General features: G+C 36.0%; 1 long non-coding RNA gene across 1 annotated transcript; it reads left to right on the forward strand.

Moving 5' to 3' along the window:
• Window positions 1-17709: 17709 nt before the first annotated feature.
• LOC148131126 (uncharacterized) lies at window positions 17710-29711 on the forward strand. Its single transcript, XR_015748462.1, has 4 exons — window positions 17710-17898; window positions 21618-21732; window positions 26923-27023; window positions 28994-29711. It is a non-coding gene; the product is annotated as an uncharacterized LOC148131126 (long non-coding RNA).
• Window positions 29712-72089: the final 42378 nt, after the last annotated feature.

The raw sequence follows: 72089 nt of genomic DNA on the forward strand, positions 1-72089 counted from the left end.
AATCACTATTTTGGTTTGCTTCAATTTGTTTTCCATCATTCCCAAAGGCATAGCACACACTTTTGCCTTTCTTTGCTAATAATGTTTGAATAAGAGACAATAATGGACAAAAGAGAGACTCTTGCAGGTTATTATTTTTTTTAAAAAATGGACAGCAACAAACTTATATGTATTCAACTTTTTAAACAAGAAAGATCTTCAGGGTTATTTTAAACCAAAATTAGGTTTAGTTCCTAGCATTTGCTGATTGACTAACTTGAACCATAGTCAGTTATTTTAGGCCCAATTTCCACCAGATGTGCAAGAATTGAAACTCCAGACAGAAGGGACTTTGGGAACAGATTTGGAAATTCTCTCTAAGCTCTTCTAACCTCTTCCCATACTATTACCTATAATCTATGAAGAATAAACCTCAGTTGCCAGTCTGATTCAGAATAAGGAAACTACTCATGTTTTTATGTCTCATCCTCTTTCCTTTCTACTTTCAAAATGGTATCTATAAAATGAACCTCTATGAACAAAACATCCTCTCCACATAATTCAATAATTACTTTTATTCCTCATCCCCTAATAGTATAATATTTAACACCTATTTCACCATCACCTTGAATTGCATCTGGAAGCAAACTGGTAACCAATGCAACTTGCAGAGCAGGGGTGCCATAGGGGCCATTCTTAGTGCCCTCAAAACTACCCAGGCTGCCACACTCTGAACCAGCTGTGGCTTCCAAATGCTCTTTTTTTTTTGGCTTCATGTGGATCACATTACAATTGTCTAGCTGTGAGATGACTAGGGACTGAACGATTGAGCACAGGGATTCCTGATCCAGAAAAGGCACAAACGGGTGTACAACACAATTACTTTTTTTTATCATCAACACAAGATTATCTTGCTTAAGTATAAACATCTGCATGCAGAAGACAACATCACAGCAGAAGATTCCTCATTTGAAGCCTCAAGGTGGATAATAGGGACTTCCAGTTCCTAATCACTGAAAGTATATGTATTCAGACATGACAATGATTGTGGATTTTTCAACTCCACACATAGAGAACTTATCCACAACCCTCCTTCACTCAGATTTGACATGGCCCACTGGTCAAAGGTTTCCATCTTGGTGGAAAGAAATGAAATCCAAATAATTCAGCAAGAAAGCAATGTTTCAATCAGAAAATGCACTTTCCTGTGTAAACATTCTGATCCATATGGAAAGAGAACCTAAGGAGAAGGCAGGTGACCTAGAAGGCTTTCATCTGTTCATGGGCCATGGGCCTCCATGACTATTTTTGTTTGGCTGCTGGAGAACTCCACCACCCTTCCCAATAAATAAATGTATGTGAAGGAATGTTTTGTTTAGCAGGACTATTGTTATAGGTAATTAACAATATTATTATTGTGGAAGTAATATAGGTAATTAACAATGTTGTTATTGTGGAAGTTTCTGGAGTCCTCTGTTCTCACTTCCCATAAGGCAGCCTTTCCCCTCTAAGTTTTCCTCTCTAAAGTGATTTTGAGGGGATAAAAATCCAGAGAGGCATGGTCATTGATTTTCATCCTCCTCCATATTCACTGGTTATGAGCTCCATGATTCCTCACAGCAGCCTTCAACAACTTTAATCCCTGCCCTTATGTGAATACATTGTTGCTCTTGTTTTGGAGGTACAGCAAGTAGAACAGTATGGAACAATTGTTCTCAAAGTGTACCCTTTTTTCTCCATTCCATATTGCAAATAAATCATATAGCTGGAGAGTTGGGGAAAACTCAGTCTGCCACTCCTCTAAATAAAATCTCACCCTGTAAGTAGGAGGCAAACAACCAATGATATTCCTTCCAAACAAGGAGTGACCACTTTGTTTTAAGCCCCAGCACTGCAAAGGTTGCTTGGATACTTTCTATTATTCTAACATTATTTATCTTTTACGATATTCAGTGTAAAAAAAATTAGTTACATATCCTGTTCTCACAATTTTTTCTTCTTTTTCACCCTCCTCTATTTACTTCAAAGGGTAAAAAATAATCAGAGACAGAGAGAGGGAGAGTTGCTAGAGAAGGCCAAATATCCAATAAGCATTTATTCATAATCCCTTTTAGAACATCTCATTGAACACAAGTAGTTATTAAATGCAAACCATTCTTCAGATGCAGATTATTTTGCTCCTGGTTTTCAGACTCAACAAATTTGCTGCAGAAGAACTGCTTTTTTTAATAAAACCTTTCAATACTTACTGTTTTATTTCCAACTACCGTGTTTCTCATATAATAAGGCCGGGTCTTATTTTTTTTTGAGCCCCGAAAAAATGGCTAGGCTGTCTTTTCGGGAGTGACTTAATTCCCCCCCCCTTTGCATCTTTGGGTGGGCGGGCAGCGATGGCTTGGATGTTGACCTCGGCGTTGGTGGGGCACTTCGTATCGGGGTCAACGCAGGCAGCACCATATCTGGGTGTGCAACAAAAGTACTTCCTAATGGCAAGCCCCCCCACCATTCCCCCCCATTTTGCATGTTTTAATATAGGCCTTAATTTGGGGGGAGGGGCTTAATTTCATTTCATGCCTATAAAACATGCTGGGACTTCCTATTGGAGGAGGCCGTATTGTTGGAGAAACAGGGTAGATGTTACCAAGACAAACATATTAAGGTTCTCATTACAATTCTATTATAGTGAGATGTGGGCTACTTGTTGATTTATGGTAAAACCATGTCCGAATGCTGTACTTCATGACATTGCAACTGAACAGGCCTCCATGAACTTTCTCAAAATATCTTGAGAAGTGGCTTTGCAATTCATATTTCTCCATGATGAAAGACTCTGACTGAGTGGTTAAGATATGTTTAAGTGTGAATGGGAAAGCATGGTAAAAGGAATAGAAAGAAATATTTCACACTTTATTTTCTCATTAACTTCCAATGTTGATTTCATTCATTTATGCTTGTATTGTAGCCTCAGCAAATCCTGTATAATAGAGGTGGGCTACATATAGTAAAACCTAACCTGGATTCTTCAAGTTGGGATACTGCATCCAGTTTTGGTCACCACAATGTAAAAAAAGATGTTGAGACTCTAGAAAGAGTGCAGAGAAGAACAGCAAAAATGATTAGGGACTGGAAGCCAAAACATATAAAGAACAGTTGCTGGATTGAGTATGTCTAGTTTAATGAAAAAAGGACTAGGGATGACATGATAGCAGTGTTCAAATATCTTAGGGGCTGCCACAAAGAAGAGGGAGTCAAGCTATTCTCCAAAACACCTGAGGACAAGGCAAGAAGCAATAGGTGGAAACTAATCAAGGAGAGAAGCAACCTAGAACTAAGAAAAAATTTTCTGACACTTAGAAAAATTAATCAGTGGAACAACTTGCCTCTAGAAGTTGTAAATGTTCCAACACTGGAACTTTTTATGAAGAGATTGGATAACCATTTGTCTGAAATGCTATAGGGTTTCCTGTATATGGAGGGGGTTGGACTAGAAGACCTCCAAGACCCCTTCCATTATTCTATTCTAAATTGTGTTGGAATTGCAGAATTCCCATCAATATGGTTTTTCTTCTAATTGAAACAAAAAAAAGCATTATTCCTAAATAATTTTCTAAATACAAAGCTTCTTAAATCAATGGCATGGCTTTAAAAATGTATTTAAAAATGATTTTATTTCCATAGCAGTTAAAATTAATTTATAATAAAATCCAGCAACAGAAAAGTTAAGTGACTGCTTCAGGGTTATGGAACTCATCAAGGCTTTCAAAATTTAAAAACAACAGCAAGTTTTCACTGCATGTTCAGCTGTAGTTTTGACAAGTTAAGATTCTGTAAACTAGACCATGACTGGTTGTGGTGGAGTGAAATCTGAAGATAGTGTTTTGAAAATAACATTTATCCACCATGGAAAAGGGGGTAAAAGGTCATACTCCTCCTAGTGGGGCCATAAATAAGAAGAGATAAGGGTATAAAAGATGCTGAAAACATGCACTTCTCAGGACAACATACTCTGTTAATTGTCCTAGTCTTGCAAATGTAATCTCCAAGAACTCGGTCATGTGCCACTGACTCATTGGATGCTGATGTTGGTGAAAATTAAGATGGGATTAATATTTGCCTCCCTCGCTCTAATCTTGTTCTTTATTTTTCCTGGATTGATGACTGTGAAGTTTTTCATGATAAAAATCCAGTTCTATGCGACTTCCAGGGCTTACTTCACTCAACTAGCTTCTAGACAGATATTCATTACTATTTCTCAATGTGTGTTTTTAGAGCTTCTGGAATACTCTGTGTGATACTTCAGAAATGTGTCAGAAAAAGTACTTCATAACACATGAGAATACAAACCTATTGGAACCATTTAAATACTGCATTACTGCAATAATGTTCCTCTCCTGCTCCACATAATATTTACAAATGATAGTTTATTGCAGAAGTAAACAGCCAATGTTAACACTGTTGGCAGGCTCAATTAATACCTTGAAGTATTTGTGGTTATTATATAGTATAAGTATGTTTCACTACCCAGAATTTATTGACTAGATAGGTTGCCATATAAATTGGATTAATAAATAAAAATGATATGACTATCATTTCCCATTGCATTTCAAACTTTCACAGTTATGGTGGACTGTTTGTCTACAAACTTCAAACAAGATTTCTACAATATCTTTCACTCTGCACTTTCAACTGCACTCTCTATTCTTACCCTCATAGGTCATTAGAAGATCTCAGTCCTTATGATACACACCCACACTCATGCATATGTATTTGTTTTAATGCGCTAATGCAAACAAGATTTTGTGCACACTACAAGCTCCACCTTGTGAGACTTTCCACTACTTTCTAATGCCTATCTCTGTTTTTCACTGAATATGTTTTGGTTAATACTTTGTTACCTTGTTGATTACTGCAAGTCATTTAGAGCAGTGATCCCCAACCTTTCTTATGCCACGGCCTGGTATCCCCAACCTTTTTTATGGCGCGGCCCGGTACCGGCATTAGCTGGGCGTCGCCATCTTTTTTTGATGAAAAAGTGCTTCCAGTGACCTCACCGGAAACACTTTTTCATCAAAAAGATGTGGCGCCAGCACTTCGTGCGCTTTTCTGGGTAGAAATGGCTTTCTACCGGAAAAGCTCACGGAAGCTCACACTGCCATCTTTTTGATGAAAAGTGCTTCCGGTGAGCTTTCTACCCGGAAAAGCTCACCGGAAGCACTTTTTCATCAAAAAAAGATGGCGGCGCCCAGCAAACCAGCGGCCCAGTAGGACTTGTTCCACGGACCGGTACCGGTCCGCGCACTGGTGGTTGGGGATCCCTGATTTAGAGTGCCCATATGTTTTGTTTTAGAGAGAATAGTTTACTGTTTGAAAGACAGACATAAGCTAAATATGCCATGGATTTTGGAAGCCCTTGCTAGTTTTCTGAAGAGCTGTGAAGATTAGGCTCTTCAGAAAAGTACTTGGGGACAATGACGATTGACCTATCACCATTAGGCTCCATTAGGGAATACTGTTTTGATTGTGATTCTATTTTAATGTATTTGTTGCTTTATTGCTATTTGGAACTGAACAGGAAACAATCCATAATAAGTGAGTGCAATGAGTATAAAGCATGACCTTGATAAAGAGAGGGAAGATCTGTTACTAAGGCAACAAACAGATAAATTTGGCTTAAACCCATATAAAGAGAAATATTCATGAAACTGATTTAGACAGGTACTTTTAATTATTAAGAAGACAAAAGAGGGGAAGCACATGCACCTTGCCAAATTCTGTTAATATAACCATTCTAATGAGACTAGTTTTAGGTCTGTGGCATCTATTTCTTGGTTTTGTCTACCTTGTAGGTCTGACTAACTAAATACAATAAATATCTTCTTTCTATAATTTACATAGTTATTTTTGTACTCTGTAAACTATTCATCATGAAAATGAAAGAATAAAAAGAAAGAGGAGATCAACTCTATTTGTGACATGAAATGCTAGTTGAAAAAATTCTCATTTCTTTTTCCCTATCAGTTCTCACTCAATTTGATGAAAATAACACTGTCTTCAAAGTTTCTTCCAAGAAGAAGGTAATTTTGCTGAACTTCTCATGAGTAAATAACTCTGTCTTCAAAGTTTCTTCCAAGAAGAAGGTAATTTTGCTGAACTTCTCATTATCATTAGTTAATTTAATGACAAGGTGGACAAAGGGTACAGGTAAATAAAGTCTGAAACTCACTGACTTCACACATGTCATGATCAATCCCAACAGAAAACATCACTGAATATTTCAAGTAGCAATATTACTGTCACCTTTAAAGGGAAGCTCTGTCCTTGAAAAACTACTGAATAATTTCTCAATTCCTTGGAAAAATTCAGAGAATCATCCACATAATTTCTTTTCCCACATATACATAAATTTCCACATATGCAACCATTCCACCTCCAAGTAGTCCTCAATTTATGATCATTCATTTAACAATGGTTCAAACCTACAATTGCCTCAGAAAATTTTATAACCTCTACTTGCATTTACAACCGATGCACCATTTCCACAGTCACATGATCGCAAATTTGGATGTTTGGCAACTGGCTCATATTTATGAGCAGTTGTAGCATCCTGAGGTCTCTTGACTGCAACTTGAAACCCTTTTTGCCAGTCTTTAGCAAAAAAAAAAAAAAAAAAAAAAACACAAAACAATCATTGGGGAAGCTGGATTCATTTAATGACTGTGGTAATTTGCTTAACCACTGCTGTAAAAATTGTTGTAAAGTCAGATCTGACTTAATTTATAACAACAATGTCTTACAATGGAAATTCCAGTCCCAGTTGTGGTTGTAAGTCAGGGGCTACATGTAATACAAAAGTCAAATTCTCTTTATGGTCTACTCTACTAAAGCATCAAAAAACTATAGCAGAAAAGCAGGCTTGCCCAGTAAATGATCTACAATGAGATAGCAATGTGTCACACTCTTGCTACTCTGGAAAGGTAAAGGTTCCCTTCACACATACGTGCTAGTCATTTCTGGCTCTAAGGGGTGGTGCTCATTTCCATTTCAAAGCCAAAGAACCAGCACTGTCAAATGATGTCTCCGTGATCATGTGGCCAGCATGACTAAATGCCGAAAGTGCACAGAAGGCTGTTACCTTCCTGCCAAAGTGGTCCCTATTTTTCTACTTGCATTTTTACATGCTTTCAAATTGCTTGGTTGGCAGAAGCTGGGATAAATAATGGGAGCTCACTCCGTTATGTGGTGCTAGGGATTTGAACTGTCAAACTGCTGACCTTTCTGATCGACAAGCTCAGTGTCTTAGCCTCTGAACCACTACATCCCCATTGCTACTTTATTTAAGCAAATGCAAACTGAAGAGGAAACTTGAAAGACTGAAAAACATGTCTGTAGCTTGCTTCTAAACCTATTAGATGTGATTTAGTAATATTTCAGCTACAAAACTCTCCTTAGTCAAGAAATGGTCCTTTGTGAATATGTTTGTATGGATCCTTGCTTAGTTTAAATGTACATCTACAGAAACAAATATTTTGTAAATGTGGGTGATTTAAACTTGTGGTTTCCACACAAGGTTACACAATCACAGCTTAAACTATGACACGTGAATAAATTATTATTATGCCAACACAGTGGGAGGTTTATTTGCCAAACACTGTTAGGGTTGGCTAAGGCAATATTATCCAATGATATTAGAGCCAATGTTTAGCTTTTGTTAAAACAATTTCCAAAATATAAGGACACTGAGAATATGCACCAAAAAGTGTGTATACACACACAACTGTGCATGATAGTAAGAGATTACATTACCACTGGCAAATAAAATACACTGGACAAACATGAAATATGACATTTGTTAAATTTATACTGGCTAGGCTAAATGAAAATTGAGGGGAAGGGAAGAAGTTATTAATATGACTGGAGGAGAAGCAGAAATAGGATGGGGTTTTAAATAAACATTGGGGAATACCTATAAAATGGCAATCAAAAATCAAATAATCATGAATAAAACAGACAAAAGCTACAAAAGTGAAAAGGCAGCTGAAAAAAAGCCAATACAGAACTGAATCCTGAAGCTTCAAAGATTCAATTTATTTCATATGTAGTCATTGATTAAATAACTGTAATATAATATAATAGCTGCTATATTATATAATCAAATATAACCATTGGTGAGATTTAACAGAAACCAAATTATAACTACTCTAATAAAATATTAGAGTGTATTATACTACAGTTTAAGAAATATAAAATCTACTGCAGGATTTGCATAGCATCTGCAGAATCATTTCAAGTAACTCATTGAAAACTACCAAGGTTTACTTCTAAGTAACAGGATTCTACTATTAGGAATCTATTATTTTTGTACTTGGGCTCTTTGACTATACAGTAATAAACATTTCATTCATTCATATTAAGTTATGAATATAAATGCTAGCAGAAATTTTGAGATATTTTCTGAAGCATTTCCCCCCCCTCCATTTTCACAGCTGATAGCTACTTGGGACAAGTCCTCCTTACTAATTAAAGAGATTTTACCTGTTTTCTAAAGATATTTATATATTGTTAGCCAAATATATATTTTTACATCAATGTCAACAATCTTTGAATTTAGCATTTTTGTAAATTGCTGTCTAGCAGGTAATCTGTCACTGAATCACTTTTCTGTTATAGTTTTTAATCATGTCTATTTTATCTTGGGTTTTTTATTTATTTTCATCACCTATTATCTTATAAATCTTCTGTATACCAAAAGATGCAACAAAATCAATCCATCAAGCTGTTAATAGTAGTAAAATATTCATTTCTAGGTTAATTATATTTCTAATTAAAATATATAGTGACAGCTGTTTATTTGAAGTGACAGTTTTTTATTTGGGTTATTTGTGATGACTGCTGAATCTGAAGTTAGGCTAGATGCAATAGAGAAAGCCAGGGTGTTTGATCATGTACTTCTGTACTGATACACTAAATGGATTTATAATTGAAATATTTTGCTAAAGGTGCACAAATTATATGAGTTTAGCTTTCACTTCAATACCCAATTTCACATGGGATATATCATTCAGTCTGGAAGAAAAACTACGTTCTGTTAGTAGAAACTATATGGAGCTCAGGGTTGAACAGTACAGTCCTTGGTGCTTTGAGCTTGGTTGTTCATTTGCAGACATTTCATTGCTTAACTAAGTAACAACATAAGTATTAGCACATAGGGGTTCCCTTTTTTATATACATTAGCTTGCCCTGCCAGTGGTGGGGATGTGATTTTTTCCTTGGTAGTTCCTTGATTAGGATATTGTTTTCTGCTTGATTGTTTGCCTGGTATTAATCCAGGTTTATCCAGGTGTTGACTGCTGGAGAAGATGTGTTTTTCTGTTCTTTTTAACCTTTTTAATTTAACTTTATTTGTCTATTGATGACTGATTTGTCTGAATGTCAAGCTACCAAGAATTCCCTAGAATTTTTGCATTCTAGGATACTCACAGTTTTCTAGTTGAAATTATGGTTGAGTCTCTCCATATGTTGTGAGATTAAGGCAGCGGTTCTGACCAGTTCTGGAGAACTGGTAGTGGAAATTTTGAGTAGTTCAGAGAACCAGCAAATACTGACTGGAGATTTTACAGTATCCTTCTCCTGCCATGCCACCCAGCCACACCCACAGAACCGGTAGTAAAAAAAATTGAATCCCACCACTGGATTAAGGGGTTTTCATTGTGTCTTCTGATGCTTATTTATGTGAATGAGCTCTGCCACTCTTCTGCCCTTTTGTCCTACCTAGTGGCTGTTACAGTCTTTATACTATATGAAAAATAAAGTGTTAATTCACAAGAAGGTAAGGCATAGAAAAAGTTACATTCTGTTCCCTTTGGTTTTGTATTAATTTGAACTTTAAAAATAGTCTTATTTTTCTGCAAAAAAGGGTTTTTTTCTATTTTATTCCAGAGTGCTTGACAATTTCTTACATATTTCTCTTATATAGCTGAACTAACTTTGTGGTTGCTGGTGAAAAAATTGCTCGTGTTGTTATGGTGTTGCTGTTTTCATGTCTATATATTTCCAAGTTACTCTGGCTGCCCACACATCCTGCTTTGAAAAAGCATCATGAGAAGATTTCCTTAGGGGTCGTTGGTGCTCTGAGCTTGGTTGTTTTCTTGCAGACATTTTGTTAACCAAATTAGCACCGAGGGTGTTACCCATTTCAACCCTAAGCTATAAATATTCTTCTTTATTGTACTTTATGTAACTGTTAATTAATTGACAACAGTGAAGGTGCAAAAAACTAGTGAGATGACCGTACAATATAGAATTCAACACACAGTTGTACATGTTGGCCATCTTGTAATTATTATAAATAAGTTCACAAACACCACAATCCACTGAAATTGCCTTCTTGTTTTCAAGAAAGATTGAAAGCAAAATCTCTTTTACCAAACTGAATTAGACCCGATAAAAACGAAACCAGACATGTTGTGCATGACACTATTAAAAACAGACCTAGCTGAACTACCTTATATGTAAACAACATATGAACAACAACCATACTAATCCAATCCCACCTAGTTTTATGAATAACAGACAACTTCTGTGTTTTCAATTTTTTGCTCTCGTAGTTTCTGAGAAAAAAAAATTACATTGTGCCAAGATTTCTCTTAGCCAAAACTTTCCAACTGCAACCCTCAGAGCAATAAATTATTATTATGTTTGGGAACTTTTGTCGCCATGATTGGAGAGACTGAAGAAATCCTAGAGAGGGAAATTCTCGCCATCAGCTTTGTGGGCAGAAAATAAACAGACTTGAACCCACTGGACTCCAACCTGGCTTGTGACCTTATAATTTATTATCAAAGAACTAGATATTAAAGGATTGCAAAAGCATTTTGGAATCACTTTTTCTTCTTTTGAGGGCAATAGTTGTGTTTTCATTAGGTAAAAAAAATGCAAAAATCAGTCCTGACATGTTACTGTAGCTCCACCTTAAATCTGTTTTTGCCATAATAATTTTTTTGAAGGGCTCTTCTAAAAGTTCCAGTTAAGGCAGAGATAAACATATTTCTCAGAGAATCCACACCCACCTCTCCTTTTGGATTTTAAAGTGGACAAGGCCTCATTTAGTTGCCAAGGCAGGCAAAGAAAAGGTCAAGAAACTCCTCAGCTGCAAGTTAGTTTGTCAAACCCTCTTTAAGGCAACATGACTTTACATGTTAATGTGAGTGCTTGACTCTGTGTCAATAGCTCCTATTGTGATCATTTGTAAACCAAGATTTATAGTAAAGCTTGCAACATTTTTCCCCAGGCATAATGAGCACTTATTTACCATTCCAGGTCTATAAGCAAAAGCCCTGACAAGTAATTATTGATACATTGTGTGGAAATAAAAGTGGTGGGCGAGTTGCTGTTTTTTCAAATGCCAGCGTGGGCAGGGGGGAGGGTGGGCTGTGTCATAAGAGTGACAATCTTGGTGCCCAACATTGTCAAAGGCAATGTGGAATTGCACTGTTTTGTGTGCCTGACTATATATGTGCTCCCTGTCACTGGGGTATGACATGTCAAAACAGAGAGAGTGCTCCTTTTCTCATGCTAATGCCTTGTAATGACAGCTTTTGGATCCCTGGGTTGTGTTAACACTCAACAAGTCAAGGTGTGACAGGTATTAGACCCACTATGTTTCTACAATCCTAGCCAAGTGTTTCACATGTTTCCAGGGTAGCCCAAGAGTAACAAAAAATTCTTATAACTCTATGTTCATATCAGGAAACTGATTAAACTGAATTTGAAAAATCGTAGTGCCCTGTTGAAGTTAAGCTATACTGAGTTGGCTGAAAAAAGTACAGGATAATGTCCAGGGCCAAGGTAGTACATCTGGATTAATTAAAGAGAACAAGTAAGATAAGACCTACAAAGTCAATAGAATCATAAAATATAGGAGTTAAAGTTGACCCTGGAGATTATATAGACCAAGAGCTTGCCTACTGCTGAATCCACTATTACAATGTTCTTTAAAAATTTTAAAAAATCCAATTTTTAAGTTTAAACATACTCATAAACATACTCAGAGAATCCACCATCTCCCAAAGTAATCTCTTCCTTTGTTAAATATTGGGGTTTGAGGGGGGGGATGTCAAAAGTTATTGTTGACTCCTGGTGGTCACCTGCAGTTTCTTTGGCTAGGTTTCTGAAGTACTTTGCCATTGCCTTCTTTCCTGGGCCAAGAAAATGTGACTAGCCCAAGATCATCCAGCAATGGGACTAGAATTCCCAGTTTTTAACCTGATGCGTTACCCATTATACCAGAGTGTCTCACAAATACCATTTATCATTAGCAATTTTTTCCTGATGTTCTATCTGCCACATCTCAGAGATTTATTTCTCAAGAAGTGAGTCTTCTGAAGAATTTTACTCACAAGGAGTTCTGATTGTTTACATAGACAATGTAATTTGACCATCATTTAAGTTTGTATTTTCTGCTAAGGTGAAAACTTAAACAGTAATTTGGTAGACTCTACTGGTAAGTAGAGTAGAATACTGGTAAGTCAAATTATTATAATGTTGCTAGAAAGATGCATCCATGAAGATTCCAGCATTACATAAGATTAGTCGGAAAGCAAATAAGAACTTTATCTTACCCTTGCATATCAATGTAAAATCAATAGGAAAATCTTGATTCACCCAAAATCAATTAGGTCACCTAGTTATAAAACTGAAAAAAATGACACTTATTAAATCATAAATCCATATCCTTCAAATAAAAAAGGAGAATTAAATAAATTTGTAATGCCCAAAGAGCTATTCTCTGTATAGAAATTGAATTTCAGCCATTAGGCTTAAAAGAAAACAGGAAGGGACAACCATGAGTTTTCAGTTTCTATTTGTATATTTGATTCCTGTAGAGGTTTTTTTTTTTAAATAAGAAAATATGCGTGCTTATTTTAAAAATTTCAGTCTCAAAAGATTATGATCTGATGTCATTTTTCCCTGTACAGTATGATCTCCAATACATTGTTTTCTTCATAAACATTCATATCTCTAAATATGGGAATTCTCAAACTAATCATGTTATAACTTCTTGTATTGTGATAATGCTTAAAAAATTATTTTAGCTTGGTAAACCTAACAAGTTTCCAATCAGATTATTTTTTAAGGCCTTAGCAGGTGTTCTGCCAAAGCTTCCCATTAGTAATTCTGGTAGTTTTTGCAAGTACTATTATTGGCATAAACAGTGTATTTAAAGGAATGATTATTTTTTAAAGATCATTTTAATGCTGGAAGTATAAAAAATTGAGAGTTCATTGATCCATACAATATGGTCATGTGATAATTTTTTGATAATTATAAGCTGATTTGTATATAATATACAATATACATATAGTATATGCAGCTTTACGGGAAAATTTTAATAAAATGTTACATATAAAAGCTTTGGAATTTGATGATTTATCAGGAATTATGGTAGCATTGAACATTGGGACTAAAAGATGTATTAAGAAATTGAAAAAGTGATATTATTTTTAGATGTCAAGGCAAGTTGTTGGAAATGTGTGATCTGGAAAAGACAATGTATTTCATTAATCAAAGCTTATCATAGGATATGTGTTACTATAGCAGGGATTTTGTGATATCTTGCAATAACATATTATATTTATTTTATAGTAGTGAATTCATTAGTAAACTAGTGATTATTCCTAAGTATCAATTATACATTTTTTCTTCTTCTCCTTAGTGTATAGTTTCAATTTGTACTTTTAACCTTTGGAAAAAAATATTTTTGCACTGTTATTGGCATGTATACATATTTACTATGCTTTGCCATTTACTTGAAAATATGATACTTCCTGTTGTATGACATCTGGAATAATATAAATCCATGGATATAAATTAGATTGTTTTATCAATCAAAGTTTCATCTGGAATGTAACAAGAATAATGGTATTACACAATATCTTAATATGACAAGAATAAACCTATTGAAAACAGCCAACCTCTCAACCTTCCTAAACTAAACTATATTATATTACTACATGAATTTCCGTTTTTTGGGATCACCTGCTTAATTTGATAAAATGGTAGGAAAAATATTTGGAACAACATAAAAAGTCCTTTTTTCCCAAAATTAATTTGCATTCTGAACAAGAAACATATTCAGAGATGTTCAAAGGCCTGAAAGAACAGTTAGGGACATGAAGAAATTTTATTTATGTGCGCACTAGGAGTAAAAAATGATTTAATGGCACATAATAATAAAAAATTAATTGATTGATGTGGTGGCCTAGAGGTGGAGCTCTCACCTCACAATCAGGGGGCTGTGAGTTTGATCCTAGGTAGAGGCAGATATTTCTCTCTTGAGAATATATCTGCTTAATAAAACTCCACATTGGCAATAGGAAGGGCATCTGGCCAATAAACACTCAGTTTCATTCAGTTGCCCAGACTCCACCCCACAAGGGATTTGGGGGTCATTAAAAGAGGATGATGAATAAATAAAAATTAATTATACATGCACACATATACAATACATGAGAAAGCAAATATGGCATTTTAGCTAAAACAATGCAACTAAGCAAAATATTCTCAAGTCATTTCCAATGTTTTTAAGTATGCACACAGAAACATTCCATGTACACATTTGATTTTACAATTCCCAGTACAATATTTTAACATTTACAGACTTGCTGCGGGGAAAGATTTGCGTATGATAACCAGTAAATTTGCTAGAATAAAATTTTGCATTATGGTAAAGATATTGTAGAAGAAAGATTCAATTCTGAGGATAGAGAAACTCTGCTTATCTTACATTATTACTAATTTGCATCCTAACGTTTAGGTATCTTCAATGTACAAAGAATGAACTCTTTTAAAAAGTAATCCACTAGCCTTGCAAAAGTTTATTGGCAGAATAATATTGAAGAAATGTGCAACTGCTTGTGTTTTGTTTGGCTTGCTTAGTTTAAGAGTATCATGTTAATCTCAAAGAAAAACTACTCATATTGTGTTTTCCATAGAGGGTGAAGCAAGGCTAGAAGAGATTTCTAGGCCTCTTATAGTAGCAATAGTTTCTTCTTCTGAGGTTGAGAATTCAAACTGTGTTTGGAAAAGCTTATATGTCCAGATATTTAGTTCAATCTTTAAGCAAGCAAACCAAATTTCAGAGTTCAACAAAAGTAACTTAATAATCTTGCTAGAAGTATTTTTCCATGATTTATGGAACTTTCAGCCTCAGTCTAGCAAAATCAGGAAATTAGTTAACTGTATTCTCTTATTTATAGTTTTTTTGTTTTGAATATAATAATAATAATAATAATAATAATAATAATAATAATAATAATAATAATAATAATAATAATAATAATAATAATCCCTATCTCAAAATATTTGGTTCATGCTGAAGACAGGGTTTCCCTTCCCCAAGCTATCCAAATCTTTCCTATAATATGAAATATCATTGAAATATTTTTCTTCCAATAACCTGTTGTCAAAACAATCAAACCATACAAGATATTCCTCACCTCTGTGAAAAAATTAAAAAAAGAGAATAATTAATAAGAAAACATGAACAAAAATTATGAGAAATCTTCACAGCCTAATGAACCTAGAACCTAGAATAACAGAGTTGAAGGGAGCTTGGAATTTTTCTAGTCCAATCCCCTGCTAGATCACGACACCCTATACCATTTCAGATAAGTGGCTGCCCAGTCTCTTCTTAAAAGCCTCCAGTAATGGGGCACCCACAACATCTGAAGGCAAGATGTTCCACTTGTTAATTGTTCTCACTCTTAGGAAGTTTCTCCTTAGTTCTAGGTTGTTTTTTTCCTTGATTAGTTTCCATCCATTACCATCTGGTGCTTTGGAAAATAGGTTGATCAAAATAGGTTGAAGTTTCATCTTCAGGATCTGGCCTTCTAAAGACAGTCAGGGTTGATCTCCTCTAGGACTCGCCGGTTTGATTGTCTTGCGGTCCAAGAGACTCGCAGGAGTCTTCTCCAGCACCATAATTCAAAGGCCTCCATTTAGGATTGAGAGGTCCACCCTACTGATCCTATAAACAACTGGGTATATGAGGGCATTAAGAGCTTTAGTTTCTTCAAGTGACAGCCAATATCTCATCTGTCATCAGCAAATTCCATAGACTAATAATATGTTCAGAATCTGTTTCATATTATGTGCTTTAAATATTGTTTGCATGATATGTAAAATGTAAAATGGGCCCCACAGCTTTTTTTTAAAGAATGTATGAAACAGAAACGAGGAAACACATTTAATGTTCCTTTAAAAAACCCTCTCAAATTACTATTTTTGTATTACTTTTGATAAATATCCAATAAACCAAATCATGGTGATGAAAAATAATGTGTCCTTGTAGATTTGAATAGATTAGAGAAAGAGATAATATTGATACCAAAATTGCTCAAAACTAAAACAGAAATAATATCAGTATTTTTATACCCTATGAAAAATGTAGGATTCTGTAGGTCTCCAATAAGTAATCAATGGTCTTAATATAAATCAGCTTTCAACAGTCCTGAATTGCTTTCCCAGATAGCCCTGGGTATTCATTTTATATTTCCAATAAGCTTCTTCATTACAGTTAAAACTACCGAAGACTGTAGTCTCCCTGGAGGAAGAGAGGTAGCATCGTTGTACAAAGGGATTAGAATCCAGGTTCAAAAGCTGTGACTCAGCCATGGGGCAGCAATTGCAAGGTCAGTGAGAAACTAATCAGGGAGGGAACCAACCTAGAACTAAGGAGAAATGTTCTTACAGAACAATTAGTCAGTGGAATGACTTGTCTCCAGAAGTTATGGGTGCTCCAACACTGGAGGTGGACAACCACATGTCTGAAATGGTATAGGGTTTTCTGTTTGAGCAGGGAGTTGGACTAGAAGACCTCCAAGGTCTCTTCAAACTCTGTTATTCTGTTAATTTATATCATAAAAATTCATCTCCAAACAAAAAAGCAAACCAAGGATCTTTGCCAACTGACCTCCAGTCATTATCTTACTTAAGCTTTGAAAATATCTGAAATATTCCAACAGAATGCAATCTATCTGATCCAAACTTCCACTGTATTCACTAATTTGATGAGATTACAACACAACTGAAAAATGAGTAAGAAGGTCTGATATGGATAACTTTATAAAGATTGGTATCATAGCATTGGTCCGCCAGCTGCCATACTATCAGTGCCATTGCTGCTGATAATAAAAAACATTCCTACCTGCTCCCATCTCTCTCTCAGATTTTTCCAATGTGTGTTGCCAGACTATGATTCCCATTTTGCTGAAAGCCTTTCAGAACTTCTCAGCCCAGGTTTCCCTTTCTCACAATCCAGTTAAAATAAGGCCACTGATTGATGGGAAAGATCCCAGAACTGGCAGACATGAGACATACAAACACAGGCTGAAGGACGTCCTGCTTGTAATGGCTCTACAGTAGGACAAATGCTTGGAGTCTATTGTTGAAGAAGATTGCTTTTTACCAAGCTGACAGGGTGCAGCTGCTTGCTTGCTTGGAAGCTGTTCCATTTCCTCTTGGACACGGACTCCCTGAGGGGTTTCTGCATGCTGATCTGACATCGATAGCTGTGCAGACTTCAGGCCAAGTAACATGCTTTCCAATTAATGGAGGGGATTTTTTTTCCACATAATTATGACAAATGTGTCTATCTATTGTCAGTGACATCAATGTAGCTGGAGCAGTAAGAACCAGTCCAGCAGGAGACTGTCATTGTTAGCTGGAATGATGGATGAGAATGACTTCTGGGTAGTAGCTAGCTATATTGCAAGCGCAGTAGGGCTAGGGCTGTTGCAGAGCCTAGGGAAGGGTAGAATGAGTGAGCCTTTTCATATTTGAAGAGCTGCCATCTAGAGAAAGAGCAGAATCTGTCAGAGGTTTGGTGAACAGGAGATGCATTTAGTATTCCTCTATAATAAAGTAAGTCAATGTTTTACAGTAATATTCAGTAGGTCATTTTTCATCTTGTATTATGGTAATATCCAATAAATTCTTGTAGGAACATATTCATTGAGGAACAGCAATCAAAGCATTCTTAAAAAAACAGGTAGGCATCAAATGACATTATTCTTTTTATTGTCCCCAAATATATTTTCTTGGGTAGCTTCATAGATTAGAACCAATCCCATTAAGTTCTCAGTTTGTTAGGGGAAAGAAGGTATCCTACATTACTGACTACCTGTTCATTGCTATTGAAGAATAAATGTGGGATCTTTTGTATGAAATGTCTGTATTAAGCAATATCTGTATTTAGTGGAGACCATGTTTATTTTTTAATCTCTCCATTTTTTTCTTATTTCTTTTCCTGCATTCTCCATTTCCTCATGTTGTCTCTTTTCTTTCAAGAGCTGCTTTGTTGCCATCTTTTCCCATATGTGCATATGTGTTAGAGAAATGTAGCGTACTTTAGAAAGAATGTGCAGGAAAATATTATATGAAGGAAAAAACCCTTCTAAAAGATGCACAAAATATATGCACATATGGGAAAATGTCAGTATCAGGAAAAATGTGCATTAAAAGTACACAAATTTTTTATGAGTGTTTAATACAAAAATTCAATATTGTGAGGAATTGAATACAAAGAAGCTGAAAATCTGAGAAGAGATGTTCCAAGCTATCAAAACCTCTGGATTTCCACCAACATAATAAGAATGTCTCTGCCTGACATGATGCTGAAGTTTTTCTCTTTTTGTGGGATTAAGAGAATACTGAGCTAGTCAAGGGTTAAGAGTTCATATTCAAAGTTCATATTCCTCTTTATGAAGGCAAAACCACTACAAAGCAAAGAAGCATCAGAGAAAACAAAGGTTTCAAGGTGTCAGTGGAGTAATAAAGAAATAGCAACCAAATGAAGTGGGATCAAAGATACCAAGCCAACTGTTCAGATAAAGCTCAGGAGCATAAGGACATGCTTTGCTCAGCAGCACAGACTCACTCTGGGGGAAAAAAGTTATCTTTGATGGTTATACAAAAAACAACAACAGCTGAACTCAATGAGAGATTTTATTTTATTTATTTTGTCAAGTGATTATAAGATAACAGGTATAATTATAACATAGTTATGAACACATTAAATGGATACATATAAGAAAAATAAAAAGAAACAATAGGACAAGGACCGTATGCAGGTCCATGCACTTATGCACGCCCCCTACAGACCTCTTAGGAAAGGGGTGAGGTCAATAGTAGACAGTCTAAGGTTAAAGTTTAAAGATGTTCTACCCTTGCAAAGCCACTTCCTTGGAAGGACTCTGCGAGCTACAGAACCATTGGGAAACTTTCACGTTTTAAGTCTTTCTTTTTTTTTAAATTTCTGCCTTTGGAGAAATTCTCTTTGCAGCTGTTTGGCTGCACATGATAGCTCCTGTCCTCCTTTGGCTGTTCTGTTTTGAGAGGCAAAAGAAAGAGGCTGGGCTAACATTCCAGAACTACAAAGCTTTAAGAATAATGGTCTCTTTGGGATTGTAGGATGCAACACCCCCATTTAGTAGAATCTTGCCCTCTGCTTAATAAATACAGTAAACCAAAGAGAAGGTGGAGGCTCAAATACGTATGCAATAAATTTACAACTTTAACAACTTTTTAAAGGCTCCAATATATCGCAGTTAGGTTTGGAAAAAATATTCGTATAATTAGCCTTTTAATAAGAATTTACCTGTCAAACTTTCTAGACTCCCTGCATCCTGAAATGCAATCCAAGCTGTTCACAGGGACATGGGTAGATTTGTGTTGTTTTTGTGCCATGTAAGGAAAGGGCCTAAAAGGGGAAAAAAACAACAAAGTGTAGCTCAGGGTTGAAATGAGAAGTCTTTGGTGCTCTCTGAGCTTGGGTTGTTTTCCTGCAGAAGTTTCATTACCCAAACTAGGTAACATCATCAGTGCACTGAGTAATGAAACATCTGCAAAAAACTAAAATGTTATATTAGGAGAAAGTGATTTTGTAAAAATATACGTATTAGAAGCAAGATTATTTAAAAATACAGTAGTTAAGGTAATAGATTGGCAGTCAAGAGACCCAGTCTCTCAGCCATAGAAGCTGTGGATTGGCCATTTTCTCTTAGCCCAAAGTACCTCACAGAATTGTAGAAAAAAAATGGGAGCAAGCAATTTTATGAATACCATCTTGAGCTCCTGGATGAAAAGCAGGATACAAATTTAACATACATATAATTAAACCAATTGGAATTTGAATTCACAAAAGTGATAAAAACTTCATGGAGACGTCACAAAATGTGTACTCTGAAGAAAAACATGACAAGGGAAGCTTAAAAATGAAATAATTAGAAATTTCATGAAACTGCATTTGACTGATTTCTTTTTCTCTAGTCACAATGCATAAATTAAACAAGGCAGACAGCTTTCTGGAACCCAAATCACAATCATCTCAAGATCAGCATTTTCTTCGGCTCTGCATCTAGTATTGGATATATCACTTTCTTCCACCTCATTGTTGGCTTATGTTGCAAAATTAAGCAGGGAGTTACCAGCTGTTCTACTTTTCATCTATTTCCTTTATTTCTACTCTTGTTATATACATAAATACATAAAAGTGTTAAAGCTAGAACAAACATTTGGGACTGTCCATGTTAATTATCCACAATATTGTTTTCAGTGGCTATGCAAATTTCTGTATTTGATATAGATATATTGGTGTAGAATACAGATATTGATATAGAAGTATAAATAATGCACTATATTGATATTGCATCCTCTGCCCTTCTATTGACTGTCTTTTAGAAAGTGTGGCTGGCTGATCTTTAATAAATACTAAACAAATAAATAAATAAACCTTAAGTTGCTGCTTTTTTGTCAGTTGAATTGAGTGGCTTGTTCTGGTCGAAATATAATAATTAATTAGGAGTGTGCTGCATGCAAATTAAACTGGAATTTATCTACAGTAATTTTCCAAGATCCAAGAGGTCTCTTTCACAAGTGCCTTGTCCTCCTTGTCCTAGACAAGTTCAAGAAGATTCTGCATTTGTGACTTCAGGTAATCCCTAATTTATGACCACAAATAGAACTCGAATTTCTGTCGCCAAGCAATGTGGTTAAGTGAGTGACACCCAATTGTATAACCTTTTTTGCTACAGTCATTAGGCAAATCCAGCTTCCCTGTTGACTTTGCTTATCAGAAGATCTCCAGGAAGGTCACAAATCACAATCACATGACCTTGGAATGCTTGCAATCATCATAATACATGCTGGAGTACATAATACATGGTATTAGGCAACATGTCAGACAAAATCAGCATGTCAAGCTAATTAAATCCAATAAATTTACTGAATAAATAAAATATTTTATCATGTGACATGAGGGTAACATAATTATGAAGAAATCCAAATTTCCATTCAGTACGTGATAATTAGAGTCACACATGACTTTGGTTCATAGATGATTAAGTATTTTGAAAAATAAATTCATTCAACTTGAATTTAATCCTTTGACTCTGGACCAAGTCTGAAAAGAGATTCATGCCTCCTTTGAACTAGAATAGGAAAGTGACTAATGGATATAACTTTAACAGAATGGCTTAATATTAGCATAAACATGTCTGAGAAGCTTGCTCAGATTCAGATAAATAAATGTATAAGTTTTGGAATTAGATTCCTTTAAATTCTTTTTTATTATTTTATTACAGAATTAAATTGTGCTTTTATGCATACTAGCCTTCTGTGGGATTGATATATACCCAATATTGGAAAAAGAGATGAAGGATGCAAGCAAATATGCCAATGGTCATAAAACCTTCCACGGTAGGCCTCATTCATGTTTTTCATTCCTGATGTTTAACCAGGAAACAAAACCTAAAAGTAACAATGTTTGCAGACACACTAATTGCCTTTCTAGAGCACCAAAAAGCCCTGAGACACACTTGAAGTCTATCAGTTTAGCTCATAGGGATTGCTTTACCATCTGGAGTCACAACTTTAGGAGCCTGACTTGAAAGAGAACAATGAGTATAAAAAGGCCAGACTTGATATGGGATTCATCTGATTTTGAAGAACACTTCTCAATAGAAGTATATAATCATTTCTTTGAACTGAAGATAGTACCTTTAATTAGATATACACAAGAAGTTTTATGGGAGTAGTGCTTGAATTTAGAATAGCTTCTCTATTTTGTCAAATGTATAGAGATAAACCAAGAATAGGATAAAACTGCCAGCTGTTCAGCTTGTCTTTGGCAATACAGATTGACTTATGACCACAATTGAGATCAGACCCAAAGGTGCTTTTTCAAGAGGGAACTGGACTTTCTGTTTTTTCTTTGAAGATGTTTCACTTCTTATCAAAGATACTTCTTCAGCTCTGCCTGGATTGTGGGGAATGGAAGGATATGTTCTCCTTGCAGACAGCTGGTCATTTGCATTATTTTAGCGAGTTGTTAAGGCCACCTGGAGATTTATATCTATCATCAGGGTCATCTGAGTGGTGCAAATGAATGAGGAGCCTTCTTGAAACTGTTGAAAGGACTATGTTGTAGACTGAAGATAAATGATGTCATATCCCTCCCCCCCTGTTGAGACAGGGCTGTTCAGTTTTGACATAGATAGCCTCTTTGACCCCTCTTTCAAACCAGTGGTCCACTTTGTCCAAAATGTGAACTTTGCTGTCTTCAAAAGAGTGGCCTTTGTCTTTTAAATGCAGATGGACTGCTGAATCTAGTCCTGATGGATTTGTTCTCCTATGTTGTGCCATGCATTTATGAAGTGGTTGTTTTGTTTCCCCAATGTACAGATCTACATATGGCTCACTGAATTGTACTACACAGGCCACGTTGCTCAGTTTGTGTCTGGGTGTTTTATCCTTGGGATGGACAAGCTTCTGCCTTAATGCATTCTTGGGTTTGAAGTGCGCATATATTGGCTGAAGATCATCCTGAGCTTTTTCAATATTCCTGCAATGAATGGAATGACAACATTACTTTGTTAATTGTTCTCTTCATTGTCTGTTATGGAGAACCTCCTGTAGGGTCTTTTTTGAGATTTGATGAAGAAAATTCCACACTTGTCAGAATTTCCATTGCTAAGTAAGGGAGTTGTTAAGTGAGTCACACCTGAGTTTATGACCTATTTTGCCATACCTGTTAAATAAACCACTACAGTTCTTAAGTGAATCAAGATACAAATCCAACTGCCTCTATGGACTTTGCCTGTTAAAAGTCAGCTGTGAAGCTCACAAATGGTGTTCACATGACCCCAGAATGCTGCAACCTTTGTAAATATGCCAGTTGCCAAACTCCCTGTGAATTTTGATCACGTGACCACGGGGGGTGCTATGGCAATTGATTGTGAGAATGCTATTATAATTTTGAATAGCCACTAAATGAATGGTTGTAAGTCAAGGGCTACATTTATCAGTTTGCAGATATAAACTAGATAAGGCTTTTCACAGTTAAATACAGCTGCCAACCAATTGGTCTGAGGGCTGTATTTTGTGAAAAGCACAGCTACCATAGCTAGTTGGGAAAAAACAAACAGCAGCCTCAGACAGAAGTAACCAATTATCATCTTCCACTGTTTCCCCATCTCATCCACCAGAACAAAAGCTGCAAAAAGCAATGTTAGAAAACATCCCCCTTTCATCCCCTCTTCTCCCCCACTGACATCCAACTCATTTTGTCTTTCATTTGTCAATATTGCCCTCCAACTGATGGAATTTTCACTCCCTCTTTCTCTGCATCTACACACACACACACACACACACACACACACACACACACACACATTTTGTCCTCTGAACTGAAGCAGTGGTCCATTTTCTGTGATTAAATTAGCGTAAGTAATACGATATCATAGAACTGATTGATTTCCCCAGCAATAGTTATTAACCAGCTCAATTCAAAGGAAAGCCTGGCCATTATTCTAAGCATTGATTCCAAAATAGGACTGCAGGAGAGCTTTCAAATGCCACGAAGAACCAGAACACACAAACTTCAAATGATAACCCTGCTATCATTGTAAAAACTTTAAAATAAGCACATGAATATTGTTTACTTTATTATAAAACTTCAATAATAATTGGAAGTAAAGCATTTACATATAGTCTTAGCATTCACGCTTGAATTGTGATGGTTATCTGACTGTAATCTTGCCAATACACCTGTATTCTTAAAATGAGCAAATAGATAGATAACAATCTATTTGATCACTGTTCAAGCAAAAGCACATATTGATAGTCATTAGTCCTTAGGAAAAAAGAAGCTACACTCTACAATTAAAAACCTCCAAACATTACTTCTGTAGGCTTGATGCAAACTTGTACATCTGTTATCCATCCATGGCTTCCTTTAAACAGTTAAATAAAGTTCTGAGTGTTGAGTGTTGATGGGTGTTCTTGAGTTTCATTTATTTTTTTAAGATTAAGTCTCTCTCAATGCTCATTTCCTGATCATTGATAGCAAAATATACCTAAGATTATTATAGAACAGGATTGAGCCACTTGTGGTGCTCAAACCAGATTTTTGGATCCTTTCTTAGCTTTCTCAGCAAAATCTGGGGAACAAATGCAGAGAATCTGTAGCCTTTCTGCCATTTTCCCCCACATTATTTGGTGCTTTAAATCCTATGATAGGATTAACACCTTAAAATAACCTAAGATACTACCCTCCCCAAAACTTGCATACCTATTTCATACACGACATTGCTGTACCCACTAAGTTCTTAATATGAGGAAGACAAACAAACAAAACAACCTAGTCACAGAAAGGTTGACTCCCCTGAAAAATGATGTTATTGTCAGAAATTTTATGCTCTCCCCACATGCAGTTTGCCAAATAATTGTTCAGATCGATCAGCATATTTTCTTGGGAATGACTTGCACTATCTCAGGCTTAATTGTAATTAGACACGCATTGTAGTGCACTGATTTTCATGCCTTTTTTCCAAACAGAAACAATGGTTCTACTAACATTTTTCAATCAAACTATCTTTTAAAGTTTTGCAAGATTATTGCAATGTATTGTAAAAATGGCTACCTTTAAAGACAGGTAATACAAACTATGGAGACAGGAATGCTGATAGAACTGGCCATTATAATCATGCATGCAGGATATTATCATCTACATATCACCCAGTTCATATCCAGGTTCAACTCAAAGTGCTGCTGATTTTAACCTTTGATATCATGTATAGCTTAAGGCAACAGTTTTTGAAAAATTGTCTCATTCTGTATGTCCCTACCAGAGGTGGTATTCAGCAGGTTCTGACCAGTTCTAAAGAACCGGTAGCAGAAATTTTGAGGAATTCGGAGAACCAGCAAATACCACCCCTGAGTGGAGATTTTACAGTATCCTTCCCCTGCCATGCCCACCAAGCCACACCCACAGAACCAGTAGTAAAAAAATTTGAATCCCACCACTGGTCCGTACCAGTACTGAAATATCATCAACAAAAAAACCCACCACTTCAACAGTCTGACATACTGAGAATGTCTACATATGAATAGGGCCTTCCCTGTAATTGCCTTGGCATAGTTTCTATAAGATATCTGTGTAGATCTTTACATTCAGTTATTGGAAGACTATTGAAATCTGCCCTAGTCCTGTCTTCTAAGGATAAACATATTCAGATCCATAGTTTCTCATAGTTTCTAGACCTAGTAGCATCTTCTAAACATATTCTATTTTTGCTAATGTACCTCCTAAACCATAATGGTTAGACACATTATTCTAAATGGAGTCTGATCAGAATAGTGAAACATCATTTCCTATGCTCTGATTCTATGGCTATTCTATTATCCCTTATTCCCTGCTTGGGAAACCTAGGTTGTAGGTTCTTCTTTCCCCCAGCAACATAATTAGGGTCAGCCATAGCTTTCTGAAATAGGACAAATGAAATCAGGAGTTCTGTTCTGCTTTCTGACAATCATCTATTACTGCATAATCACTTTTCATTTCTCATTAGAGTTATACCTTTTTAACTCCAAAGTGTGTGGACCCAGGTTTACACAATTTGATCTGGGATCATCATCATACAGAAAAACAAAAACATTTGCAAAGGTCTATCTGTACTTTGAACTGAGTACATGGGAATGAACACCCCTTTTTACTGAATTTGCAAAGATAACTAAACTGTTTTAGGAGCAATTAGAAATATGTATGGCTAAGGCTTCCCTTATTGTTTTCATGTACTTCCATTTCTTATTAGTAGGCATTAATAGCAATTGTGGTTAAACATTATATCAGAAACCACAACAAAGGAATTAGAATGGTAGTTATCTCTATTTTTCTTCCTAAAAATGTCCCAAACCTAGGAAGGAAGGAAGGAAGGAAGGAAGGAAGGAAGGAAGGAAGGAAGGAAGGAAGGAAGGAAGGAAGGAAGGAAGGAAGGGGCTGCAGTAACTAGAAACTGAGCAATAATATACTGTACTTTCTAAGTTGTACATTTGTAGCTCCATCAATTGTCTCTCCTTTCGCATCCAATATTATTTTCTTTTTTTCCTCCACCCCAGTCCGGAATTCTAAATGAAATACATTATACTTTAAAGAATCTGTGAGAGTACATATGTGCCTGTGGGACTTTTTCAAGTCACTTATTTGTTTGAATGCCATTGATTTTCCTCCTAATTGATATTCACTATGCTAATTTCTCTCACAAATCTCACACACTATTGATCAAAAAGTAATAAACTCTCCAGCAAACAAAACAAGCATTATTGCAATGTTGGGAAAACATCATTTAATATCAATACCATATTTACAATTATATTTAACCCAAATTTCACCTGTGATGCAATACATCATCAAAATCAGAGTGCTATAAGCATAAATGGTGAAGAGAGGCACTTTGAAAAATCCCACTGGATTATTTTGTGATGCTTGTAAAAAAAAAAAAAAAAAAAAAAAGACTGTTAGCACAGATGTAAGCAGCTTTTAATGCAATAAAAGCCCTGATCCTTCCCATAGATAATATCACAAAGATAAATCTATCTTATTTTTCTAAGTTTAACAGTTCTGCCAGGCTGGATTATCAATCACAATGGCCCACACCAAGAGACTGAATGGCTTCCTGGTGCTTCATGGAATTTCTCTCTCACCTGGCCAGGTGAGTCTGTCAAAGTGGTAACTGAACTCTGCAACAGAAAAAAAACACCTTACTTTGACACTTGGCAAATGATGCCTCTCAAAATATCAGTACAGGTGATAAAATATCATGCAAAAGTTCATTTATTTCAGTAATGCAACTTAAAAGGTGAAACTAATATATGAGATAGACTCATTACATACAAAGCAAGATAGTTCAAGCCATGATTTGTCATAATTGAGATGATTATGGCTTACAGCTCATGAAAACCCCAAATCCACAATCTCAGAAAATTAGAATATTACATGCAATCAATAAAACAAGGATTGTACATAGAACAATATCGGACCTCTGAAAAGTGTAAGCATGCATATGTACACAGCACTTGGTTTGGGCCCCTTTTGCAGCAATTACTGCCTCAATGCGGCATGGCATGGAAGCTATCAACCTGTGGCACTGCTGAGGTGTTATGGAAGACCAGGATGCTTCAATAGCAGCCTTCAGCTCTTCTGCCTTGTTCGGTCTCATGTCTCTCATCTTTCTCTTGGCAATGCCCCATAGATTCTCTATGGGGTTCAGGTCAGGTGAGTTTGCTGGCCAATCAAGCACAGTAATCCCACGGTCATTGAACCAGGTTTTGGTGCTTTTGGCAGTGTGGGCAGGTGCCAAGTCCTGCTGGAAAATGAAGTCAGCATCCCCATAAAGCTCGTCTGCAGAAGGAAGCATGAAGTGCTCCAAAATTTCCTGGTAGACAGCTGTGTTGACCCTGGACTTAATGAAGCACAGTGGACCAACACCAGCAGATGACATGGCTCCCCAAATCAACACAGACTGTGGAAACTTCACACTGGACTTCAAGCATCTTGCAGTGTGTGCCTCTCCATTCTTCCTCCAGACTCTGGGTCCTTGGTTTCCAAATGAGATGCAAAAGGTGCTCTCATCAGAAAAGAGGACTTTGGACCATTGAACAACAGACCAGTTCTGTTTTTCTTTAGCCCAGGTAAGATGCTTCTGATGTTGTTTATTGTTCAGGAGTGGCTTGACAAGAGGAATACGACATTTGAAGCCCATGTCCAGGATCCGTCTGTGTGTGGTGGCTCTTGATGCACTGACTCCAGCCTCAATCCACTCCTTGTGAAAGTCCCCAACACTTTTGAATGGCCTTTTCCTGACAATCCTCTCCAGTCTGCGGTCATCCCTGCTGCTTGTGCACCTTTTTCTTCCACACTTTTCCCTTCCACATAACTTTCTATTAATGTGCCTTGATACAGCACTTTGGGAACATCCAACTTCTTTTGCAATTACCTTTTGAGGCTTTCCCTCCTTATGGAGGGTGTCAATAATGGTTTTCTGCACAACTGTCAGGTCAGCAGTCTTTCCTATGATTGTGACTCATACTGAACCAGACTAAGAGACTATTTAAAGGCTCAGGAACCCTTTGCAGGTGTTATGGCTTTATTAGCTGATTAGAGTGGGACACTTTGAGCCTAGAATATTGAACCTTTTCACAGTATTCTAATTTTCTGAGATTCTGGATTTGGGGTTTTCATGAGCTGTAAACCATAATCATCACAATTATGACAAATCACGGCTTGAACTATCTTGCTTTGCATGAAATGAGTCTATCTCATATATTAGTTTCACCTTTTAAGTTGCATTACTGAAATTAATGAACTTTTGTACGATATTCTAATTTTTCGAGTTTCACCTGTATTTAGTATCTTAGCTAATTATCATATACAAAATTATTAGAAATGGTTTGCAAGGTTTTGAAGTGAGATGTCAAAACTATGATGATGATGTTCAACTCTATTGTCCCTTTTCAGCTAAAACTAAGGAATTTCTTTAAGTTTAGGATCTAATATTAGTGATAAAGACAAACAAATTGCAAGTTTATCTATGCTGAGAGGTGCTTTAGGTTAACTGAAAGACATGTCATGGAATAGGAACTTACTCTGTTTTCATTAGAATTATTTTTTTCTTTGATTCAGGTTGAACTGGATTGAATGCCACTGGGCTGTTGATTACCAGAACTGCATCTGCATAGCTAAAGACATTTATCCATTATTATCCTGCTTTTCTTCTGAAAGAAGGCAATCACTTCTATGCTGTTGCCAAGAAAATGACATGGATATGTTCATGTAATCACCATTAGTTGACCTTGAATCAAGAAAGCCTTTTTATCCTGCCTTCCTATTATTGTACCTACTATTCTTGGATGGTTTCACCAGACGGATCTCATATGGCTACTATAATGCAGAAAGTGCAAAATTGGACCCACATAGTTATTCCTCATTAAAACTTTAAGTAATCTAAGAGTGTCATTGGAATTCTATAACTCTGGTGTTACAATTTCAACAAGTACAAGGCCACTTCAGAGTGCCAAATGTAACCTATAAACCCAACATAATTTGAGAACAAGTTATTTGAAAGATCACATTTTCTTCATACATGTGTCATAGTTATGCATAGGAGTGGTGTGGTGGCCTAGAGATGGAGCTCTCGCCTCACAATCAGGAGGCTGTGCATTCAATCCTAGGTAGGGGCAGATATTTCTCTCTAGGCACAATGAGAATAAATGTGCTGAACAGAATTCTTTTATTGGTGACAGGAAGGGCATCCAGCCAGGAAACAGTCTGCTAGAACCATTCAGTTGCCCAGACTCCACCCCGCAGGGGATTATGTGGTTGTTAAAAGATGATGATGATGATGATGATGATGATGATGATGATGATGATGATGATGATGATGATGATGATGATGATGATGTGTCATGGTTATGAAATGTTTGAGAGAGGAACCATTTTTCTCTTAGTAATATCAGAAACACATTTGAATGTGAGAGAACTTTCTTACACATTCTCTGACATGGGTAAAAAAAATATGTTCATTTGTTTTATTATTTCATTCATGCTTTGCAAATAAAATGAAATGCCATTTTTGAAAGTCTTAATTTTTCACCAAAAGGCATATATTTGCAGATAGTCTCTTCACTGACTATATACATAATATTAAATATTAAACTTTACAAACGATTTCGGAACAAATGCTCTGTCTGTCTCCTATCCACAATATATCTAAATAATGATTGCTGGGTTTCCATCTTCTGCTTTGCTTTCAAAGTCACCCCACTTCAATTTGAATTCACATTGAAAAACAAAACACTCAGATGGAGGGGGGGAATTCTTGAATTACATGTCGTCAAGTGTAATAAATACAGAAATCTGTACTATGGGTGGATTTGTAAAAGAGGAGCTATTGAGAGTGGCCTGCCATTCAACTCTGCACCTGGCAAAGAATAAAAACAATCCTGACAAGCCAACCAAAATCAAACAGAAATCCAAAAGAGAATCAACATTCTTCAGGCAAGATTTGCTACAGCCCTCCTAAACTATGGAGAAACCAAAATGTGTTAAACGTCAGGTCTCTCCCATTAAGTAAAGCAGCCTGGCATTTTTTGTGTGTGTTGCATACTTGACATCTGGTATACATATATACTTGATATATATTAAATAAATCATATTCACAAATAAGGTTGAAGGAGAAGGCTTTCTTGAAAATAGGAACAGGGGCAGGGTTCTTGAATTTTATAACACTTCATACATCCTCTGTTTAAAAAAATACTTGATTCCTATATCCTCTGCCCAATTAAGTCACCTAACACCCATCAGATTTGTATGTAGACCCACCCATGTCACAGGCTCCTGCACTCATGCTGCTTTCCTCAGCATCAACTAATCTCCAGTCTGAAGTAAATGTTGATTAGGTGAATGAACTTAATTATAAGCATACACTAAATAAAATTACTACTAATTACCACTGCATAGAAAAGACTCACAGAACTCCTATTTCTCTAAGTGATTGCAGTAAGCTAGGAAAGATGCACACCAACATACCAACCTTTCTTATACTCATGCTTATACTTATATTCCTTGCCAATGATAAGAACAGAACCAGCAGGTTTTGATCCACATTGGCTTGTATGCCACAAGTGCAAACAAAGCCAACTGTTATTCCAAGCATGCTCTCATTAGTCTCAAGCTAATATCAGTGGAATTCTGTCTGGAAACTATTAGGATCAGTCGGGGAAGAATGCTCTGGGTCTCCTTAGTGAAACAGAGCCAAACTGTAGGATTCAAGAGGCCTGCTTTCTCTATCATATTACTCGGCCTATAGAACTGATGGCCCTAACCATGTTGGTTTTCCTCTCAGGCATTAGGACCAGGTTGTTAGTGAAGCCCAACATGTATGTGTTTCAGTCCGATATGAATTGTTTGTGAGCTGCCTTATCTCTTGTATTTACTATGTTTAAAAAATAAATTAAGGTGGGATTTTAAAAAATAATCTTTTGAGAGGAAGATAAGCATATCATGCTTAAAAGCCTTGGTGGCACAGTGGTTAGAGTGTGTACTGCAGACCATTTCTGCTGACTATTGGCTGCCTGCAATTTGGCAGTTCAAATCCTACCAGGCTCAAGGTTGACTGAGCCTTCCAACCTTCTGAGGTGGGTAAAATGATTATTACCCAGATTATTGGGGGCAATAGGCTGACTCTGTAAAACTACTTAGAGAGGGCTGTAAAGCATTATAAAGTGGTATATAAGTCTAAGTACAAGTGCAATGGTTGAATAAAATTGAAAAACTCCCCAAAAAGTCAGTAGCCTAAAGAATTATCCACATCATTTAGCCTAGCTAGAGATACATTTCAGTATTTATATTTCAATAATTTTGGGGTATATGGAAATCAGAATTGCTTATTATATTATGGCTATTTTGGATGCTTAGTTGTAACTATACTCCATGATTGCATCTTTATGAAGTGAAAAGGTTCATAGGTTCTGCCAAGAAAGGTGACGTTTTAATCTCTATGTCCATTTGTTTTTTCTTAAATATCTGGTGTCTGGAGCATTCACTGAGGAGAATACCAAAAGAAAGATTAGCAAACACCTTTGGCTTCCGTGTTAACAATGTCTTAGTAACAGCTGAATAAAATGGCTAGAAAGAGTTGCTTCTAAGGTTGTATCAGACAACTTTGCTGCTTCAAAAAGTGATAAATGGGAAAACATATCTTGAATGCTTTTTACTTTATATTCATTTCTTACATCCTACTGATAAATGCAGGTATAATATTGTCTTTAAATCACTATACCCCATCATATTACCACCCCCCATTTCCCCACAAAAATGTGCCAAAGGGTAAGCAAACACTTTTACTTGCCGAAAGTGAAAACTACCTCTAAATATTGCTGGTGGTAATTCCTTAATGATTGGTTTGAAAAATGCCTGTGTAGCAATTACAAAGAGTGAAATTTTAGCACTCTGATTCTTATGCTTCACCAATGAATAACATAAGCTGCCTTTTCAGAGAGCCACATTTATTTTCCTTACAACAGAATTACACTGGAGACTGGTTTTAAAGCACATCCAACTTAGCTCAAGAAAGTTAACTTTTATGTAGTTTATTAGAGCCAAGTATTCTTAAAAACTCAGCCCAAGTTACAGGGACTGCCTACTATTATTTTGTTCTTAATGTACTAGGAAATGAAGTGTGTGGGTTTTGGATTCTAGGATCCAGACCATCTGCTAAACCTATTGGAGGGATTTTGTGAATTATAATTTACTTTTGATTTAAAAATAGCCCTAACATTACCCTATCATTTTCTGTAAATTACATATTATTTTGCTTGCCATTTTTAAATATTATAGCTCTTCTTCTATGGTGTAATTTAGACTCTTTATCAAATGCATTGATACAATTCCTCTATCACAGATACAAATATTCTCTACACATGCATCCCAACTCCATATAACCCCCATTTTATGTTAATAACTGCTCAGCACCTAATACACTTGGAAGTTGGCTGAACAGGAGGAAAAACACTCTTATAAGACCAAACACAAAGCACTCCAAGATATTTGAAACTTGGCTCTAATTCTCAAACTGTTTCCAGTTGAAGAGAGTGTTCCTAGTGAAGTGATCTGATGGCTGTTAATTTCTTAAATGAAGAGATTGCATGCATTAGGTGCTCTATTTTCCAACCAGCATTTTGCGCATCATATTACTACTGCAACCTACTGAAACCAATGTACTTTTCGGAGGAAGGGGGAGAGGAGAAAGAGAGATTATGCATTAGAATGAACTTGAAGCAATGAATGGGCTATGTGATCCCTCTCTCTTTCCTTCCCTTCCTCCCCCTCCCCCTGTCAGATATATATACTCTCATTGGTCAATAGGAAACAAAAATTGGAACATAAACCAGATGCTAATAAGACTCAGCCACTTTGTAACTGTTGGTGTTAGCAATCAAACACTCCTGAAGTCATACAATTCTGTTCTGTACATCTTCATGTTTCAAAATGCATTAAGGAATGCATGCATATTTATGGCCAATTCACAGATTTTTATTCTCCACTGAATATAGTAGCTATAGCTTGAAATCTAAAAGGGCAACATATCGCAGATGCACACTACAAACATACATCTTTTGACTTCACAGAAAGGGATGAATAGTATCAATCAGTCCTATAAGTTAAAATGATTGCTAGGAGATATTAATGTACTCTTTTTGTGGGGGGACACCTAATATTTGTTCTTAAAGTCTGCAGAATTTCTGTTTGGGGTCTCCCTCTGAAATGACAGGCAAACAGATTCCAGCCATCTATATCCTTGCTGTGCATAGCTTTGTGGCCTGGTAACTACTTTAGGAATATATTACAAACATGTTTATACACAGCTAATTTTCTGATTTTGTTTTGCACTTAATATCCCATCTGGATCACGGTTGTTATTGCTGTATAAAGAAAAGCTGAGCTAAATATATGGATGTGGATGTGGACCAGGACAGGATATTCATCATTTCTACCGTGGGCTGCAAAACATATGAAATTACTCAAATCCATACATCATGTAAAACAAATGAAATGGGAATAAGTATTGTATTGCACTTTTAAACACAGCTTTTCAAATGCAAATTCTCAGGGCTGGAAACTTGTGGAGCATGACTATCACTACACCAAAACTGTTTGACTTATTTTGGATCAAGGGCTACACTTAACCTTAAAGTTACCATGCTGGGAACTACATTTCAAAAAATAGTGTTTCATGACTATCTTGTTTCATACTGTTATTAAAGCAAAGTGAATTATTTTTTTTTGCACAAGTCTGGCAAAAAGAATACCACTGCATTAAGGATTCTATGTTATTAAAATTATAGAACATTAAGAAAAACATTTTTAGGCTCATCCAATATCATTTTCTTGAAGACACACAATCAACCAAAACCAACCGGAATTTTGATAACAAATCAAGATAACAAAACATGAAGACGCTATTGTTATTTTTCAAGGGTATCATGCACTGTGCCAGATGAATTCTGCTCTGCCTGCATCTAAACAAAAATCATATAAGTACTATTTATGGGGCAATCAAGAATGTATATGTTGTGGCAATTATGCTTCTGGGAATCAGTGGTGTCCTCCACATTTTTCTTTCACTAATTATATAAAAATGGCTGTAATTTCTTTTAGTGCCATTAATAATAAACAGTAAAGTCTGGTATTTAAATCTCGTGTGTACAGTATTTGTGTTATGACCTTTCCCTTTTTCTTGTGATCTGTTTAAGAGTAATCAGAAAAAAGAATCTTATTTATGTGAATGTGTTTATTGAAATATCTATCTCGTTCTCTGCATTCAAAGTCACAATTTTAATTTTATAAGAGAGGAATTCCACAAGCAAAAGCAGGCAAGGAAAGGAGGAAAATCAATAACTGAGAAACAGTTCTACTCTGTTGTGCTTGTAACAGAATAGAAACTGAATCTTGCTGACATGATCCAGTAATGAGAGGGGTTTGGAGTGGACATAGTAATTGACAAAAACACCTACACATTCAGTATTCTTCCAGGGCAGAATCAGATATAAGATTCCTAGAGTATTAATCTATATATTAATAAATAAAATAATATCTTCTGGATGTCAGCACAGCTTGAATTTTAAAATCTTAATATGATCATTAAGATCATGACTGCTGCTAAAATGAAGTTCCTACATATCTAGAAGGTGGCAGCTTAGAGAAGGCTGAGTCAACCTATACACATTGATAGTTTATACTTGCCAATAAGTTTGTAATGAATGAAAGCTGTATCAAAAGCTGTGTTTTCCCACAATTCTTACTGGCAAATATAAACTACAATGGGTATAGGTTGACTCAGCCTTCTGTAAGCTGCCACCTTCCAGATATGGATCATAGAACTATTACCAGGGGCTCCAAGAAGCCGTTCATTCCAGAAAACCCTCAAATGTAACTAAATTTAATCAGTTTTGTCCCAGAAGGATGGGCAATGGTTTCTACAAAGCAACATGAAAGATGATCCAAGATTCCAGGAAGAATTTGATTGCAACTATTTTAACTGTAGAAAAACGAAGTTAGTGTGAAATATGAAGATTTTCAACTAGCTGTAAATCTGCCTAACCTAATAAACAGTAATAAGTGTTTGTGTTTTTATTACTGTTTTTATAATGATTGTTTTATATTATTGTTTTAATTGATGAGTGTATGCAGTCCAGGGTCACTTCTGGTGAAAAGGGGAAGTTAATGTTTCAATTAATCCCTCAGATTATTCATCTGTGCCTAGATAGTGGCTATCAAGGATAATTTTTGTTAAGCCCATGCAAGTGACTTGAAGAGTTGTGAGTAAGAGTTATCACTTTTATTCCCCCCCCCCCTTTTAAGATAAGGAAGGAAGAAGCTTGTGAGTGTGAGGTAGGTGTGTTTGCATATAGACTATGCCACATAAAGTTTTACAAAAACATTCCAAGTTTCATAAAAAGGGGTGGGGAGAAATACCTGTATCCTCTTTTGGATTTTCTGTATTTCTGCATATCTTTGACATTTGTAGCTACAATAATTGCAACCAAATGCTTCCTGGAATCAGTGATCATCTCTCATATTGCAGAAACCATGGCCATCCTTCCAGTACAAACTGCTTAAATTTAGTTACATTCAAGGGTTTTCTCGAATGAACTGCTTCTTTGAGGCCTCTGGTAATAGTTCTATGATCCATAGGAACTTTGATTTGGCTATTTCAAAACACTAAATTTGTTTTTGGAATTTGCTTGCAATTTTGGGATCAGGCTTGTTACATGACACACTTTTGCTTTAGATTTAGCTGAATGTAGATCTGATATTGTCTCATAAAATTATCTGATACAAAGCATTATTCATGCATTTTTTATGATGGTCAGTCATCCAATTCTTGGCCAGCAAAACATTGCCAAATTACACTCCCATCCTTGACAATTGGTACGAGATTCCTATTGTGGAATGCAGTATTTGGTTTCCACCAAAAATAATGATACCCATGTAACCCAAAAAAGTTCCACATGTGATTCATCCATAGAATATTCATCCAGAAGCCTAGAGGGTCATCCAAGAATGTTTTGGCAAATTTGACAAAAGCTTTACTTTTTTACTTCTTTCTTGCCATTTTCTCATAAATTTTATTTTTATCTAATGCTTTTCTGTTTGTGGAACGATGAAAGTGATTTTAGCCTAGTGAAAAAAACCTGCAGATCCATCAATGTTATATAGGTTTTTGGTGGTGAATTGGATGCTAATGATGACAGTCTGGGTTTTATGCTGCATTTTAGTGTGTGTGTGTGTGTGTGTGTAAGAGAGAGAGAGAGAGAGAGAGAGAGAGAGAGAGAGAGAGAGAGAGAGAGAGAGAGAGAGAGAGAGAGAGAGAGAGAGAGAATATGTACACATACGCACACACACTTATATATACATATATATATATAGGGGTGGGATTCAAATTTTTAACAACCGGTTTTGTAGGCATGGCTTAAGTGGTGGGCATGGCTTGGTGGTCATGTGACTGGGTGGCATGGTGGTCATGTTATTGGCTGGGTGTGGCCAACTCGATATCACTCACATCGAGGTGTGCATCTCCTCACCTGGGCTCTCCTGACTGTGGGGATGATGCAAACAGACGTAAGTGTGAAAAATGTCATAAGTCATTTTTTCAGTGCCATTGTAACTTTGAATGGTCAGTCCACACAAGCAAAGTACCAGCAAAGGAAGGGAAAAAAACTCCAGAAAAGTTCCTGAGACAGGAAGTCTAGTCCTGCCAAGAATGTAATAAGGATTAACGGGGAGGCAGTTTCTGTAAGCAACACCAAAATGTTTCCTTCCTGCCTTCCTGACAGGATTAGGCCAGTAATTTCTTCTAACAACAGGTTCTCCGAACTGCTTAGAATGTTAATAACCGGTTTTAGCGAATAGATGCGAACTAGTAGAATCCCACCCCTGCATATATACATACATACATATCTATATCTATCTATCTATCTATCTATATCTATCTATATATTTATTCATTCATTCATTTTATATAGCTGCCCATTTCAAATTTGTGTCATGGGTAGTTTACAATTAAAATATAAATAGTACCCAAAAATTAAAAATTGAAAATAAAAAAATGCAAACAATAAAAATGTTTTTTTTTTAAATTAAACAAAATTTTAAAGCTATATAGTACAATCACCAGGAGACACTCAAAATAGAAGAGCTATTTTATGAGCTTCACGTCACTCTCTAGTTCCCAAGCAAGATGACAAAGTCAAATCTGTATGAGCTATAGATGGTATTAACGGTATTACACATAGGATCATATCCATTCTTCTATTCCTTTAAATTGTTTGGTGTTTAGAGTTGTTCTTCTTTGCATCTGAGATAATTCAGAATGCCTTCATTCAGTGGAGTCCAGCTAATCTATGATATAGTAATAGCACTTAGCCTTATATACCACTTCACAGTGCTTTACAGCCCTCTCTAAGCGGTTTACAGAGTCAGCATATTGCTCTCAACATTCTGGGTCCTCATTTAACTGACTTCGGAAGGATGGAAGGCTGAGTCAACCTTGAGCCTGGTGAGATTTGAACTGCCGAACTGCTGGCAACAGGCAGTCAGCAGAAACAGCCTGCAGTACTTCATTTTAACCACTGTGCCACCATGGCTCATATAATGGAAAATTAACTGTTTCCTAAGATGATCTGAATCCTGGGGTATTTGCTTTGCTTAAAAACACTTCCTCTTATTTCATGTTGCTTGATTGAGAGAAGAGGGGAGAGGGGAGGGGAGGAGAAAAGAGGAGAGGAGAGGGAAAAAGACAAAGGGGAAAGGAAGACATCTATTTTTTGGTAGTATTCCTTTGTTATATTTAAAAGCCACTTTACTAGGAATGCTAATATATCAACACTTTTCCAGCTCTGCACTTTCTCCAGTTCTGCTAATCATCCTTATAGATGATTGTAGAGTATTTATGTACCATAAATTTATGTACATACCTCAGTCTTCAGAAATGAAATGCAGCCTCTCTGGACCAAGAGGTAGAATATAAAGACTTTCCTAAGGTGGAATCCAGGAGGCAGAGTGAAGCAGAAGTCGCTGCCAATGAGCTCACAAGCTCTGTTCAGCCACAGCATTTCCAGAAGAAGAAAAAAGAAAAGAGAAAGTAAAACCATTACTAAACAAACTGGTGTAGAAAAAAGTCATCTCAGTTCTCCTAATAATCTGATGTACATCCAGGTAGGTCCAAAGTTGGCTTTAAATTGGTTCAGAGTCATATTACGGAGATAACAAAGCTAAAGTCAATGCAACCAAATTGTGTGTGGCTTAGAATGAAGGATGCATCTGGTCAAAGGCTGGGTAAATTTTTTACTGAGAACTTAATCAATGAAGGTCTAACCATTCATATAGAGAAATACAAACACACACGCGCGCACGTGCACACACACACACACACACACACACACACTGATTAAAGTTTGAGCTGAGAGCATTAGCTTTGCCACACCACTAAACAGCAGAAAGATTCACAGGGTCTATGTTAGAGTTTTCCAAAGTTGGTAACTAAGATATGTGGACTTCAATTCCCTGAATTCCCTGGCCAGCATACCTATGGCATATCAAGATTCTTAAATAGTTTACAATACAGAATTGACTTTTAACTAATTAAGACCTTGATCAAGTACACGCCTATCCATATATCATATCAGCCACCTTACTTATTTTTGCAATGTGGGCAACATCAATGCCATATTAGGGATGGATGAGGTCATTAAGACATTTAATACAGTTTTTCCTCAGTGCAGGATTGCAAATTAAGAAACTTTAACTTAATTTTGACTGAATTTTTTCAGTTGATTTTGTGAATTCACTGATTCCATGATTTTCAGTGAAAATCAGTAGGAACAGGGTTTTTCTACCATCCCTGATAATAGGTCAATGATATGATAAATGATAAACCACTAGTGTCAATGGAGAGGAAGCTATTAGAAACACTAAAAGGAGTTTTATCCTATCCTGTAAAATTGAGCTGAACTCTAAAAAGATTCCTTTAATATATACTCAATGTCTTTATATATATAATTTGAAGGTTCAAAGCCACATCAAGTGCTTTGGGCAGGAATTTTCAAAGACCTTATGTCCTTCTTTATCCATTTTAAATATGCTGCACACCTCTACGAGCTCCTACCAGAGTCCCATCCTCATTCTTCCAGTGGTGTCTGTTTAATGTCAAATCCAGATGAAACAAACTTATACCAACACATAGATAAGGACTTCAAAACCATAAGTGTGAATTAATGTTACATTTCGCTAGAATATTTCTTGGATGCTTTATTTTTGCTACTTTTTAATTATTCTACTTAAAAGAGGAGGACATTTCCTCTGTTTCTCTTATTCACTTTTCCTTGCCCTGCTTCACTTCATCTTTTTTCCCTTTCCTTTTAAAACAAAATGCAAAAACTTCTACAGCTTGTATATAATCATAGCATGTTGGGGGTAATAATCAGCTTGCTACATAATCATACAATGTTCATTTTTCCCCCTCTCCTTCTCTTCTTCTCCAGCTGGATGGCAGAAATGCATGAAATTCATTAGTGAGATTGGTTCTGAAGTTGGCACACCCAAGTGCATATAAACATGAGGAATGGCTTGCACCTCCACTGTGTCTCTCCCTTTCTCTCTTGTTTTAATAAACATAGGCTTTTAAAAATACATGTTCCTTGCCATATTTTTTTAAGGAATGTAATGTTTACAAAGGGAGAAGGGACCTGTGGGAGAAGAACAAGACTGCCATTTAGCTTCAATTGGAGCAGAGGAGGAACAGGAAAGGGATAGGGCTAGTAGTGGAAAGAAAGCTCCCTACTTTATGGTTTGGAATGCAAAAGATCTCCCTCCTATAAACATATAAAAAACTGACAAAAGCTCCCAGCCTGTAATACTTCAGCTTCTCCAGCCATAATCTAAGCTACTATGGTTCATGGCATTTTGATGGAGGCAGGAAGGAACACAGCTATAATCAAGACACAGATAATAGGATTGCTGCTTTGATCTTTTTAATAGAAGGGGTGAAGCCAAGAAAATAAGCACATGATAGATCTAGAATTGGACAATAAATGCATCAACTGCAGAATAAGAGTGGCAAGGATATTTCCACTGGCTATCTATAAGGTCTAAAATAATTGCAGTTCTTGTTTCCAGTTAGCACAATTTGACTACTTTTTCTGATATTTTAACATACAGTGTCCTTTCTCCTCTTTTTACATGTTCTACTTCTTCTTTCTGTAGTATGTATCTATTCTCTGCTAATAGTGTTTACTAGAATTGCCCTCTATTATTTTTCCTTTCAGAATATTTGCATCACAGTGCTCTTCACTTATACAGAAAATGTGTGGTCGCAGAAGAAAGACAAGAAAGGAAAAATGAATGCTGAGGATATGTCAGCAGAGAGCCAAAACTCAGCTCTATTTGTAAGCAACTTATATAATAATGAGTTACACCTCCCCAAATTTATCTGCCTTCTGTTCCTGAACTAATTTTCTAGTAAAGACAGGAGGAATGCTTTTAGAAAACTGAGGCAGAACTCAGATGCTTAGGCAATTAAAAAACAACGCACCATGTCCATACCAACAACTAATTTCTCAATCGTCATTCTCATTTCATACCTATAACTATGCCTATAGTACAACAATACACTGCATTCTAAGAAAAGTGCAAGTACACAACATAATTATCTTGGGGAAATGTGATAAATATGGTACAAATCAGTAATAACTGCATATGATATTTCTTACGGCTTTAAAAAATTATTTGAGCTTGAATTAAAGGAAACAACAATATTAGAAAACTTCCTCTTGTAGCCAAAACATATAATATGCAAATACTGCTCCTGAAACTGCAATTGATTATATCATCCCAAATGTAATTTAATTCCACCCCTAAGATTTTGATCTAATTTCTATCTTATTCAGTAATATTAGAACTTGTTAGAACCATGTTAGAACTTTGATGCCAATACATCAAAATGTATACATCCTGTATATTTATAATCTGTCACTACTTTGCAAAAAATTAGATTTTCACGTGAGTTTAGAATGTGCTCTGCTGCCCCACATGGTTTGTGGAGATAAACTATACAGTAGTTTCAAAACAGAACAAGCTATTCTTTCCTCTCCTACCCTAAGGGCATCAATTGGTGTCTTACACTTCTGTAGTACTCTTCACAAGCATATCTTGAAGGGCTCAATCGTCATTAAAATCAAATGAAATAAAAGGTCATAAATTACAAAGAAGGCAAATTGAAATCATTCTTTTAAGATTTGATTTAAAACATAAACAATACAGGAGGAAAAGAATCTCATTTGCTGTGGATTGTGTCATGAAGTTTCCAGACAGAAATTATTCAAATGGGGGAGGTGGGGGGAGATTCAGATTCATATCCTGAATGTGGACTATATTAGAGATGATTATTAGACTGACCTTTCCTTTGAAGTCAAATGTTACCAAGTCATAAAGGACTGGAGATTAGAGATCTAAGCATAGTAGTTAGGTAACATTTGTTCATGGAAATGTTTGTTGTATCTATCAATTGCTGATGTAACACAGAAAGGATTTATAAAAATTAGTAGAGAAATGTCTCTTCGGGTCTCTCTGGACTCACTGTGGAAGTATCATCTTTGTATTTTCACAGCCAAAAGGAGATTTGATGTCAGCAGATTCTTCATATTATGGTCACACCAAGAATGACTTAGTAAGATTCCTAAACTACATTTAAAACTTCATGCTGCTTGATGAAGTCAGTGTAGAAAATTGATACAAAATGATGCAGATGTAGAAATATTTCCCCTCCCCCCCCCCAAAAAAATGTTAGTCTAGAACTGGTCTTAGATGTAGGCAAAATAGTCTATGGCAGGAGTGTCAAACTTGTGGTCCGCAGGCCATATGCGTCACATGCTGACCACGGCCACCCCATTTTATTGAAGGAGGAAAAAGTTGCAATACATCACTTGATGATGTGTTGTCGCTAGTTTGACACCCCTGCTCTATAGCATAGGATGGCACAGTTAAATTGGGTAGTATGATTATATTATGTACATATGGTGTTTTGTAGATTGATTATGCTGTTTTTGATGCTCATTCCATTACATTCTCCAGGGTCAAAATGGATGTCAACTCACTTTACATGATGAAGCAATAACCAGTTATAATGATTTAAATTTATAAACTATCCTGTTTAAGAGTAACTTTTTGCTTACACCTGTTTTCTGCTATGACTTTCTGGACATAAGACACAAAGTTTACTATTCTTTGTCTTAAATCAATCTGTCTGTCTGTCTGTCTGTCTGTCTGTCTGTCTGTCATCTATCTACCTATCTATTTAAGAAGGAAAACAATATTTTTTATTTAATGTCCAGAAAGTCATACCAGAAATCAGGTACAAACAAAGACTGTTTCTTTGTGATTCAAAGACAATCTTATGAAATAGATATCTGTATATATATTCATAAGATCTGTTTGTCTTAGCCACAAGTAGCCAATTCCTCACAGTGATGCTTACCTCCTGATAGCACCCAATGAGATTAGCTGTCACTGATGACCTGAAACATCAACATCTCTACATTACTGAAATAAAAGAAAGAATTCCAGAGGACTAAAAGGTTAAAGGTATGAGATAATGCCACTCAGCAGCAAATAATTCTGAATCACAGTGTTCCTTATTTGGAGATTCATTACCTCTAAAATCCTTATATAAACCAAGAGTGGGGAATTTTTTGTATTCCAGATGTTGTGAGCCAATGCTTATAAAATATATTTTGGGAATGGGAAAAAGTCTGCTTTTACAGTGGTAATTTCCATACTTCCGGTTGCACACCATAACGCAAAATACAGAGACAATTGCTGTGATACTGGAAGCTTATTGGGCTGACTTTTTGCCACTGCCAGTTAGTGGTGGGGAAGTGTTGGTCTATGTAAATTTATCATTTAAAATCTGTGATGGATGTATTTGGTGTTCTCTCTGAATCTGTTTTTTATTTCTTGGAATTTCTTTTGCGGCATACAATATTAAATTTCTTTTCCATTGAATGCCCTGTTGTATTCTTTTTATACAGAAGAATTTCTGAATGAGTTAGAAATAACTAAAGGGGGGAGCCATAATTTCATTTTTCTCCTGCAAAGGAATCATAAGAGGAAAAAGGGAGGTAAGGCTTTACATCCCACTGATATTTTTAAAAAGTTCAATTATCCTTTATAGAATATTAGTTCTAGTTCTAGTAAAAGCGGGGGAGAGAGTACACATCTGGTGGGTGACCTCTGAAGCAAAGAATGAGAAAGACCACTTATCACCATCCTTTCATAGTGACCCCTATTGCTGGAATTCTTTTGTAATAGCATGAAAGTATTGTGGGATGTTGTCTTAAGGCAGTGACAGCACCTATCATCTTCTCCTCCAAAAAGCAAAGCATGTTCAAACCTGGTTAGCATTTAAGGGAGAGATCATCAGAAATCCCTGGGCTTTAGCCTAAAGTGGGAAAATAGGAGCTGGCAATTGTACAGTGCATACCGCTTCTATACTTTTTTCCAAGAAAACTATATGACCATGTCCACATAGTCACCAAGAGTCAAGCTGAAGTTCCCGGCGTCTTTACTTTTACTGTACAAATTAGATACTGGGCTTGAAGGGATGAGAAAAATTGAGACATTTCAGCCCCCAGAGTCCCCCTCACCCTGCAATTTTTGGCTTTTCTCATCTTTTCTTTCTTCTCTTCTTCTGTCTATTAGAATTTTCTAAGCAGCCACATGTAGGCTTCCTATTTCAATGATCTTTGGGATGATAGGGAAATATTCTATGATATTAGACATGATGCATAACAGGTTTTGGTGTGTTTTATAAGTACTCTATTTACAGCTAAACTCATGTATAACAAACTAATGAAAAACCACCCACCTTTATAGTGAGGAAAATAATTAATGCTTTAATAAAGTAATCTGGTATGTTAATATTACATAACTTAGCTTTAATTTAGTTCAATCTCATAATGACGTGCAGACAACACTTTATCAAATAAAGTTATTTTAACATTCGTGGTGATAAGGTTTCTCTTTCCTAAATCAATAATTGTGTGATTTTGCAATATAGCTGCATCCCTTACCTCTCTCCCTTACCAAAAATGTATAAGCTCTTTTCTGTGGCTTGTCTAAAAGGAACATCACCATAAACAAGCAACTTTGTATATCTGCCATGCAAAGGACACTTTCTGTTTTATTTTGTTTCCCATAAAGAGCTAAATTATTTAAAAAAAAAAGAAAAAGAGCATTTTCCTGAGTAGTTGCAGGTCACTCTGGATCAGCAAGGTTTAACTTTAGTGTGCTGTAATGAAATATTAATAATGAGTCAGTGTGTTTATTTCTCCAAGCATCTGGAGCCCCTGAGTGTTTATGTGCCAAGATAAAAAGTAAAAAGTGTGTTCATGCATAACTGGGTTGTAGATAGAGAGTCTAAGATTTCAATACTCAAAGAATGTCCATGGAATTGAACAAAACATCTGTCTTTGTGTTATCCTAACTGAATAACTGAATTAGAGGATTTGATCTTACACTACTGAGACCATCGTCTGTGAACTGTCCTTAAATATCACATTTCGATTCTTACTATGTTACAGAGCCCCTGATTATGACATCAAACATGTAAACAAGCTAAATTCACTACTATCATGGGAAACATCCTGCCCACACACTTTTATCTTTCTTGGTGACTTCAATCTACCTCACATTAACTGGACCCTAAACAAATGTAAAACTGAACCCATACATGCAACCTTCTACAATGCTATTTATGTTATTTGAAAATTCCAATCTGGCTATCGACTATTGAAGCATTTTCTTATCCTATAATATACAAAAAGGAACAAACAGTTAGATATGGTGAAATATTGAATGAAAAGGGTGAACTTAAATCTGTGCAAAAACTAGAGGAACAAGGTATAAAGGTGAATTGGTTTTCATATGCGCAAATACATTCAAGGTAACATAAAGATTCTAAAACAGAAGGTTTCTATGATAAATTGACTGATTTAGATAAGATCTTGACAGATACTGATGAAAAGGTGATTAAAAAACTGTATGGATATTTATTAGAAATTAAACTAGAAGAAGAACAAGTCAAAAAAACAATGATTGCTTAGGGGAAGAATTTTGGATATGGGATTGATCTAGAGAAATGGCAAAAATTGTGGTCTCAAAATTATAAAATGACAATGTCAACAGCATATAAGGAAAATCTGTATAAGATGTTTTACAGGTGGCATTTCTCCCCAGCAAGAATAGCAAGAATGTTCAAGAACAAATCTGAAAAATGTTGGAAATGTCATCAGGTACCTGGCTCATATTACCATATGTGGTGGACGTGTGTGGATGCCAAAAAATATTGCACTAAAATTCACACATGGTTGGAAAAAATGATAAAAAAGCATATAGACTTGAAACCAGAGATATTTTTATTGGGAATTTTACCTGAAATATATAGTAAAGAATTGAAATATTTGATTGTAAATGTATTAACAGTGGCTAGGATCGTATTTGCTAAAAACTGGAAAAATGAGAAAATACCAACACAGGAGGAAGTTATTAAGAAAATACTGGAATGTGCTGAAATGAGTAGATTGACATTTGAAATCAGAGAGCAAGAAGATAAATAATTTTATAAAATTTGGGATCTATTCTATCAATGGTTAGACAATAAAACATGGCAATGAAATATGTAGATTTTTAGAACATAATGAATATATTTTTTATTATATCTACAAAAATGATTATAGGATAGATTTCAGATGATAATATGAACTGTCATGAAACAAATTAAGTAAAATATGGATTATCTTGTAAAACATGAATGAATAATAGTATAGTCAAATGATTGATTAACAATGATATTAATGTATTTAGGAATATTTGATTGACAATATGAGAACATATACAATGTAATTGTAATTGAAGACTATAAAGTGGAAGCACAAAACAATTTGTAAACCAACCGACACACTGTATGCACATATATGGAAGATGGTTTGATGTTTTTATGTTGTGTTTGTTTATATTTGTCTTAAAAACAATAAAACTTTAAAAAAAATCAACACAACGATGTAATCCCCAATTATAACTTCAAAAAAGGCAACTATGATCTTATAGACAACAATCTCTCATCCCTTGATTGGCAATTTCTATTCACTGGATGCAATACTGTTTAAGACCATTACAACATATTTTTACTTGAAGTCAAAAGAGTCATCAAACTATATGTACCAATAACAACTCCAAAAACCAGAAAAAACAGATTACCCATAAAAATAAGGAAGCTTCAATTCAAAAAGAGATCACTTTGGTGGAAAAAACAAATCTGGTCACGTTGCCAACTTCAAAAGCCGATACAAAAAGTTATGCCACCAGACAAAGACTGAATGCACCAATTATCACATTAAACAAGAGGAAAACCTTCTAAGCACCAATTCCACCCGCGCTTTTTACAATTTTGTAAACAACAAACTAAAAGACTCAAAGTCCATCCCACCCCTGATAGGACCTAATGGTAAAGACTGCAACGATGACACCATTAAAGCCAACATCTTTAACACATTCTTTGGTTCAGTATTTGTAAACAGCAATGGATCATGCCCAGCGGCTAGGATTGTATTTGCCAAAAATTGGAAAAATGAGAAAATACCATCACAGGAGGAAATCATTAAGAAAATATTGGAATGTGCTGAAATGAGCAGATTGGCATTTGAAATTAGAGAACAGGATGATAAACAATTTTATAAAGTTTGGGATCTATTCTAGCAATGATTAGACAATAAAGTATAGTAACGAAATATGTAGACTTTTAGAAAATGCTAAATATATAAAGATGTATTCTTTTCTTATTATATCTACAAAATGTTTTTAGGATAGATTTGGGATGATAATATGAATTGTCACAAAACAAATTAAGTAAAATATGATTATTTTCCAAAGCATGAATGAATAAAAGTATAGTCAAATGATTGATTAATAATGACTCCAATGTATTTAATATTGGATTGAAAATATGAGATCATATGCAATGTAATTGTAATTGAAGACTATGAAATGGAAGCACAAAACAATTTGTAAACCAACCGGCACACTGTATATACATATATGGAAGATGGCCTGATGTTTTTATGTTTTGTTTGTTTATGTTTGTTTTAAAAACCAATAAAAAAAATTTTTTTAAAGAGTCATCAAACTATACGTACCAACAACAACTCCCAAAACAACAACAATAAAAAAAAACAGATTACCCATAACAATAAGGAAACTTCAATCCAAAAAGAAATCACTCTGGTGGAAAGACAAATCTGGTCACGTTGCCAATTTCAAAAGCTGATACAAAAATTTATGCCACCAGATAAAGACTGAATGGACCAATTATCACATTAAACAAGAGGAAAACCAATTCCACCCATGCTTTCTACAATAAGACTGCAACGACGACACCATTAAAGCCAACATCTTTAACACATTCTTCGGCTCAGTATTTGTAAACAGCAATGGATCATGCCCAGTATTTCCTAGCCGTACCACAGATAACAACAATGATCCAATACATATCGATTTCACAGAAGACAATGTTGAAAAAGCACTACGCAATCTAAAACCATCTCTATCTATTGGACCGGATGGAATATGTGCCTACTTCTTAAAAAAGCTATCCACTGCCATAGCAGAACCCCTAAGCATAATCTTTGAAAAATCTTTCAGGACAAGCTCCTTGCCTAACCTATGGTCACAAGCCACAGTCATCCCCATCTTCAAAAAGGGAGACCCAAGCCTAGTTGAAAATTACAGGCCAATCTCCTTATGCTGCATCACCTGTAAAGTCATGGAATCAATTATTAACCAATCCATCATCCTCCACTTAGAGACAAATAACCTACTCTCCAATAAACAATTTGGTTTCAGAAAAAAAACTATCCTGTAATCTGCAACTCTTACACTGCAAAAAACATATGGACGACACAACTCGACCAGGGCAAAGCAATAGACGCAATCTACATAGACTTCTGTAAAGCCTTTGATTCAGTGGTACACGACAAACTACTCCTAAAAATAAAATCCTATGGTATCTCTGGACAACTGAATAACTGGATAGAAGCATTCCTGGCAAACAGACAACAAATGGTCAAAATTGGGAGCGTCCTATCAAATTCAGTACCTGTCAATAGTGGTGTCCCCCAAGGCAGTGTTCTAGGACCAACTCTCTTCATACTCTACATAAATGACCTCTGTGATCATATTAAGAGCAATTCGTTCTCTTCGCTGATGATGTAAAGCTGTTCAATACCACAGACAATACTGCTACCCTACAAAAAGATCTTGACTATGTATCAGAATGGTCAAACAAATGGAAACTTCAAATCTCAACAAATAAATGCTCTGTCTTACATATTGGCAAAAAAAATCAGAAAATAAAATACAAGCTGAATAGTCAAGATCTTGTTGATGACCCAAGCTCTGTAAAGGACCTTGGAATACTCACCTCTAATGATCTAAGTGCTAGAGCCCACTGCAACTACATAGCCAAAAAGGCATTAAGAGTTGTTAACCTAATCCTACGTAGCTTTTTCTCTGGTAATATCACACTACTAACCAGAGCATACAAAACATTTGCTAGACCAATACTCGAATACAGTTCATCAGTCTGGAACCCACATTACGTATCTGATATTAGCACAATTGAGAAAGACCAGAAATATTTCACAAGAAGAGTTCTCCATTCCTCTACTCGTTGTAGAATACCTTATGCCACCAGACTTGAAATTCTAGAACTAGAAAACCTTGAATTACGCCGTCTTCGGTCTGATTTAAGCATGGTATATAAAATCATACATTGCAATGTCCTACCTTTCAATGAATACTTCAGCTTCAACCATAACAACACAAGAGCACACAATAGATACAACCTCAAAGTTAACCGCACCAAACTTGATTGCAGGAAATACGACTTCAGTAATAGAGTGGTCAATGTCTGGAATACTCTACCCGACTCTGTAGTTTCTTCCCCAAACCCCAAAAACTTTAACCTTAGACTGTCTACTATTGACCTCACCCCTTTCCTAAGAGGTCTGTAGGGGGCGTGCATAAGCGCACCAACGTACCTACCGTCCCTGTCCTATTGTTTCTCTTATTCTTCTTTTATTTTTCTTATATGTACCCATTTCATGTATTCACAACTATGTATACACTTATACTTATTATCTTGTAAACAATTGGCAAATCAAATAAATAAAAATAAAAATAAATAAAAATAAAAATGTTGTAAACAACAAACTAAAAGACTCAAGGTCCATCCCACCCCTGAAAGGTAAAGACTGCAACAATGACACTATTAAAGTGAACCTCTTTAACACATTCTTTGGCTCAGTATTTGTAAACAGCAATGGATCATGCCCAGTATTTCCTAGTCGAACCACAGACAACTACAATGATCTAATACATATCAATTTTACAGTAGACAATGTTGAAAAAGCACTACGCAATCTAAAACTATCTCTATCTATTGGACCGGACAGAATATGTGTCTACTTCTTTAAAAAGCTATCCACTGCCATAGCAGAACCCCTAAGCATAATCTTCGAAAAATCTTTCAGGATCAGCTCCTTGCCAAAACAATGGTCACAAGCCACAGTCATCCCCATCTTCAAAAAGGGAAACCCCAGCCTAGTTGAAAATTACAGACCAATCTCTTTATGCTAAATCACCTGTAAAGTCATGGAATCAATTATTAACAAATCCATTATCCTCCACTTAGAGACAAACAACCCACTCTCTAATAAACAATTTGGTTTCAGAAAAAAACTATCCTGCAATCTGCAACTCTTACACTGCAAAAACATATGGACTACACAACTCGATCAGGGCAAAGCAATAGACGCAATCTACATAGACTTCTGTAAAGCCTTTGATTCAGTGGTACACGACAAACTACTCCTAAAACTAAAATCTTACAGTATCTCTAGACACCTGCATAACTGGATAGAAGCATTCCTGTCAAACAGACAACAAATGTTCAAAATTGGGAGCGTCCTATCAAATTCTGTATCTGTCAACAGTGGTGTCCCCCAAGGCAGCGTTCTAGGACCAACTCTCTTCATACTCTAAATAAATGACCTCTGTGATCATATTAAGAGCAACTGCGTTCTCTTCGCTGACAATGTAAAGCTATTCAATACCACAGACAATACTGCTACCCTTCAAAGAGACCTCAACTATGTATCAGAATGGTCAAACAAATGGAAACTTCAAATCTCAACAAATAAATGCTCTGTCTTATATATTGGCAAAAAAAATCAGAAAATAAAATACAGGCTGAATAGTCAAGACCTTGTTGATGATCCAAACTCTGTCAAGGATCTTGGAGTACTCATCTCTTATGATCTACGTGCTAGAGCCCACTGTAACTACATAGCCAAAAAGGCATTAAGAGTTGTTAACCTAATCTTACGTAGCTTTTTCTCTGGTAATATCACACTACTAACTAGAGCATACAAAACATTTGCTAGACCAATACTCAAATACAGCTCATCAGTCTGGAACACACATTACGTATCTGATATTAACACAGTTGAGAAAGTCCAGAAATATTTCACAAGAAGAGTTCTCCACTCCTCTACTCATTGCAGAATACCTTATGCCACCAGACTTGAAATTCTAGACCTAGAAAACCAAGAACTATGCTGCATTCGGTCCGATCTAAATATAGTATATAAAATCATACAATTCAATGTCCTACCTGTCAATGAATACTTCAGCTTCAACCATAACAATACAAGAGCAGACAATAGATACAAACTCAAGGTTAATCATGTTAAGCCTGAATTCCCCAACGAGTGTTAAGGAAAACAAACTAAACAGAATGTGTAGCGTAGTCAGATAGGCAGACAGGTAAATGTGTGAGATAAGTTTGTATTTTAGTTAACACGCAGTAAAAAGCAGATACGCTTGTGCTATCAAAAATATAGTTTATTCCATTAGGAATTATAGCATAGTCAAAATAAACAGTCCATTAGTCATGTATCATTTCAGTCAGTCCAGCCGAGAATACTCAATTTGCAAAGTCCGTGTTGAATAGCCAATGTCAGTTCACTTACAATAAATCAGTCCGTATTATCTCTTCTCTCCGTTGAGAAATCAACACTCCTTTCTCTCCTCCGTTCCAGTAAGGAAAAACACAGTCATCAATCCATCCAGTAATTAGGGATCATTAAGCCAGAGAGAGAGAGCTGCAATTGACTTGCATCTTTTATGGTGCTTTTACAACCACACCCTTAATTACATTCTTGTAGTTAAAGTTACACACACTTTAACCAACAAACCATGATAACTTATTTATTATTTTTACCCAAATCAGTTAGGGTAAACAATGTTATCCCTAACATTCTCCCCTTTGGGGTAATAATAATAATATAATAATAATATAACCATTTTCACCTTTAAATCATAATTGTTACAACTCTCTTTAAATTTTACTACACCTTGAGCTTTTGTAAACTGGTCTGCAATTTTTTGTTCCGTCATGCAGTACTCTAGTTTAATTAGATCATTTTTCACAGATTCTCTAACATTTAAGTATCTTAAATCAGTATGCTTTGATCTAGTCTTTACAGCAATATTAGTAGCTAACTGTATGGCTGCCTGGTTGTCCTCGTACACAATAATGGAATCTTTAACAGTTATACCCATGTCTAATAATAACTGTTTGTACAGAATTAACTCAGTGCATAGTAATGACAGACATGAAAATTCTGCTTCCATCGTGGACAAGCTGATATGCTGTTGTCTGATTGACCTCCACCCTATTAGTGTCTTACCAAATAATATAGCCATCCCAGATGTTGATTTTCTAGTGTTTATGTCAGTTGCAAAACTTGCATCTGCATAGGCACTAAGATTCAAATCACCTTTTGGCTCTAGATACAATGCATGGTGCATTGTTCCTTTAAGATATCTTAAAATTCTCTTTAATGCTTGCCAATGACATTGATGTGGATCATTATTAAATCGTGCCAGCTGATTAACACTATAAGCAATATCTGGCCTTGACCAATTGCTTATATATTATAAGCTACCAATCAAAGATTGATAGATGGTCTTATCGAATTTGGGACTTTGAGTATCAGTTTGGCAAACTTCCTGATTCATTTGAGTCTTTGCCGGCTTACAAAGTTCCATTTTATACATTTTAATTAATTGGCAAATTTTATCTTCTTGAGATATCTTAAATCCATTTGTGGTTTTATTAATTGTCAATCCTAGATATTTTTTAATTTCACCTAAATGCTTTAATTTTATCTTTTTGGCTAATAATGAAATAATCTCAGTAGCTTCATTATTGGTCTTAGTAATCAAAGCAATATCATCTGTAAATAATAACAATAATGACACCGTTCCATTATTTTCTCTTTTAAACATACATGGATCTGCTAAACCAGATTTAAACCCTATATTGTTTAATTCTTTCACAATATATTGGTTCCATTCATAGCCAGATTGTTTCAATCCATATAGACTCTTTTTGAGTTTCCAACAATCATTGCTATTTGCTTTATTATCATTTATACCAACTGGTTTTTTCAAATATATTGTATGCTGCAATGGTGCATGTAGATAGGCAGTTTCTACGTCTAAATGGTTAACGATATAATTCTTCTTAGCTGCCCACACTAAAGCTGCTCTTAAAGTTGTAGCCTTTAAATTTGGTGCAAATACCTCATCATAAACAAATGTATTTTGATTAAATCCTTGAGCTACTAACCTAGCCTTATTATTAACTGTCCCATTATTTCCAGTCTTTACTTTGAATATCCATTTGCACCCAATGGATTTTTCTCCTGGAGGTAATTTGGTATCTTCATATAATTTCATTTCCTTTAATGAATTTAACTCTTTTTCCATTGCCTTTTGCCAATTCTTCTGATCCTTTACAGGATACATCCTAAGTTCATCTATACTAGTAGGAACTTTATTTACTTGGCAAACTATACTTGCCTGATACCTTTCAGGTGGTCTGGTTATACGTGTTGTGCGTCTAGGTATTACAGGACTTACAGGTGGACTTTCCTTTATTTCCTGTTCTTGATTATCTATCTCTTCTTGATCAATTATTTCCTCTTCTTCTGGTTCTATTTGCTCTTCGTGGACTTCTTCTTTTATTGGACTTTTCTTATAACTAGTCTTTTCTTTCTGCCTCTTGTAGGGTTCTATAATTACATCATTATCTGAATCTTGCTCTAATCTATTCCATCCTATATGTTCTAGGAATTGTGCACTAGCACTGCAGTATACTCTAGATGTACCTGGTTCCCAGAATCTATAAGATCTATGGTTTGATTGATATCCAACAAAAAATAATCTTTTAGCTCTATGCTGTCCTTTGTTTCTGAGTTGTGTAGGGATATGCACCCATGCTGGTGCACCAAATGTGTGAATGTAATTTAAATCAGGTTTCCTACCATGCCACAGTGTGAATGGTAATTCACCTGTTGTTGAATTAACAACATTATTTAATATGTGATTACCACACATTATAGCTTCTCCCCACAAATTGTCAGGTAATCCTGAATCAGACAACATAGTCCGTCCCATTGATTGCAGTGTTTGGCCTCATCTCTCTATAAAGGCATTATGTTGAGGCCTATATGGTGCAGACTTTTTATGATGAATACCTGCCATCCTAATTCTATTCTGAAATTTATTATTTGTAAATTCCGCACCATTATCTGTTATAAGTGTTACTAATTTCTTTTTCATTTTCCTCTCTGCAAATTTTAACCAATTAAAGAAATTTATATACGTTTCAGTTTTTCTCTTCATTAGAAAACAGAAACCATACCTAGAATAGTGGTCCATTATGCTTAATATGTATCTAGCACCACCTACACTTGGTTTTTAAGGACCTATTATATCGGCAAATACTACCTCTAAAGGCTCTTTGGTAGTAAATCCATCAACTCTATTTGCCGGTATAACTTTGCTTTTGCTTTGATTGCAAGCAGAACATTGCAAATACTTATTACAAGGTTTCAAACTTATTCCTTTAGATAGTTGAACAGTTCTCTTAATCATTTTAAAATTTAAATGACCTAGCCGTCAGTGTAACAAGTGAATACATTCATCATGAGGTTTCTTATTATTATAAACTGTGTTAGCCACCTCTAAACCATTATCATTTAACACATACAATTCACCTCTTAAAGATGCAGTAATTTTCTTACCTTCTTTTTCAATTAAGCAAGTATCTCCCCTAAAGGTAACAACGTATCCTAATCTAACCAACATTCTAACTGAAAGCAAATTAAATTTAAGTTGAGGTACATATAACATTCTTACGTTCTCTTTTATATAAGAACAATATGCAATACCTTCACCTTTTGCTTTCATTTTCCAGCCGTTTGCCAATGAGATATGCTGTGAACTCATGGACATTTTTACAATTTTTTTGTTATCATTTGTTATACAGTGGGATGCTCCACTGTCAACCACCCATAAATTATTATTTTTCACAACTCCATTACTATACATGGCTAACTCAAAATTTTTATCTTTTCTTTGATGACTTCCAGTATTCTGAATTGCATTCTGGCGCTTTGCTTTCTTACAAAATCTTGCCAAATGTCCTCTTCCTCCACAATTAAAACACTTTTTAATTGCGTATGCAGTAGGTTCATTATCTTCCTTTTGAGGTTGCTCCCTCCTTAACTGATCTCTTTCAAGCCTTCTTCTGGCCTCTTCAATCAATCTGCCAGTGATATCAGTTAAAGTTAGGCTTTCTTTAGGTAAAATTTCAAGGGAAGTTACGTAGTCATCAAAACTTTCGTCTAATGAAGATAGAATTATGTAGACCTGGTGTAGTTCAGAGAAAACAAGCTCCTTCTCATGCAGTTCTTGAAAAATGCTTTTTATAGTATTCAAATGACTCAGCATATCACCATTCTTTTGGAGATGCGTCCGGAAAAGCTTCCGTGTTAGATTTATGTGAGCACCAACGTTATCTCGTACATAAATCCTCTTCAGTTTTTGCCAACACCCAACAGCGTATATGAACAAGTTGCTGATCAGATAGTGTTAGTCCTATGATGCAAAGAGCTTGTTCATTTTTCTGTTTAAAGTCTTCTATCTTTTGACTATCTTCCTCTTTTTCAGGATCCCATTCCTCTACGTTTGGTGGGTTTCCAATTATGTTCTCTTCGTAGAAGTAGACTACATTTCATAGACCATGAAACATAGTTTGTTCCATCCAGCTTGGATATAAAGGATAAACTTTGTAGACTGACTTGTGCCATGTTTCAATATATGGATATAAAACTATAATTAATAAAAACACAGCTGTCTGTTTACTGTAACGTGTAACAACACAAAATCTCACTTTTTACATAAACCTGTTTTTTATCCTAGTTAAACTGACTTTGCAGTCTCTGGGCCCATAACCAGTGTTAAGCCTGAATTCCCCAACGAGTGTTAAGGAAAACAAACTAAACAGAATGTGTAGCGTAGACAGATAGGCAGACAGGTAAATGTGTGAGATAAGTTTGTATTTTAGTTAACACGCAGTAAAAAGCAGATACGCTTGTGCTATCAAAAATATAATTTATTCCATTAGGAAATATAGCATAGTCAAAATAAACGGTCCATTAGTCATGTATCATTTCAGTCAGTCCAGCCGAGGATACTCAATTTGCAAAGTCCGTGTTGAATAGCCAATGTCAGTTCACTTACAATAAATCAGTCCGTATTATCTCTTCTCTCCGTTGAGAAATCAACACTCCTTTCTCTCCTCCGTTCCAGTAAGGAAAAACACAGTCATCAATCCATCCAGTAATTAGGGATCATTAAGCCAGAGAGAGAGAGCTGCAATTGACTTGCATCTTTTATGGTGCTTTTACAACCACACCCTTAATTACATTCTTGTAGTTAAAGTTACACACACTTTAACCAACAAACCATGATAACTTATTTATTATTTTTACCCAAACCAGTTAGGGTAAACAATGTTATCCCTAACAAATCACACCAAACTTGACTGCAGGAAATACGACTTCAGCAACAAAGTGGTCAATGTCTGGAATACTCTACCTGACTCTCTGGTTTCTTCCCCAAACTCCAAAAACTTTAACCTTAGACTTTCTACTATTGACCTCACCCCTTTCCTAAGAGGTCTGTACGGGGCGTGCATAAGCACACCAACGTGCCTACTGTCCCTGCCCTTTTGTTTCTTTTATTTTTCTTATATATTCATAACTATGTTTTTACTTATACCTATTACCTTGTAAGCAATTGACAAACCAAATTTAAAAAAATACAATGCAATATGCTGTCAAGGTGCTAATAGCAGCAGTAGAAAACACATTTCTTTCAAGGAAGTTCACATAATTCTGCTGGGTTTGTTGAACATGTTGGTTGAATGAATCTGAACAGGAATTACCATTTTCAGAAGGTTTTTCTCCATTTTCCAGTCACTAGTTTGCTTTACTTCATTACTAGTACCAAAAAAAATATCAGTTGATAAACAAAAGAACATTTGCTGGAGAACCTGTGAAATAATCACATTTGTCTCTTCCATATTTCAGGATTCTCATAAATAAATTTAAGTCAATTTATATTTTCACAAATCTTTTAGTTTTGATAAGTGACTCTAAATTTCCAGTATTTTCAGTGAAGATAGGCAAATAGTCACTTGAAGAGATAATTTATGAGTTACACTTAATATTTACATGAAACATTATAACTGCAATGAAATCACAGCATCCATCCCTAAGCCAAATAAGCCCTGGTTTCAAAATGCTACTATGGATAATGACGATTTTTTCTGATATTGATTAGGAATTAAAAATTGCCTGCCTAAATTTTCAAAAATTCCAAATTTAAAAGATGAACAAGTTTTGCTCTCCCGCTAACAAAACAAAACAAAATGTTATCCTATAATTGTTGTGCAACATACATTCAGGAATTTTTTTTTTAAAAAAAAAACAGTATATGGTGACTAATACTCCACACAGATGTATTTTTTAAAAAAGTTGCTTCGAAAACAAATATGTTTCATGCATAGACAGATAATCAGAGTCCTAACCAAAAAGAGAAAGAACCAAACATATAAACTGAAATTTTGGGAAAAAAATAAGGAATAGATAGGATATTTATTTGTTTTCTTTAATAATGACAAAAGCTGGATACATCTGGATTACTGAGGTCCAGGTCGTGCTCATTCACATTCAGTCCAGACTAGCTAATTCAGCAAGTGTCCAAACTTTAAGAACAGGAAGCAACTGGATTTGCATTCCAAAGGTTAAGAAAGGAAGGGCAAGAAAAGCAGCTTGGGGAATGTAATTGGAAAAGGATACTGCAGTGACTTTCAGTCCAGCTTGTGAGGAGGTCCATTTCCCCTGTTCCCATCACAGTGGAAAGAATTCTTGTCTCTTGGCTGTGAATTTCTCTCACATGCTCCGTACACTGGAGCCATCAAACTTTCATTGTTATTCACAACCCAAAAAAGGATGAGTCACAAAACGGAGGTCCTGGCCCTGCTGCCTATACTGTCTGTCTGGATTTCCTTGTTATCCTTTTCCATCTGGCAACAGTAGTTAAATGCTGAAAGAACAAGTGCGACTCAAAAAGAAACACAAGCTTCTGAGCCAGTTTGGCACCATTACATAAAGGAAACAGTTTGCAACAGGAGCATTTTTCCACCACACTAGGCCTCAGAATACCAAATCCTCAATAGAAAGAAGGAATTAAGAATGAGTGGCTAGTAAATCTACACACACACACACACACACACACACACACACACACACACAAATTACTACCAAACCATGCAACTTTTGGTCTGCCTCTATGAAAAAGACCAATAATGTGCAACGAAAGGAGACATGTAATTCTTAGGCAATGCTTTCTTAGGTTCAATGATTTCTTAGGTTTCCCCAACTGCAATATGGGTTTCTATTCCTACTGGGAGACTGTTGCAAGATTTTAGCTAGGTCGTGATGTACTTTGAAAGTAAAACTGAGCAGAAACTTTTGACTCATTATCTTCAATTGTTTGTGAAAGTAGGAAACTGTGGGTAGGCTCCAGACAGAAAAGGGAAGTCAATCAGGACAAATTTTCTGGATCCAAAATTTTCTTGTTGCCAAAGGAACAAAATATGTGCCAGTTCTGGAGCTGATTTATTTCTCTCCCCTTCTACTGTAAGTTCAGATAAATGAAAAATAGGATGAAATCAAATCTGACAGGTTTGTCTATCCCTGGAGGGAAGAGGATTAGGAGAATCACACAATACTCAAACAGAGCAATAGGTGAAATTTATCAAGTGTGTGCTTGGAGCCACCTTCTAGAAGGGCAATAACCTGAATGGCTTTTTCATCAAGACTTTGGGAGAAACCAATGGTGTTGGGTGCCAAACAAAGCTATTGGATTTTATCCCATCTTATCCAAATTAATATTTGATATTACCAAAATTGATATGCTTTATTCTAGGCAATATAACTAATCAGTTAAAATAAAATCCCAAGGGTTATTTCAATATCCCATAGTAAAGTCTCATTTACTAGGATGCTGATTTAACTGGGGAGGGGGATGAAATAAGCATAAATACAGGGATAAAAAGAGGGACTATAAATGCTCTCACCCAGGGCTCTTGGATAATTAAAAGGTAGGCAGGGGAAATGGCTTACAAAGTATGATGAAGGTTTAATGATGGATACTGAGAACATTGGACTTGTAAGGACTAGTAGAAGGTTCAAGATTACCAAAATAAAAGATCAGAGGTGGGATTCTACCAGTTCGCATCTATTTGCTAGAACAGGTTGTTAACATTCTAAGCAGTTCGGAGAACCAGTTGTTAAAAGAAATTACTGGCCTAATCCTGTAAGGAAGGCAGGAAGGAAACATTCTGGTGTTGCTTGCAGAAACTGCTTCTACATTAACCCTTATTACATTCTTGGCAGGACTAGACTTCCTGTCTCAGGAATGTCTCTGGAATTTTTTCCCCTCCTTTGCTGGTACTTTGCTTGTGTGGAGTCACCATTCAAAGTTACAATGGCACTGAAAAAAGTGACGTATGACCATTTTTCACACTTATGACTGTTGCAGCATCCCCACAGTCATGAGAGGCCAGGCGAGGAGATGTGTGCCTCAATGTGAGTGATATTGAGTTGGCCACACCCAGCCAATAACATGACCACCAAGCCATGTCCACCCAGTCACATGACCACCAAGCCATGCCCACCACCTAAGCCACGCCCACAGAACCGGTTGTTAAAATTTTTGAATCCCACCCCTGTAAAAGATGATTGAGTGCCATGACATGCAATGATCCTATGCATCTTGCCTTTTCAATGTTTTTTAGCTAGTCATAGAAGATAGTTTGATTTAATGGTTAAGGCACCAGGATAGAAACTAGGAGACTATGAGTTCTAGTTCCACTTTGGGCATGAAAGTCAAATGAATGACTTTGGGCCAATCCCCCCTCCTCTCTCTCTTTCTCTCTCTCTCTCAGCCTACTTCACAGGGTTGTTGCTGTGAGAAAAATAGGAGAAGGAAGGAATATTAAGTATGTTCACCATCTTGTTTATAAAAATAATAAAGGCAAAATAAAAGAAATCTTTAAAATTTTAGCTGGCTCCTGATCCGAAAGAATCCTCATTTTATCTTATTCCTAAAACTGAATGTTCTAACTGCATTCAAATTCCTCAAATTTCAGCAAGACTTACCTTAGTTCTAGCTAAACTAAGAATTGAAAATGAAATTAAGAAATTGTGCATGTGTGATGTGTGTGGGGGTATTTTTTTGTGTGTGTAAAGGGGGGGTATGATTAACCAAGGTTACCCCCCCTCCCCCATAGTGTTAGAATTTTTGGTTTTCCACACACTGGATGAAAAAGCAAACAAAATACTGTGTTTCTTTAAGATTCTTTGGAGAAGCCCATGAGATTATCTTCACATAAACATTAGCAAAAGAAGCAATGAATTTGTCCACCCCCACCACAAAAAAAGGGGGGAGGAAAAGAAAAGAAATTAGATAAGACATAATAGTCCCATAATAAAACTATAAAAGCCAGAGACTGCTTCAGGCATTTGACATGCATCTTGGCACTTTTAATGAGGAAGAACGAAAGGCTTCAAGAGCTTCTGTACTGTCTATTTCTCTTGGTGTTTTGTGTGCATGTTTGCAGAGAGAGAGAAGGAAGAAGGCTATGGAAATGCAATGCAAAAGGGAGTGGAATATACTAGCATGTGTGCGCGCACACACACAAACACACACACACATTCTCAAGGGTTGTTGTAAAACCCATTGACTGGGTTAAACCCACTTCAATCCTCACACTGCATTAAGCATGTGGTACTCCCTTTGGTATATGGAGGATTGTGATGGTAAATGAAGTAGAACAAGGGATGCAATATCAAGGGATTGGATGACTGTCTTTGCAATCACACAGTAGGGGGAAATTTTCTCACTGTTCTCTTCACTCTGTCCTGACAAATCTCTTCTAACTAGCATATAAACTAATTACACACACACACACACACACACACACACACACACACACACACACACATACTCATATACAGTGCACTTTGGGTGGCAATACCAGAAATGAGTGAGGGAAATCTTCCTATGCAAAATTAATTTCTGAATATGGCAACAAAAATGAATGAGAATCTAGAGCAGCAAAGGAAGCAGAAAATAGATTTTAAGAATTTCATGTAATTTGAAAGACTATATTTGTTTCCTTTAATGAACATCGTTGGCTCAATTATTTTCCTATCTCCCTCCCTTCTTCCTTCCTTCCTCCTTCCTTCCAATTGCTTCAATGTCTGTGCAGGTTAAAAAAAAAACACTGGAAACACTTGCATCTCATATTATATGAGAAAGTAAAGAGTTATATCTATAATGTCTTTAGCTTCTTTTCAGAATAAAAGTCAGGAGAGTCAAACTAATGAGCAAAGAAGATGATGAATTCTCTTTGCTGACCCATCTCTCTGGAAATTTTAATCAGATTCCTGCAATGGGAAGTGGGGAGGGTGATTTCTGCAATGAGAATGGAACTTGATTGCCTAAATCACCAATTCTATGATTTTTAATGAAGAACTACATTGCAAATTTAGTTATTTCCTGTTACTATACTGGTCCCCATTAGGTTGCCATTTGCCCTATAATGGAAAATGAACATGTGTCTATATGTTTTCCTTTAAAGTCAAACACTTCAAGAAAAAGAAAATAATGCAAGAGGTAAAAGTTAAGACTGATGAAATGGCTCCCCTGCAGAATATATTTTAATGGAAATTTCAGCATAGATCAACATCTGTTTTAACTGAGTGTTAATAACTATAGGTAAATGATACTCAGAGACCTTGCTATTTTTAATGTATTTTCATTGCGCTACACTAAGATTTCCAACAAATTTTTTAAAAAAGCTTAAAGATGCTATGTTTTCTTACAATGAAAATAGCATTTTTTAGTAAAGCATGGACAAGGGAAAAAAAAAGAAAGCATAATTTAAATTAAATGCACACAGTGTGGTATATGAATAGTCTGTATTTTCCTTAGTAATAGTGTATTGGTTTTACATACCACATTTTATTAAAGAAAAAAAAAATGAAAATTCACTGGACTATTAAACACTCAACTTTGACATTTAATTTTCATCCACACAGTGAAAACACAGTAAAATGAAAATAACAGCTCAGATACACTTTCTCCATCACAGATTTTCTTTTGCTTGTTCTGGTTTGAAACCAATTACTTACATGAGTCAAAATCCATCTGGTCACCTGATTTAACAGTCCTTCCAGAACAAATGGGTCAGTACTTGGCAAATGCCTTTTGGAGCACTGTTCTTCTTTTCTAAACACAATGGAATTGCTTTTTTAAGCAAATGAAATAAGTTTCCCTTTTGGCTGGCATGAATTGGACTCCAGATGCAGGGCTTTGGCCCAACAAAAGCACTCAACAAATGATGAAAATATTAAGAAGGGTGGTTGATGTTTCCTGGCTTGCCTGAGAAATCTTAGAGATCTTAGGGGCCTCTGCTATTTCATACTTCCTTTCCTTTCAGATTTAATAGGAAGAAAAACAATAAGTACATGAATACAACAAAGCCTGGAATAGAGAGCTGCTTAATCAAAACCACTCATTAATACACAAAAGGCAAGGAACTCAGAAGTATAATTACATTTTGCTCATCAACTAAGAAATTCTATTTAATCAAGCATTGTCTTAAGTCCAAGAGATGTGCTATACAGACATTTAATAATTTGTCATGTTCAGATAAATTTTAAGAAGGCTACATAAAATTATATTTGTGAGGAAGTGATACACTTTCACAAAGCAATGTAATGGGCCCTCCATGTTTACCTAAGAAAGCTACAACTAGCCAGAACCAGTGAGGATCTAATTGGCAGTGTGGAACAATCAGTTTGGGATAAACAAATACACCCAACAGTTATCAATCAAATTTACAGTTTTTCAAGGGCTTCTGGTAAAGGAAAACTATATATATATATATATATATATGTGTGTGTGTGTGTGTGTGTGTGTGTGTATGTATATGTATATGTATATGTATATGTATATGTATATACTATATATGTATATATATATGGCATTCAGCTTTGTTCGGGTATTTTCCCACGTCATTGTAGTTGTGCTTTTAAAGTTGTAGCAACGTTTCGGCAGAATCTCATCTGCCATCATCAGGCTTCTGTACAGAACTTAAGATATATATATATATATATATATATATATATATATATATATATATATATATATATATATATATATATATATATATATATATTTCTGAGGTTCTTGCGGTATTTGTATGTGGATCTTTGGTTATTGGGTTTTCTCCTGCGTAAGATTGGAAGTATCTAGGCAACGCTTGATGAAGTCTCATTCATCATCTTCAGTCTTGTGTCTTCGGCTCTGTGCTTCTCAGAGTAACTCTGAGTAACTTACTCTGAGAAGCACAGAGCTGAAGACACAAGCCTGAAGATGATGAATGAGACTTCATCGAAACGATGCCTAGATACTTCCAATCTTACGCGGGAGAAAACCCGAATAACCAAAGATCCATATGCGTGTGTGTGTGTGTGTGTGTGTGTGTGTTTTCTTAAGTCTTCGTGGGTACTTACATGTATGGCATTCAGCTTTGTTTGGGTATTTTCCCACGTCATTGTAGTTGTGCTTTTAAAGTTGTAGCAACGTTTCGGCAGAATCTCATCTGCCATCATCAGGCTTCTGGTTGTGTCCGTCTGTGAGTCAGGCCCCCACAGTTGCTTCAGTTTTAAATTTGGGGCAGCCTATTGCTGTGCCAGAATGGTTTTTTCTTCATCCTGATTGGTTGGGAATCTAGGTCTGTGTTTATTGGTCTTGGAGTTTGCTGTGTTCTGCTTGATTGGTGTTTCTAATATCTTCTGTCTGTTTAGTGGCTCTTTTTGTGTCTTGATTGGTTGGCAACATTGTGTTCTTGTATTGGAGGCCTTTTGTGCAGCTTGGCTCCGGGTGAATGGACGGCTATCATTAGTTAGGAAGCTAGGTTTCATCTGGGTACCTGGTTGGGGTGTTTTTGAGCTGGAGGTATCAGGGGGGATCTGTTTGTACCCAGGTGTTTGCCTGGCTTGTGGTGTGGAGATTTTTTTGTTTGTGAGTGCAGGTTTCCAAATGATTGACAGTCTGGTGGAATCATCTCTTCTATTCATGCTTTCAGGTCTTTTTTCAATCTCTATGTCTTCTCTGATAATTCTGTGGCTGGGGTTTTCTATAGTGGCTAGGGTTTTGGTGCCATTGAAGTTGATGCTATGACCTGTGGCTTCCATGTGTTGGACTAGTGAGGAAGTGTGTTCCAGCTTTTTGACTGCATTTTTGTGTTCATCCAGGCGGGTACTTATTCTTCTATTGGTCTGTCCAATATATGTGGCCGGGCATGGTGCACAGGGGACTTCGTATATGCCTTGGTTTTCCAGGTCAATTTTATCTTTGGGGTTTCTAAGGATGGCTGCTATTTTTCTGTCTGTTTTGAAGGCAGTCTTGATGTGATGTCTGTGTAGTATCTTACTAATTTTGTCTGTAGTACCTCTTATGTAGGGCAGGACAGCTGTTCCATAGGTCTGTTCATCTTCTGGGTCTCTATTATGTCTCAGTGTGTTTTTGTGGATCAAGCCGGTGATTTTGCTTTTGTGGAAGCCGTTGGCTGTCAGTACTTTAGTCAGGGTGCATAGTTCGGTCTTAATGTGTGTCTGTTTATCTGTGCTGGGTGGTGGTGGGATTGGGCGTTGAGGTAGCGATTAGTGTGTGTTTTCTTCTGGTATACGGTGTGTCCTAGTGTGCCATCTGTTTTTTTGTAGATTAGTACATCTAGGAATGGTAGTTGTTTGTTTGTTTCCGTTTCCATGGTGAACTTGATTTTGGGGTGTGTGCTGTTTAGGTGTGTTAGGAAATTGTTTAGGTTTTCTTTTCCATGGGACCAAATCACAAATGTGTCATCGATGTATCTTAACCATAGTTTGGGTTTGTGGATGGCATTGGCCAGGGCTCTGGATTCGAATTCTTCCATGAACAGGTTTACAATGACGGGTGACAGTGGTGATCCCATAGGGGCTCCTTCAATTTGTTTGTATCTTTGTGCTTTGTATATGAAATATGTGTTGGTTAAGCAGTGTTCTCCTAGTGAGGTGTTTAGCTGGTTGGTATTTATTTTTGATGATTTCAAGGGTCTCTTTTATCGGGACTTGAGTGAATAGTGAAACCACGTCGAAACTTACAAGCAGATCTTCTTGCTCCACATGTAGATCTTTGATCATTTCCAAGAAGTGGTATGAGTTTTGTACATGTGAAGCTGCTGTTTCAGCATGGGGCTGTAGCTGTTTTGCTAAGTGTTTAGCTAGGTTTTGTAGTGGTGCTCCTCTGGAGCTGACTATGGGTCTGAGAGGTATGCCTTCTTTGAGTATTTTTGGGAGGCTGTATAGTTTGGGGCATCTGGAAGATTTTTCTCTTGGGATGATCATCTGTTGGATCTCTTTGCTCATGTGGCTGGTTATAATTTTCTTCTTGGTTAATTTTTCCAGATATGCAGTTGGGTCTGTGTTTATGAGTTTGTATGTGGGGTCTTGGAGTAGGTCTGTCAATTTTGTTTCATAGTCTTTTCTGTCCATTACTACTGTGGCATTCCCTTTGTCTGCTGGAAGTATGATTATGCTGCTATCTCTTTTTAGGGTTTGTAGCACTTTAATTTCTTCTTTCTGCAAGTTGCTTTTGGGTGGTTTGCTTGTGCATAGGATGTTGGTAACTTGGTGTCTTATTCTATCAGATTCATCTGTATTTAATTTGGTTAGGCTGGATTCTACTGCACATATGATGGATTCTGTAGGGATTTTTTTGGGTGCTATGGCATAATTGAATCCATATGGTTAGGACATCTGTTTCTGTTTTGGTGAGTTCTCTGTTGGAAACGTTGTATACTAATTGTTTCAGGTGTTGTTGTGAGTTGTTGGGAGTTTTCTTGTCATGTTCTAATTTCTTTAATTTTTTCAAGAGTTTATCATTTTTGTAAGTGGTTTCAGATTCAGCTCTCCAAGTTGTAAGTTGTTTTATCTTGTCCCAAAGTAGAGGGTGGATTTTGCTGCTCAATTCCAGGTGTAGTGCTAGCAAATCTTTGTTTAACTGATCTAATTGGAATCTCTTACTGTGGAGCTCGTTCCTTAGTAGAGCCATTTCAGTTCTTTTCAGGATACGTTTAGTGGCTGCTGTGCTTTGATGAAATGTTAATTTGAAGCAGGTTGGTGTTGTATTGTTGTCTCTGCAGCTGCATAGGAATTGGAGGTCACATAGTATTCCTGCTCTTTTAATTTCCAGTTTCTCGTAGGTTTTGATCTGGCTGTTTATTTCCTCCCCGTAGAGGTTTGATATTTGTTTTCTTAAGTTTTCGTGGGTACTTACATGTATGGTATTCAGCTTTGCTCGGGTATTTTCCCACGTCATTGTAGTTGTGCTTTTAAAGTTGTAGCAACGTTTCGGCAGAATCTCATCTGCCATCATCAGGCTTCTGTATTGTGTTCGTCTGTGAGTCAGACTTTTACAGTTGTTTCAGTTTTTAAATTTGAGGCTAGCCTACTGCTGTGCCAGAATGGTTTTTTCTTCATCCTGATTGGTTGGGAGTCTTGGTCTGTGTTTATTGGTCTTGGAGTTTGCTGTGTTCTGCTTGATTGGTGTTTCTAATATCTTCTGTCTGTTTTGTGGCTTTTTTTGGCTTGGTTGGCTGGCAACATTGTGTTCCTGTATTGGAGGCTTTTAGTGCAGCTTGGCTCCGAGTAAATGGATGGCTATCATTTGTTAGGAAGCTAGGTTTCATCTGGGTACCTGGTTGGGGTGTGTTTGAGCTGGAGATTAGATAGATGATAGATAGATAGATAGATAGATAGATAGATAGATAGATAGATAGAGATAGAGATAGAGATAGAGATAGAGATAGAGATAGAGATAGAGATAGAGATAGAGATAGAGATAGAGATAGATATGAAAATATATCTATGAATGTACTGAATTGATGTAAAGAAGATATGGAGAATGTGACTTCAAGAAACATGAAACCCTATTTATATAATGAACTTACATTTCCAAATTCTTAATAGGTGCTAATGAGCAAAATCCTGGTTTGCACAACCTATATCCATTGAACAGTCACAATGTACTTTCCAAATTTTACTCATTGGTAGCTGCAATATTCTTTCAATAAAATTTTTGATAAACACTTTTGCAAGAACATTTAACATACTTAACTATAGTTGGGTTTGTATTGAGTCTTGCTACCTTTTCCCTTGTAAAGAACAATAATGACACATGTACTTCCAATTGGACACTAACATTTAGAGATTTTTAATTTCTTAGTATATTATTATCATTTCCATACATATATCAAAAGTGTTCCTTACAGCATTCTGCCATATCAGTTTTATCCAAAATTATTTCATTTTATATTTAATTTCATTCACTAGGACCATAGAGCTTTTTTTAAAATCTATCCTTTAAATAAATATTTCAAAAACAACTGTAAAGTAAAAAAAAGTATTTTAGTATTTGAAGCTAACAGTCCGTCTCAGCTATTTTTAGATATATGTAAATCCATAGACAAGAGGATAGAACCTTGTTGCATTCTTACAGTTCTTCCATTTTGTTATAAATTCATTTTAGGTTGTGCAAGAGAGTCTGCATGTTGCACTATATTACATGTGTTCAAAGTATGAAAAAAACCTCCACATGGATAAAATATTTGTTAAGACACAATAAAAAGGTAGTCATACTGTTTGCACACATAAAACTGCTATGCAGAGGAAATTGACTTGTGTCTCTTTCCAAAGTCCACCCAATCAAACTCAATGACATGCAAATCTTCTAAACCCTTGCTGGTTTTGGAAGAAGGCTAAGTTTCCTTTATACCCAGCATAAGGAGAAAATAATCATAATCTGCATGCTGACTTTATGTCAGATCGATGGCTCCAGACTGGCTTCATACACAAAGAACTTGGACCTCATCCCAGTCATTTTTGTGTTCTATGCATGTCAGACTTTAAAAAGGGAAAGATGCAAAGAATGTTAGAGAGAGAGGGAACTATGGGGAGGGAGGAGAAGTTAGAAAGGGACAAAAGCAGAACTGATGCCCATAAATATGTGTTCTTAAAGGCATGAGAAATCTTCACTAAAATTATGGAGAAAACAGGACCATTTTCCAACACTGATCTTATTCAGTGGAGTCTACCATGAAGTCAGCATTGGATGGGACAAGTTTGCATAGACCCTCAATGGTTTGCATAGACCCTCAATCAGGAAAATAGCAGTAGCACTTAGACTATATACAACTGTACAGTGCTTTACAGCAACGTCAGCATATTGCCCCCAACAATCTGGGTCCTCATTTTACCGATCTCAGAAAGATGGAAGGTTGAGTCAATCTTGAGCCTCACCAGGATCAAACTCCAAATTGTGGGCAGCCTGCAAATACTGCATTCTAACCACTGTGCCACCAGGGCTCCTTGATTGGTTTTCTCTTGATTGCTAGAAGTAGGTGAATAATTATAAATGTCATCAATAACTTCAAAATAGTTCTGACAGAGGACATTGGACTGAACTGAAATATGTCAGCTTTTTATTCATTTAGCAAATTAAAGACAGAATTGGTGCAATCCATACATTAGTTGCTCTTTTCTAGTGCATGAAGTAAAAGCTTCCTCTGGGTGCATTATTTATTATTTACCAAGCCTAAGCATCTTCTTACATATGACTCTCTCAATATAACAGGTGCAAGATTTCAAACAATATAACTGATAAAAAAATCTCACAATAATACTAATTATAAGCAGCATTGTAATTAGTAAGATCCGCATCAATATATGAATCTTTTAATACCCTGTTGCCTAGTTCAGTGTGTACTTAGAAGTATGTAAATCAGATCCACATTTCTATGTCCACAGAGGCTATGAATAATCTATAGCTTCAAAGATTCTGGCCTTTCGACCCCAGTGATTTATAGCAACTTATAGCATCATCCAGTCATTGGAATAGCAGGATGACACTATAAAATACTATAAATCACCAGGGTAGAAATGGCCTCTGCCATCATGTTGTTTACTAATTTCAGGCTTATGTAAAACTCCCAGAAAACTCTGTAGAGCTGTCCTACATGTAAATCAAGGCTTTTGCTTGCTGGTTATTATCTTCAAAGTATCTACAATTCATAGTCGAATCAAGTTAAATTTGTCTTTTAAAATATGGAAGACACAAAAAATCTAGAATGAATGATGCCTGAACTAGAATTCAAGCCTCAAAAAATGTACATGAAAAAAAGACTGTAATCAGTGGTAATCTAGAAGTCACATTCCTAAAACTATTTACAAGACTAAAATAGATTGAATTTAGTAAAAGATTAAGTTTAATCAAATTACATTACTTAAATAAAATTACATTTCATATGATTACTATCTATGTCCTTAACCGTGTTACCCTTCTCTCCCTTTAAAAATTACAATATGATGGCTATCGTATTGTATATTGTACTGTATTACAAGTGTTCTGAACATCCTCGGGATTATCAGAGGTGCATGAAACCTGAGAACACCTCTAGTAATAAAGACTAGTCATTATGATTCATATTCAAAACTGCAGAACAACTTTGCAAAACAGCTACAAACTACATTTTGGGTACCTAAAGACTCTATAGCTTGCAGCTGTATAAATATAAAGGAAATTGGTTATTAAAACACATCCCTACCATACCTCTACAGACATGATTTAAATAGTGTTAATTGTCTGAAGCTTGGACACTGAGGCCATTGTAAGAGGAGAGCTGGGTTAGTCAATGTTTGAGCAATAACTCAGGAGCATCTTTCCTGTCTAGCAAATTTTATTAAAATATATATTTATTTTTTGACACTTATGTTCAACAGTGGGACAATTAAATAATTGTAAAGGCTTCTCAAACTAGCAATCTGTGGAATCTTAGAAGTACGTCATGATAAGATTAGCAAAATATCTCATAGGACTTATTTCGATTTATTATTACCATACCAGCTGTAGCTATACTTCCAGTACTTTGCTCAGATTGTATCAAATCAGTCAACATTGTGATAAATTTATCACAACCTGATTCTGCTGCTTAAGGAAGTATTTCAATCCTCTGGAATCTTTTCAAGGTCCTTTTCAGATTTGAGTCTGCTATTGCTGTAGATTTGTGCTTCCAGTGCAGCCCTTCGTCTTACTGTTGGGATATGTGCTTTTTCCATTCTTTCATTATTCTAAATTAGCCAAATAGATTACAGCTTCAACATTTTGCAAGGAAAAAAGTAATGATTTGGTCAGCCTTTACTCAGAAAGCTCAATGGAGTCCAGGCATTATATATGTTTATCTGCGTGGTTCCTACAGATGCCAATGACATGCTATGTAGTGATAGGAAATTCATATAGCAAAATGATGCTACAGTTTATGGTTCATTTTACGGTTAAAATTATATACTACAGACTATCTCTGGTTCAAGTGATACCTCCAGGAAATTCTGTCTTCATGCTGAAAAAAGGAAACCAAAATAGAGGTTTTGGCAGTCAAGAGTGTTCTTAGCAGCCCAGTCATAATGAACCATAGGAAAGGACATGGTGGCCTACTTTTAAGGGGCCCTCCTTGCCAAATCCCCAAAATAAGGAGAGAGAGAAAAAATAGGGTGAAATTTTTAACAATCTCTTTATGCTGTGAAGTTGGCATTGTGACTTCCCTTCTCTCTTTCAGCTGTGATATTAAGTATGACTGACTAAAACTTCCAACAGCCACGTCAAAAACCATGAGCTTTAATAGGGCAATCATTTGTTTCCTCAAAAGTTCCCAATCTGCCCAAATTCCATATTTAATATGCATTAAGACTATATTGCCCATGTTACTGTACCCAAAAGAAAGAAGAATCTGATTTTAAGGAAACAAACTCCCTTCAAATAAATATAGTTAGGAAAACCTTAGCTACCATTTATTTATTTTTTATGAGTCTAAAACAGCCCTCTTATTTTAAAGGTGAATTATTTTAAAAGTGAATAGTAGGACAAAAAGGTTAGTTATTTCACCACACATCAAATCTTCCCATGGCTTCCCATTCCAAATAACTAGCAATAGTATGAGTGGCAATGATTGTAGTAAAAGGAGTGCAGTGCAGTGAAATGCAGTGCAGTAGAGCAGCCCTTTCCAACTTGACTCCTTTCCAGATGGTGAGACTAAGCTAGAAAATGTAGAATGGCAGTCCCAAAAGACCCACAGGTTCCCCTGTTGGGGAAGAGTAAAGTCTGGGATTGCAATTTGCCAACTATTACAGCTAAATATACTAGCAGTAGCAATGACCTGTGGTTATTGATGTAGATAACTTGGATGAACAGAAAGTTTGGACTTTCAGATAGAACAAATTAAAAGCTTTTGTGACTGGGTAGATAAGATCATTGTTCTGATTGGCTGACAGGTTATTACACCAAAGTTCATTCATGTAAAGGTGGCCCACATAATGGTGGAATAATCTTTATTAGTGTTGTTAGTTCTGCTCTTAAAATCTGTTGTAGATGAAAGAAGAAATAATGCTATCAGAGCCAGCCACAGTTTCTTATTATCTTAGCCACTATACACTACTTACTGATGATGGCCGAGAATATTGTTGAGGGAGTGGTCTTGCTTAGGTTTTTTTCTATCCCAAGATTCAAGTGAGTGAAAATGCTGATTCTTGTTACCCATCATAGGCTAAAAAGAATCATCGTTAGTATCACCGATTGTCCAAGTCAGTACCCAGAAAAATCATTTCCCTACCTGTATATAAGCAAAGACTATTTCACTGGGATTTAGAGACCCCAGTTCAAGTCCAGCCTCAGTCACAAAAGCTGACTGGATGACTTTGGGCCAGTCACTCTCTTTTATTCAATCTCCTAAGATTATAACTGGGGAGGGGGGTGTTGGAGGGTTCTTGGAGGAAAAGCAGAATATAAATCTAACTAATTAACGAATAAATTTGGAAGCCTTAACATTTATATTTGCCCTATCATACAATAGACAATGGTTTACCATAACTGACAGCTATTACTCTTATCTACATACATAACAAAATCAATTGTTTGTTCCTCTGCAAACTACAAAACAATAGAAAATTGTTTCTGACAAAAAAGCAAA

The sequence above is a fragment of the Notechis scutatus genome, chromosome 3, assembly GCF_049901735.1.
Source record: "Notechis scutatus isolate UNSWTSFEM ecotype Mainland chromosome 3, rNotScu1.2, whole genome shotgun sequence".
Taxonomy (NCBI): Eukaryota; Metazoa; Chordata; class Lepidosauria; order Squamata; family Elapidae; genus Notechis; species Notechis scutatus.